General features: G+C 38.3%; 3 protein-coding genes and 3 long non-coding RNA genes across 8 annotated transcripts; 5 read left to right on the plus strand and 1 right to left on the minus strand.

Moving 5' to 3' along the window:
* The first annotated feature begins 2721 nt into the window (after nucleotides 1-2721).
* Nucleotides 2722-26003, plus strand: LOC111573150 (metalloreductase STEAP4-like). Of its 2 annotated transcripts, none has more exons than XM_035951397.2 (10): nucleotides 2722-4386; nucleotides 8668-8775; nucleotides 8873-8943; nucleotides 9027-9114; nucleotides 9888-10166; nucleotides 10292-10386; nucleotides 12146-12256; nucleotides 14722-14764; nucleotides 14859-15023; nucleotides 25773-26003. In XM_035951397.2, exons 1-10 carry the CDS (start codon nucleotides 4192-4194, stop codon nucleotides 25863-25865), a joined length of 1248 nt encoding a protein of 415 aa, XP_035807290.2. In that variant the 5' UTR covers nucleotides 2722-4191; the 3' UTR covers nucleotides 25866-26003. The 2 variants fall into 2 exon arrangements, with proteins under 2 accessions (XP_035807290.2, XP_023132937.1); XM_023277169.3 differs by lacking the exon at nucleotides 25773-26003 and adding an exon at nucleotides 17060-19953 and having other exon boundaries at nucleotides 3262-4386.
* A 704-nt stretch (nucleotides 26004-26707) lies between these two features.
* Nucleotides 26708-29827, plus strand: LOC111573154 (serum amyloid P-component-like). The gene is made up of 5 exons (XM_023277173.3): nucleotides 26708-26842; nucleotides 27021-27075; nucleotides 28617-28719; nucleotides 28803-29097; nucleotides 29219-29827. Exons 2-5 carry the CDS (start codon nucleotides 27021-27023, stop codon nucleotides 29435-29437), a joined length of 672 nt encoding a protein of 223 aa, XP_023132941.1. The 5' UTR covers nucleotides 26708-26842; the 3' UTR covers nucleotides 29438-29827.
* A 1049-nt stretch (nucleotides 29828-30876) lies between these two features.
* LOC129349693 (uncharacterized) lies at nucleotides 30877-35405 on the plus strand. The gene is made up of 3 exons (XR_008602808.1): nucleotides 30877-31334; nucleotides 31942-32100; nucleotides 33017-35405. It is a non-coding gene; the product is annotated as an uncharacterized LOC129349693 (long non-coding RNA).
* An 8461-nt stretch (nucleotides 35406-43866) lies between these two features.
* LOC129349586 (uncharacterized) lies at nucleotides 43867-46056 on the minus strand. Its single transcript, XR_008602646.1, has 3 exons — nucleotides 45796-46056; nucleotides 44749-45605; nucleotides 43867-44449 (listed from the first exon to the last, which is right to left on the minus strand). It is a non-coding gene; the product is annotated as an uncharacterized LOC129349586 (long non-coding RNA).
* Nucleotides 46057-46723: 667 nt separating this feature from the next.
* LOC118470776 (uncharacterized) lies at nucleotides 46724-48390 on the plus strand. The gene is made up of 3 exons (XR_004847917.2): nucleotides 46724-47827; nucleotides 47899-47936; nucleotides 48018-48390. It is a non-coding gene; the product is annotated as an uncharacterized LOC118470776 (long non-coding RNA).
* Nucleotides 48391-50382: 1992 nt separating this feature from the next.
* On the plus strand, nucleotides 50383-54059 carry LOC111573138 (serum amyloid P-component-like). 2 transcript variants are annotated; one of them, XM_023277156.3, is made up of 5 exons: nucleotides 50383-50488; nucleotides 50654-50705; nucleotides 52382-52484; nucleotides 52576-52873; nucleotides 53425-54059. In XM_023277156.3, the coding sequence occupies exons 2-5, from the start codon at nucleotides 50654-50656 to the stop codon at nucleotides 53641-53643; spliced, it is 672 nt and encodes a 223-aa protein (XP_023132924.1). In that variant the 5' UTR covers nucleotides 50383-50488; the 3' UTR covers nucleotides 53644-54059. The 2 variants fall into 2 exon arrangements, with proteins under 2 accessions (XP_023132924.1, XP_035807282.1); XM_035951389.2 differs by lacking the exon at nucleotides 52382-52484 and having other exon boundaries at nucleotides 50401-50488.
* The last annotated feature ends 1870 nt before the right edge of the window (nucleotides 54060-55929 follow it).

Here is a 55929-nt window from a genome sequence, read left to right on the forward strand (position 1 = left end):
GACTAGTCTGGTCGTGGCCTGCAACCCAAAACATAACCTCAAAAACATGGCTAAAGGGGTCTCGTACGACGACATTTGGAGCCTTTAGGGGGAACTCGAGCAGCAGATGTGGAGGAGGTGAAGCGAGAAGAAGGAAAAAGTCACTGTACCCAACATTCGCCAGGACATATCTCGCTCTTCTTCTTTTCTTTTTGCCCTGCGGCACAGCAGCTCCTTGGCTTGGTCACAACTCAGATCTACTACTTGTACACCCACCAAACCCCTGCACTCCTACTATAGAACCATTATCTAAAATGACTTCCCCCCTCTCTGTACAATGTCCCTCTTTCTTTTAGACATCAAATCACACTCTGCAACAAATCTCTCCTCTATAGATCATTAATAATTTATCCCCCTCGACCATGCTCTCCACTGAATAGCTGCTACAGTTATTTATGTATCTGATAATCCATTACCTGGGGACCATCTGCTCAGATAACCCCCATCGCTGTAGAAAAATCCACATGGCTTCCTCCTTCCTTCCTTTAATTTGCACCAATTATACCTTTGGATAAACACAGCGCCGTGCATTAAAACCCCGAGAAGTGTAACTAAAAGTCAATCATTTTGATTATGTAGCACAGTGAGGTAGAAACCGGGATGTTACTGTATTGGCGAGGCTCATTTCATGCACTAGAATTCATTAGCAAAGACTCGTGGCCCTAATGCAGCCTGCATTTTGCTTAGACAATCAGATATCGCGCCGTGCAAAGCCAATCATGGTAATGGCTGTAGCCCGGGAAAGCTGGCCGCTCCAATCATCGCCGCTGCCCGAGAGTGCCTTTTTCCAGACTTGACACTTGATATGTGATTGCTGCTTCAATTCAGTTTTGTTTTGATCATCAGAAAGCCACCCGCACTGCTTTAGGCCTGATTGTTTGGTGCGTATAGCTCACGAGTGCTTGACTGCTCCCTAAGGTCCAACTCTGCACTTTAAATGAAAGTTTCATTAAAAAGCTGTGAAAATCTGGCAGCAGGAGAGCCACAAAGTACTGTGGTAAAAAAATAAATAAAAATGGCAGAATACTGGAACATTCACAAACTGTTCAAAAACATGGTGAAAGTCTGGTACGCTTCCTGCCAGAAAAAGATTGGTTTAAAAAAAAAAAAAAAAAAAAAGTGCAATCAAAAGATGTGAAAAATAAAGAATCTGACATTCTTGCCGCCGACAATATGACAAAAAAGAAAAAAATGATAGAAGTGAAAACTGTAAAATAAATAAATAAGATTGTGAAAATCTGGCTCCCTTGCTGCCATACAAAATTGATCAAAGCATATAAAAAATGTAACATGTAAAAACTGCAAAGAAAATAAAGAAAGAGAAAACTGGGAAAATTTGGCACATTGCAGCCAGAAAAAATGCATTAAAAAAACATTTAAAAATGTCATATTCTTTCACACGCAAGAAAAAGTAAATCTTTAAAAAAAAAAAAAGTATATAAAAACAAAAAAGTACAATAAGAACTGTTAAGATCTGCCACTATTGCTGCCAGAAAAAAAGAAATGTAAAAAAGTTAAATATTTAAAGGCTGTGGGGGGGGGGGGGGGGGGGGGGGGGGGATGTGAAAATCAAGCACCATTACCACCAATTAATGTAAAAAAAAAAAAAAAAAAAAAAAAAGTACATTTAAAACTTGTGACAACAAAAAGTAAAAATCAGGCATCCTTGCTCTCAAAAATGTAGAAAAAAGTTTAAAAAATTGTAAAATACTGTAACTTTTAAAAGAGTTGTAAAAATCTGGCACCCTTGTTGCAAGAAGTACATTTTACAAAACCCAGTGGAAATCTGCTACAATAAACAAAAAAAGATGGAAACAGGAGAAGATTAGGACATTTAAAAAGCAAAAATTTTACATTCCTAGTGGCCAAAAAATAAAAAATTAAAAAAAAAAAAAAAAAAATGGTACATTAAAAAATTTTCAAAACTAATTTTACTATATCTATAATAAATAGTGTAAATAGCTATTATAAATAGTGTAAATAGCTGTAATTTGAAAGTTAGAGCTTCTCTTCCAAGGTAATTATTTTAATTTAATGATAAATAAACATAATCTGTATCTAAATATATATTAAAAAAAACTGTAAACATTTTACTAATCAAATAGTAACCACCCTTAACTGACAGACATATAATGGAACATTACAGGTTATTATATGAAAAACAGACTAAAAATGCCATCTTTATAAAAATTTTTTGTATTCAAATCAGAAAACATGGTAATTTAAACAAATAAAGTGAAATGTGACCACAGAGCACCTGTAGAAATATGATAATGTTTTAGGTTCATCTTTACTTTTACATTAAGCAATTTTCTCTACAAGGACATTCAGTGTAATTTAATGGAATGTGAATGTAAAAACTCATAAAATATTACTGCCTGGCCTTTTACTCGTTGGTCTTTATGTTTGGCTTCAGAGGCTAAAGAACTCTGGGTCGGTTTTAACGAACACCACAAACATAAAGAACACTGACCTGCAGGATTTACATTAAACTCTGACATCAGCTGTTGTTTTGTTTGCATTTGTTTACTGATGCAAAAAGCCCCAGATTATTCTTTGTTTATCAAGTCTGCCCGTTCTCATGAGCTCGTCGTCAGACTTCAGAGTCTTGTGGGAGGACCAATAAAGCGAGTAAACTGTTTACCGAGCGGCAGATTAATAGCTGTTAGGGTCTCAGGCTAATTGCTGCCCGAGAAACCAAATCAGCGACAAATTCCATCACATTATTTCATCTCCGTGTGTGTGTGCGTGGCTTAAATATCATTATATCTGTGTCACATGTAGACACACATGATCCCACAGAACACACAGCGGCCACTTAGCGAAGCAGCCGAGCAGTGGGAGTAATTACAGTTTAGGACAGGTCACCGGGCCTGCGGTTCACCTCAACCCAGAATGCCGGAGCTATTCTGGACCTCTGGGAAAATAAGAAGGGCTGCACTCGAAAGGCCAAGTTGAGCTGCGCGGCCAAGAACATTAATTACTCACAGGGTCAACACAAGAGTGCAGATTAGACTGTAATTGGTGGGTTTGCCTGCAAAAACTCCATGAATCTTCTGACCACCATATCAGCCACTGATTATAAGGATTGGAGTTCTTTCACTCCGGGTGCACCACAAATAACCTTCCGCTGATAAAAAAGAACTAAAAAAAAAAAAGTGTGCTATTTGTTTTGTGGTAAGTAATTATGTGAATTTTATGGTGGTGTTGTGCAGTGAAGACGGGGGTTGGGAGAGTTCCAGCACATTGTGTTTGTATACTGTGACCTAGAACTGGCCTGGATAGTGTGTTTGTAAAGAGCTCAAAGTTTCTGCTACACAACTGCGATGAGTAAACTGTCAGATAATCCTCTTGTTGTTGGTAACTTTGCTCTGCAGCACTGTGGTTTCATGCTGTGCACATGCCTGAACCTGTTGTAATAACCTTGTCTTTCTTCAGCAGCTGACAGAACCACACGTTGCATGCAGATGACTGATGTCGCCATAAAAAAAACTGCATCCAACTGCTTTTAATGGTCTCGAATGGAAAGCACTTTGTTGATTTAAATGTGCTCAACAGTTTTGACTTTGAGGGAGAGTTTTGGGCATTTCCACCCCCGTTGAAGTCTTCAACTGAACTTCTAGCCGCTGCACAAAGCGGGTTTTCTTGAGATGTGAATTTACAGCAGCGATTTGGTAAAACCAGAAAAACCAAAGCGTGTTGGCAGAGTGTGAATAAAATGTGCTTTTCACAGTTGCGCAACCGCTCGCAGATGATCCACCGGTTTCCCAGAACAAGGTCGTACTTGAAATTGGTCCCCGGACAGACTCGCAGTGTTGCAAAGAAAACACAGTTGCTGACTGGAACACATACCTCCCACCTTTTTCCGTGGAGTTTCCCCGTTTAGACAGACTTCCCCCCTCAGCTCTCTCCTGAGATTGGGAGGGGATGAGCTGATACAAAAACCGACTCAAGACTGAAGCATCTGTCAGTGTGGAAAAGTGAGGAGCAGACACATGGACTGGAGGGGCTGGCAGTTGATCCGTTTTCCCCAGAACTGATGTGAAGATTGTTGAATTTGGCCCATCAGTATTTCAACCCGGCTGTCTGCGAGAACCTGGTGGTGTTTTGTTATTTCAGATCCTCACAGTTGGAAGTGACAGACCGAGCAGCATGTCAAAGAATCCGGAGAGTGTGTCGCTTTGCCCTCTGAACTCGGCAGCTGCCACCGAGCCGGAGCCGCTGTGCATCTTTGGGACGGGCGACTTGGGCCGATCTCTGGGCCAACGTCTGCTCCAGTCGGGCTACAGGGTGGTGTACGGCAGCCGGAAGCCTCACAGCTGTGGCCCTTTACCTCCAGGAACTCAGGTACATCCCATGATCCTCTCTCCTCAAACTCTAGAAACTTTATTTGAGCAGTGTCTGACTCAACATGGTCCCTAAAAAGAGTCAAAGTGCACAACTGAGGTTAAAAAAAAAACAGCAGTTCTTATCAGGCTTTGATTCCTGACTAGTCAAACAAGGTCATTGATCATTTTTGTGTGTGCAGACTGCTGCTGTGTCCTGTTTGTTTGCTGTAATCTACATGGTTTTGCTTTTACCTTTCATGCAGCAGCTGAGGAGTCTACTACAAGATGAGTTCAACTTAACCAGGTTTTCTTTGCAAAAGCTGGATCAGCAAAACCTAAAACCTCCTCAGTTTTTCATCATCAGACTCTACAAACTCCCATAAAAACTTTATCATTTCCCTGGCGCACTCATGAGGTTGTAATAAGGGAGAGCTATTAGTAATATGAATATTTATTAAAGCAAAAAGCTGCTCTGCAAATGATGCAAGAGATGAATGCTGGTGGAAAATTATTAATCATGTAACTTAATATATTTAATCACTTGTTGAACTCACAATGCCTGCTGCTGCACGTTAGTGCTCTGAAAGTTTTAAACTTCATTCATTTGAAGATCACAAAGAGCATTTAGGTCTGAAGTGAAATTAATGTTATTGGTTGAATATTCTCTGTGATAAATACCATCACTTCTCTAATCTGGGTTCTATTAGTAATACAGACCTGCCAGCAAATCAAGACCGAGTGTTAAAAACATATTTATGCATTTTCTGCATCACTTACTGAATAGATACTCCATACTGCTGCAACTCCACAGCTTCATTCAGTAACCTATAGCTCAACAGGTCACAGACTCAGTTTTAGAAATAATTATTCTAATTATTCTAATTAATCTTTTAGAACGCCCACACAACAGGCCTTCAACATTGATTATTATGAGGGAGTTTTATCATACCGGTGAAATAATTACAGCGTCTTCTAAAGGACAAGAGAAAAGTTGGATAATAAATCAATACATGTAATAAATCACATTTAAAGATATGATGCATTGAAAAGAGTAAAGATGTCATTTGTTTTGTGCATAAGTTGTACATGTATATCAGCAGATAACCCAAACAAGAATGGTGAAAAAATAAAAGAGAGTTACAAGAAGACATCCATCTTAGAGCAGGACACAGTGAGAGAGCTGTTGACAACTGGCTTGGAATCAGCAAAATAATGTCGACTACAACCTTTAGAAGAAAGTGCCATATGGCTCCACCAAGAACCACAAAGAAAGAGGTAGAGAATGGTGCTAAAAGCAGTCTAATAATCACTTCCGAAGGTGTACAACAAAGGAACCCACAATTGGCATCACTCAGAGAGCACATGGTCAAGAAAAACGATTGTTGAAAGCATTTCACAGCCAATTTAAACCCCGAACTCTGGAGTCGGTTAGCTGTACAGCATCAGTTACCATGGTGATCCTTTGTGGCACTGAAAACGTAACTTTCTTCATACATCGCTGCTCTTTTACTCTTGTTTTGTAACGCAACCCTTTAAACTAGTGTCTCTAATAGCGGAGGAGAACCTACTGTTCTAGTGATGGGCCGCCTTCAAAGAATTTCTTAAAGATACTTATCATTTTCAATAACGTTTCTAGAAGGTTTAAAGTCAACTGAGACATTCAGTAGAGGAGTCAGTGGAGGACGTCGTCAGGGCCACAGATTCTGCTACATGATAACAGGAATGAAGAGATCAAGATGTTATCAAGTTCTTGGGTGACTTTCATGTAACGTTCCTGTATTGGGATGTATTGATAAAGGTAAAGCTCTTTGCCTGTAACGTTTCAAGGCTGTTTTGGGGATGATGCTGATGTGAGTGTCACCCGATGTATGTTCTCAATGATTTCAATTTTTATCTGTAAAAAATTTTGAGAATACTAGGCCATAATAGTCCAACAATGTCTTTAGAGAATGTTTTTTCTACCAATGAACATTACAGGAAGGAAAAAACTATGAAAATCTGGCACCTTGCAGCTACAAAAAATGCATTAGAAAGCACTACTTTTAAAACCTGTAGAAAAAAAAATAAAAAATTCTGGCACACTAGATGCAACATAAAGTACATTTTTCAATAAAATGGTACATTTAAAAAAATGTGGCACTCTCACTGGCAGAAAAAAAGGAAAAGGAAAAGAAGTGGTATATTTAACAGCTATAGAAAAAAAAATTAATGAAAATGTAGCACCATTGCTGCCAAAAAATGTTATTATTATTATTATTATTAATAATAATAATAATAATAATAATAATAATAATAATAATAATAATAATAATAATAATAATAATAATAATAATAATAATAATAATTTTTTAAAATGTGCATTTAAAACATTTTGAGAAAAAAGGGAAAAATTCGGCAAAAATATATCAAAAATGGTAAAATACTGTAACATTTAAAAAAATGCAGCAAAAATGAATAAGCTGGGAACATCTGGCGCTCTTGTTGCAAAAAGCAAAACAAAACAAAAACACATAAAGAAAGGGCCACAGATTCTGTTACATGACGACATTAATGAAGAGATCAAGATGTTATTGAGTTCTTTTTGTGTTCTTGCATGTTCTTGTATTGTGACATATTGATAAAGGTGGAACATTTCGCCTGCAATGTTCTGAGGCTGTTTTAGGGATGATGTGACACATTATTGAATGTGACACATTATTGAATGTGACCCAATGTACAATCTCAACGCAACATTCCAAAAAAGTTTTTAGGACATAATGGTCTAGCAACATCTTTAGAGAATGTTTTCCTACCAATAAAGACAACATTCTGGGAGCTAAAAAAATACCACCTCGCTGAAGACTTAACTGGAACTTTGCAGAATTTTCCTCAGAAAGTTTTAAAATTGTAGTTGGTGAATGATGCCCCAGACAAAAGGCAAAAACGTAAGCAAAAAAGCAACTAAAATCTGGTGCAAAACATTCCTGAAATAAACAATCACAACGAAACTGATAGCTGAGACAGGATAGTGGAAAAAATCTGGTCAAATGTATCTGCAAAACTATGCAACAATTGGTATCACAAACACACTTCAAGGCAATGAAGAATCTTCACAGGCGTCATTCTGCAGCAAATCAATGGTCTTTATTTGTATCAATGGCGAGGTAGACTGTCGATGGACCTGGATGTTCAGGAAATAACGACAAAATCAATTAAAACTGGATGAAAGTGATATTAATCAGGCATGTGCTCTTTCTGGCAATGGAACAAAAACAATTGAAAGATGCAGACTGATTCAGAATCTGAGCTAAGCTAATAATGATGAAAGCTCAGAGGGATTCTCTTTTTGTTATGAATGTAGTGTCTCTTTTTGCCTCTAAATTTGGTTCATGCATGGTTTCTTTTTAGCTGATGGTAGGCCTTTTATGTTGTTGTTGTTTTTAGTTGTGTGCATTTTCCTTGTGGCTCACTGAATGTTATTTTTTTCCACTGGCTTGTCTATCTGCCGCTGGCCGGCGGGTTGAGAGGGACAGAAGAGGTAGAGGGGGTGAGGGAGTGGGAGGGAGAAGGAAGGAAACAAGGAAACATATAACACACATTGGGATACATGCATTATAAGAGTAACATAGATGATACAAAGTACAAGCCAACACTGAAACTGATTCATAAGTTTACTGCTGTCTCTTATGCACTATCTTCTTCAAGGTTATACGTGTGGTGTGTTCAGAGATGGTATTCTGCGTTCCTTGGTTGTAGCCAGCGTTATTTTTTGAGTTACTGTTGCCTTTTCTATCATCTCCAACCAGTCTGCCCATTCTCCTCTGACCTCTTGCATCAACACGGTATTTTGGTCCACACAACTGCTGCTCACTGGATATTTTTTCTTTTTCGGGCCATTCTCTGTAAACCCTGGAGATGGTTGTGTGTGAAAATCCCAGTAGATCAGCAGTTTGTGGTGCCAGCCCTTCTGGCACCACAAACATGCCAAAGTCACTTAAATCCCCTTTCTTCCCCATTCTGATGCTCAGTTTGAACTTCATCAAGTTGTATTGACCACGTCTACATGCCTGAATGCACTGAGTTGTGGCCATGTGATTGGCTGATTAGCTATTTGTGTTAACAAGCTATTTGTGTTAACAAGCTGTTAAACAGGTGTATCTAATAAGGTGGCCGGTGAGTGTGTTTGTTATATGTTGTCAATAAGGGTTGAAAATTTGATTGATTTTTGAGCTTTTGAAAGTAAAAGACAGAAAAATAGTGTCTGAACACCAGTTTTTAGTGAACATGCATGAAAACAGTGTTTGTGTTTGTGTTTTTGCAGGCGATGAGCCACAGTGCAGCTGCCCAATCAGCCGCTCTGGTCTTTATTTGTATTCACAGAGAACACTACAACTTCCTGGAGACACTTGCGCCTCAACTCCAGGGGAAGGTACCTCACTCAGATGCCTTTTGTGTCAAATAGCAGCTGGCTAAATTTCCAACTTCTCATCCACTCTGCTGATTTCATTGATTCTTTTTTTGGGAAGGTGCTGGTGGACGTCAGCAACAACCTGAAGAAGAACCTATACCCGGAGGCCAACGCCGAGTATCTGCAGAGGTGAGGAGGATAATTAGGCAGCAGTAATCTAAAATACTGAGACACCAACAACAAGAAGAAAAAGTTTGCTGTTTGCTGTTCAGGCTCGTCCCCGGAGCTCATGTGGTGAAAGCTTTTAACACCTTGTCAGCCTGGACGCTTCAGAACGGACCTTCAGATGCCAACAGACAGGTACTAACATGTGTTTTTGTGGTGTTAACTGATTGCTATTGCTATAGATCAAAGATTCCTTCTTTTGCTATTTAGAAATGCATCATTTTACACAAATTGCTTGTCGAATTCTTATTCCGCGAGCATTTGACGATCCTCTGATGTCTTCACGCTGTGAGCTCTGACCAACAAGTTAAAAATAATAGTCACTCCCAGAAAGCAAAAGCTTTTCAGTCCAAAAATATATTATTAACTCATTTTGAAGTCCTGATCAAACCGAATCCAAGTCAAAGAAGCCAAATTGGAGGAGTCGGCCTCATGTCTTTGCTGTGAATGCCATCTCTGATGTATCCTTGAATCAATTAACTCCACAGTCTCGCTCAGATCTAAGCTTCCCATCACGTGTTCTGCTCTCACGCTCTGCTCTGCAAAGCTGCAGCATATGTGGGTTTTCTGTTTCATTTTTGATCTGCTTTTTCGGTCCCAGAGGACAGTAAGAAAACCACACAGGAGAGAGAGTGTGTGTTGTGTTTATGCACCGGGGTGTGTTGTATTTGGAGCACCATCAGCAGCTTCACATGGGTGTAGACTGAGCATTGCTTTTACTTTACACCTGCTTTCTTCTACTAAATTTTCCTACAAGAAGACATGGCATTTCCGTATGCTTTTATGTTTGTTTCTCCAGAGACGAAACCATCCTTTAGTAGAAAATGGATAAACGTAAATGCATAAATGTGAAATATGAAGGCTCCTCATGCGGGGCTTTTACAGTAATGGATGTTTTCTTGCTGCAGGTGTACCTGTGTGGGAACAGTGCTGAGGCAAAGCAGGCGGTAGCAGAAACAGCCACCAAACTGGGCTTCACGGTTCTGGATCGAGGTTCTCTATGTGCAGCCAGAGAGCTGGAGGACTTCCCCCTGCAGCTGTTCCCAGAGTGGAGGCTGCCTCTACGCATCGCCGTCGGCCTCACCGCCTTCTTCTACTTCTACCTGCTCATTAGAATTGTCATCTACACATATGTTCAAAAGGGGGATGACATCTCCTTCAGAATCATGGTGTCCCTGGCGAACAAGGTGTTTATTATCTTACAAATTAGCAGATGTTCCTCGCTGAAACCTCCAGATGTGCTCCGTGGAAATCGTTTTACTCGAGTCTCCTGCATGTTATCGTCGCAATGATCTTCTTCTTGTTGCTTCAGGTGTTTCCCATCGTGTCTCTCATCATGCTGTCCCTCTGTTACCTGCCTGGTGTCATAGCCGCCTTCCTCCAGCTCTACAGAGGAACCAAATACAGGTCAGACATCAGAACTGGATGGACTCATAGTTAGTGGCTGCAGAGATGTGTAAAATGTTGTGACGTAAAAATCAAACAGTCTGTCGTCATGCTGTCAGAACTGTGAATGTATATAAATGATGAATGATTTTTTAATTGTTATTTTACTTTTTCTCTTTTGTTAAATAATAGATAATATAGAGGAAGATTACAATAACTGACTGATGCTAACCCTAAACAAAAACTAGCCTAAGCTATAAATAATGTCACCAGCAATAATATAACAATAAAAATTGTATAATTTTAAAAAAATGTGTTATTTTATAATCTTTGACAACATTTTTTGCATGTATGTGAATTATTAAAAACATCTCTTTTTTTGCAGATATTTGAAAGAAAAATTGTTATTTTCCTTTTTTTTTTCTTGCTTAGTTAAATTCCAGATAATAGCTGGTAAAATCACAGAAAAAAAAAGATTAATTCACATGTTAACCATGCAAAAAAGAGAAAGAAAATCAATCCCACAGCAAAAATCTGCATTTTTATAACAGCAATTTATTATTATGCACTTTTTTACTGTATTTAAATCAGAAAAAGTATGTCTCTTCTTTTTTTTTAAAAAGATATTTGCTGTTATTGTACTTTTAAAAAATCTGTATATTTAAAAAATTGCTGTCATTTTACTTTTTTCTGTTATGTTAAATTACAGATAAAATATCCAAAAATTACTATAATAGAATGAATGAATGAATAAAAAAAACTAGCCCAAACTGTAAGAAATGTCACCATCAAAAATCTGCATTTTTATAAATAATTATTTGTTCATTTACAATGTTTGACCTGAGAATTACACTATTTTCTTTACTGTATTTGAATCTGTTAAAATAAAATTATTTTACAGATATTTGTTGCTATTTGAAAGAAAAATTATGTCATATCATAGTTTTTTCTGTTTAGTTAGATTACAGATAAGTGCAGGTAAAATCGCTGAAAAAAAATATTAATTTACATGTTTGCTGTACAACAAAAGAAAGAGAAGAGGCAAAAGTTGTACACAACAAATACAAATATTTTTATAAACAGGAATTTGTACTTCGGCGATGTGTAACCATAAAATTATATAATTTTACTGTATTGAAATCAGCTAAAAATGTCATTATTTTACAGATATTTGTTGCTGTTTGAAAGAAAAAATACATTGTTTAATTTTTTTTCTCTTCAGTCAAAAATACAGATAATACCTGGTAAAATCACACAAAAAGGATGAATTAACATGTTTACTGTTAAAAAAAAAGTTACATAAGCTGTACATGTCAACACCATAAATGTGTATTTTTACAAAGTATTTTACTATTGAAATAAGCAAAAAATGTAATTATTTTACAAATATTTGCCTTTGGTTTCACAATCTTTACAGTTTTTAAATATGAAAGTATCCCACCAATTTTCACACACATTTTCTGGCATCCTGGCTGTGAGATTTTTTTATTCTAATTTTTTTTCACAGTGTAGCACCTTATTGCTAAGCTGCTGCACACTGGCAAACGTAAATATGTATTTAACTCATAGATGTTAGCACACACACCAACAAAACAGCAGCTCTTACACAAAGTACACTATACTCTCTTTATTCCTTGTTATTTTTATGACTTTTTCTATTTCTAAAGAATGTTTTTTTCTACCGTATCTTGTTGCAAACCCTTGTAGAGCAGTCACTCCGCATTCCGTTGCCTGTACTGTATGAGAATGTGACAAATAAAACTCTTGAATCCCGTTTCAGGCGTTTCCCTGACTGGTTGGATCGTTGGATGCTGTGCAGGAAGCAGCTGGGACTGTTAGCGCTTGCCTTTGCCTTCCTGCATGTGCTGTACACCCTCATCATCCCCCAGAGGTAGCAAACATCTGCACACATCTGCACACCTCTTCACTCAACACATCCCAAACTCTGTTTACTCGTTATAATCACTGCTGTTGATATCCACCCATATCATTTACCCCCATTTTCATTCATGCATTTCTCCTTTTTTTGTCCTTTTTTTCTCTCTTCATCCTTCATCATGACACACACATACACCCAAGAAAACACAATGCAATGATAATCCAATCAGAAAACACAAATGAATCTATTCTTTTGCACTCTGGTGCCTCCAGTTAATTACTCAAGCCTGTCGGTATTTACCGCCGCTGTTTCTTTCTCTTGTCTTGTCCTCCTGTTAATTACTTGTCATGCACTTTCAATAAACACTCACAATTAGGGTTTTAGCTGGTGTTGGATCTGTTTTAGAGAAGCATTGTTTTGGCTTTACGCTCATTTTGGCCGCCGTTGTGCTGAACACAGTCTGCCGAGAGGTATTTGTAAAAGTATTCAGCCATCATTGATATAAATGATGTCACAGGGGCTGTTGTATTACGCTGCCTTACTCTTAGTTAAATGCAGCAAATAACCGGGCTACTGCAGCTCTTAGTAGGGATGTTATAAAGCGTAATAAAATCGGGTCCTGAGTGGGTGAAGGCTGTTCATTTGTCACGGAAATAAGTCAGTTTTCATGTGACGTTGAGTGTGCAACCCCTGTCTTCCTAAAATCCTATTCCTGTACAACTAAACTGCATTGTGTCTTTATGTTCTGAAAGAAATGCAATTTAGTTTGACACAGATTATACTAACTCTATCAGTGGAGAGATTCATGTAGGGATGTAGGAGGTTGGAGACATAAATCAGAATTTTTACTCAGGAAACTGGAGATTTTATCCCATGTAGAACCGTTATTTTTAGATTTAATTTTTGCTATTTTCTTACTTTCAGTTTTCATTTGCTGTTTGTTTAGCTGTTGGCACCAAACCTACATGGTTAGGTTTAAGAAAATATCATGCTTTCACCATGAGAACTAGTTGTTAGACGCTTATTAGTCTGACTCACCAGGTGTAGAATTCATCCATAAGTCTTACTGTATTCTCAAAATCCTCTTTGCTACAGCAACAATCTCTCAGCAGCAACCTGCAAAGCAACTTTTGCAGCAGATTTAGACATGCAATAATGCAGGCCTGCATGGTTCTTGGGATTATCCATTTTAATGACGTGTCCTTGCATGTAAATCGTCAATGCAGACTAATTTCATGTCATTAATTGGCTCAGTTGCAGCATCCTGTGTTTAGATCTGCTTTCTTTAAATCAATCACAATTTCAGTGGAGGGGCGGCACGGTGGTGCAGTGGCCAGCGGATGCTCCGGCTTTGGTTAATTGGTGGTTCTAACATCCTGGGTCCACCAGGACTCAAGCATCCCTCCTATATACTTATTATTATGTCTATTTTTAGACTGTGCTCACACCTTTTAATACCCATTTTTATTGTAAATACTCGCAATTTTGCACCTTTATTGTAAATACCAATAATTTTAGCACCTTCTTTCTTCAACCAGCATGATTTGCACATTAATTGCACATTGTTTTGCACATTTGTTTTGTTATTTTTCCTAAATGCAACATGTGTGAGCTACTGGATACCTTGAATTCCTCTAAGGGGATGAATGAAGCGTCTATCTCATTCTAGCTATCTATCTCAAAATTGCCCATAGATGTGAATCTGTTTTGGCCTTGTGATGGACGTTTGCCCTAAGTCTGGGTAAGCTAGGTTAGGCTAAAGCCCCCCTAGAAACCCTACAGAGGTTAAAACAGAGTACAGAAGATGGAAGGAGTGAATAACAAAAACATTTGCTTGCACAGAGACTCACACTGTCATTAAATGGCACATTTTTGGCAAAACTCTCCTTTTCTGTGCTGTAGCTTGCTGCTCGGAGGTTGTTGTTTCCCTGTATAAGCTGATTTTGAAAACAGGAACATGTAAATGTGGAAAAAGAGGCAAAAACCTCCTGCTTATACCTGCATTTAACATTTGGAGAGTCAGACTAGAGCCAAAAGTTCTGGCTCTTTTTGATGAGTTTAAGGCATCAAAACTACTACTTGGTTAGGTTTAAGGGGGAGAAAAAGCACAATTTGAGCTAAAATATTGTGATTTCACAACTGATTTGAAGCTTCTCCTCCATTTTTAGGTTATCTAATTTATCATGGACTGACTTAAAATGAGATATGTTGATTTAAACATGGTTATGTTGGATAGGGAAGGACAATACAAGCCTTTATTTTCAACAACATCTAAATAGCATTCATTAACTAAACTGCAGCTAAATTACCAAACAATGGGAGGGATAATAATAAACCACACATTAATATATTAAAACCACAAGAGTTTAAAGGATTCTTACTGTATTATTGGATCATTACTACCCTAGATATGTAAGAGATATACCTGAATTTTCCGGATGTTTTTTCACTAAATTGTTGTTTTTTTCCCCCCCCAGATATTATGTGAGAAACAGAATCGCAGGCAGCACTATCTTACTGGTGAGAAAACCGTTTTCTAGCTTTTGAATTATAGCTGTCTGTCCTCACACATACATAAGGAGTTAAGAAACATCCCGTTGTGTTATTTATTAAGATCAAGGAGAACAAAACTTCAGCGTTTGACTCTGCCTTGGCCTGGCGGAGCGACTCCTTCTTGTCTACTGGGATTCTGGGATTCGGGCTGTACGTCCTGTTGGGAATCACGTCTCTGCCCTCCGTCAGCAACGCTCTCAGCTGGAGAGAGTTCAGCTTCGTCCAGGTAGATACACGCATGATTCACGTGAACCATGAGCTTCACACACTCGCTTTGAAACTTTATGGACGCAGAATTCTACCTCAGCCATGCAGCTGACCAGCATCTGGCTCTATTGTTGAATCCTAATGATAGGATGAAGTGAGATTGTTCCAGTGGTTCTGGCCCAAGTAAACACATATTTCATACAGTAAAATCACAGGGGGGAAAAAAGTGTTTTAAAATACTAGTTAACCATTAGAAAAAGGCCAAAAAATTTCAGTAACATCAAAAATCTGCAGTTTTAGCAAATGGTAATTCTTTCTTTATTGTACCCATAAAGTTTTACTGTTAATCCACTAAAAATGTCATTATTCTATAGATATTCTTAAATATTTTTTCCAGTACCTTTGCTGCCAAATTTTCACTTTTTTTAATTAATTAATTTTTTTTTGCAATGTGTGAATTTTTCATTAAGTTGCATTTATATTTTGTGTTTCAGTTGTTTTCCCTGATACTTAAAACTGCAAAGCTGCTAACCATGAAAATGCACTAAGTGTTACACTCACTTTAGCAAAATGAAAGATAACAAAGACTTCCAACCTTCAGAAACCAACCCAATCACGAAACACGACATCAGAAAAGCACATTGCATACCGTTTCAGAGCCGTCTCTATGCTACTCAACGAGGCAGCTTTTGATAAAAATGAATACAAACAAGCTCGATTGGAAAATTTAATTTGGAACCACTAATCATTGCACCATTATACTGTGGCCTTGAAAAGCTGTTAATAACAAGCAGTTGGATGATTCAGTTAACACAGAGATGCTCACAGTGTTAAAAAAAAAAGAGGCTGAGATGGTGTCTACTGACAAAATGTCTACTGCAGACATTTTAAAGTGCAGCGTGAAATTTCCTGTGCACTGCCTCTCCACTATCGCACCTGTTTATGCTCGAGGCTGCTGAGTTTCAGTTAGTGTGGAAATTTAAGAGAGGCCACAAACCTAAGATCTTCACATCATGTCCATTAGCAGAGACTCAAGCTGTGACTGATGAGAACAATTCAGCCCAGATGGAAAACAGTCGTCTGATGGCAGTTTTCCTTTAGAAGTAATCTTTAGAAAAGTTTCTGATATTTCCCTCCTTCCCTTGATAACGCTTCTCTGATTGTTTTTTTAGATTGTTTTTTTAAACAAATGTTTACCTTTTTTACCTCCACTTTGACCGAGTGGAAATGAATCCGGCCGCGCCACGGGGAACAACCTCATTCATAAATGTAACTGGGTCATGTCAAGCTCATTTTCTCCTCCCGGCCCTCCTCCTTTACTCCAGCCCAAATTAGAACAGAGGTTTTAAATGTTAAGTTATTCATCAAGTGTAATTTGGGGGCATACATTATCCTTTATGTTTTGTTCATGTGCATGGAAAAGATCTTTAAAGTGTGTGTACTGCATGTTCCCTGTGGAGAGTAGCTGCATTACATGTGTGTACATCTGTGTGCACAATAAAAGCTCTTCTATGTGAAGCTCTGCGGTTCTTCACTCGGGTCATGAAAAGGTCACTAAAATAAATAATTATGAATCATTCACGGCAGAGTAATAAAACCCACTTCTAAGCAATATTTTTTATTTTTAGCTTTGCATTTTATTCATTTCTCTCGCAGAGTGGCTTAGTTTCTCCCACAACTTGAGTGCTCATTATCCCTAAGCGCAACGAAGTCTGTCAGCAATAGAAATAATACGTTTAATTTATCAAACACCTGTTGAACAAGCGAGTCGGAAACTTATGACTATGAACATCTTTGGCATATGGTGCTCATTATGGTAATTTATGCAGATTGTTGTGAATGAGGTTGAAATTTTGTTAATTTTCTGCATGTTTTAAGTTATTTGCATCCTCAAAAGAGGGTCACGCTCTTAAAAGATGCTAAGAAGCACAATGCACCGGGATGAAAACTCAAAGAACCACAATGCACGGGGCTAAAAATCCCATTCTAGCACACAATTACATCTTAGTTTTTTGTGTGAATTAAAGTATCTTATCTTGTTTTCCTCTCCTCTAGTCCAAACTGGGCTACCTGACACTGTTCTTCTGCACCCTCCACACCTACCTGTACGGCTGGAATAAATTCCTCAAGCCCACATCCTACCCGTGGTACACTCTTCCAGGCTACTTGCTCTGTCTGATCGTTCCCACCGTGGTGCTGGTGCTCAAGTTTCTTCTCCTCCTGCCTTGCATGGACCGAAGCCTCACTCGGATTCGGCAGGGCTGGGACAGAACTAATAAAGTGGACGATGGCGAGAAGTCACTGCTAGCATAAGACCGTCGCAGTTAGAGACACAAATGCAGTGATGTGTAGCCTAAAACATGGAGCCAAACCATTCAGGGATCACCACACAGTATGTAGTCTAAATGACCCCTGTGCAAGATCCCTTGAATGTCAAATGATTCAAAATTATATCACCTCAAGTTTAACAGGTGAACATTTGCTGATATGCACCAATAACAACTAACTGTAGATTTACTAAGCTAAGAAAAAATATAGACTCAGTGCAACAAAAATCAATGCAACTTTCATTACTGAGAGTCAAATCTTCTGTCTTCTCTTCGGCATGGAGGATACCAGTGTCTGCAAAATTCTGGACAAATGTTCTTCAGAGACTATTCATTTCAGCTGTTGTTTGCTGAAGGGGTTGTGTTGCTCTACTTTTCTTTTTAAAATACTCCAGTGGTGTTCTATTGGATGGACGTCAGGCCACGTACTTGGCCAGGTCATAGTTTTCATTTTGTTCTTTTTTTTAGAAACTCTTGTGTGATTTTGTGCTTTGGATGGTTCACATGCTGGAATATTTCTCTTCTTCAATCTTCTGCAGACTGGGAGTCATCATGTCAGGTAGTATTTTGGTTTATCCATAGACATTCATGGTGCCATCTGACTGTCATCTTCCCAACACTTTTTTACACTCATGCAGCTCCATATGAACACATTGCTTCACTGTCAGGACTATGCATTCACTGTGGTAGTCCTGGTCAGGTCACACCAAACATGCTGGGCTCCATCTGAGAACAACAAATTTATCTTGGTCTTTGATCTTTTCTGCTGAAGGGCGAGCAAAGATTTTTGTTTTACTGGTCCTCTCTTTATTGCCATAATTTTAACATTGTTCTTCTATTGAAACCCTTGTGTGCTGTGGATGGTTCTCATGCTGGAATATTTCTCTTCTTCAAGCTTCCTTAGACTGAGAGTCATCTTTACAGCCAGTCTTTTGGTTTATTCACAGTCATTCATCTATAAATATCATCTCCCCAACACCTTTTGCGCTCATACAGCCTCATATCATCATACTTCCACCTCCGTGCTTCACTGTCAGGACTATGCATTCACTGTGGTAGTCCTGGTCAGGTTCACACCAAACATGCTGGACCCAGCAAATTTATCTTAATCTCATCTGACCAGAAAAAAATGTGCTCCCAACTTTCATCAGGCTGCATCATGCTTTCTTCATGCTATTTAACAAATTTTCATTTGGTAGTTTTCTGCCAAAGAGCAAACAAAAGTAGTTTTCTTGGCTTCCGTCCATAGAAGATGATGTTATTATTTGAAACTGTCACAGAAAGTGACAACCTCTGTGCCAAGTCTGAGGCAGCTGCCTGTATGCTTTTTTCAGAGCTACATTATGAATGTAATATACTGTTGGTGGCGTCATTGTAGGAGGACGACCACTGCAGCTCTGATTAGTGGTACTATGGTTCCTTCTGTACTCCCTGATTACTGCTGCAACTGTGTTTCAACTGATTGTTAGTTTGTTTTTTTGATCGTCACACAATGCTCTGTCAGTGATTACAGCTTTATGACTTGTGTGATCACAGGTGTGTTCACTTCTGCTGCACTGAGTTTCTGCTGTATTTTCAGTCTTTTTAAAGTATTTGTCTTTGATTCTTCCTGAAAGGTGACACATTTTTGAATCATTTGACACCGAAGTGACGTTGCACAGGGCTCAATTGCAGATATCAGAGAGGTGAGGCTTTTTTCCACTGCCACCATATTACAGAATCTCACTCTGGGAAGAATGATTTTGTACTTTTCTTCAAATTAGCAGGAAAAGTTTGACAAACTCGTCAACCCTCACCCACAGTATACGCCGGGTGATGTTTGTTTGTGCATATCTAATTTACTGTATCTTTCCTCTGTAAATACTGTTGTTTGTGCTGCTGATGAACAGATCAGGGCTGAGCCAGGAGGTTTTTTTTTTTATTTAAAATCTGCCATCATTGATAGAAATGAGGTTTCAGGGCTGTTGTATTATACTGCTCTATTTTTACCTAAATGTATCACATAACCAGCCTGGTAACTGCAAAGCATAGTAAAACCAAGTCCTCGGTTGATGACTCTCATGGAGCTGACTCAGTTGGTGAATGACAGAAATTCTCTGGTAATTGTAGAAATGCAGCACAAAGAAATGAGGTTTCAGTGTCCACAGGATCTTGAATTAATGAGAACGAAAGAATATTTATAAAAGAAACTGCAGCCAAATTGCCAAACATTGAGTCGTATTGACAAACCAAAGATTCATATAATAATCAGTAATTCCTGCAGTGATTTTAGGCAACTGAGATCTTAGATTTAGAAAGCGTTTTGGCTACCTGAATTTTCTCTAAAATCTTTTACATTGATATAGTATTATTTTACAGGTAAGTAACTAGAAACTATTCAATATGGTTTAGATAATAGCTGTCCATTTCCAGAGGTACACAGAGTGTTAAATTAACACCTCTGTCTTGTTGTCTGTCACTTTAAGATCAGGAAGGAACAATTTGTGACAGTTTGACACCATTTTTTAAAAATTCTGGATTCAGTTTTCACAGCTTTTCCTTGGCATATTAATGCTATATGCTATGTGCTAATTGTAACCACTGTGAAACGCTCTTAAAAATAAACTCCAGTGTGACTCTGAACAGCATTTCCTCGTCTGCCCTTTATCCTCCTGTATCTCATTCTATCTTGGAGCTCAGTTAAACTTTTTGGGGGGGAATTGAGTGTGCTCTGTCTAGTCATCTCGGCCTGATCCCTCTCCTGGGTTTATCCCTCCGGCTGATCTGATTCCGTTCTCCAGGAAACATTGAGGCTCCTCCTTGGTCCCCAGTGGATCTCTTCACATCAGTGCAGAAAGGAGAGTGTTGACTCCTCCATCACGGTCCTCTGCAGAAAAAGGATATAATATTTGGTTGTGGCGCCTCAGATAGGCCCCTGATGTTGTGCTGCAGCAGGAGATTTTTGCTGATTGTGAAGGGACTGAAGAAAGCACAGAACTCCTATAACTGGTTGTTGTTAGTGATCAAGCATTAATCTGTAAACATTGTCACATCTGCAGTGTAAGAAGAAGAAGGAGGAAGAAGCAGAGAGAGAAAAGAAACATTTCAAGGCCATTTCAAAGGCAAGAAATGTGAAAACAGTTGTTTTAAAATCAATATCACAATAAAAGCATCAAAGGCAAACTATAATTAATAATAAGAAATACCAATAATTGTGTAGTTTTTCTCCAAACTAAGGAAACGCCTTAGTTTTCTTTGCTAGGAGTCACAAATAGTGAAATATTATACCCAATACCCATTGGCAGGCTGTAAGGATTGTTACTTATTTTCAAAACAACACATTACTTTACATTTCTCACAAGCAGAAACTGTAAACACTAAAATAATTATTGGAATTTCATCTTTGCTGTTTTGTTGGCAAAATGAACCAACTCAAAGCTTAAAATCGTGATCGTAGTTATAATATTACTTTGCAAAACCATCTGTCTCCATGACATTACTACAGAATGTTAAAATGTGTAGCATTATTGCAAAGCTCTGGTTCCACTCTTTCTTGTGATATAATGTTAATACATTCTTCATATTTTTGTTTTGCATCTATTATTTTTATTTCTTATTATTATTATTGTAGGTTATGCACCTCGTGGGTGAGCGCAATGATTCAAAAAGATGTGAGAAAAGTAGCATTTTGTATCTGAGTTTTTGTAGTTGAATTCCATTGTCCAGTATACAGTATGCTGTTGTTGTTTCCTTTCAATAAAATGCATTTAAAGCTACTTTCTGCACATTTCTGGTACTGTCTTAGGATATACAAATACTACCTCTTGCTAAACATGTAATGTTTACACCTGTACAGTACCTTTAGCAGCAATAATAGTGATAATAAACCTCTACTCTAGCAAAGAAAACAGTGATATCATGTGTGATGTAACAAAAACAAGTGGTGTCCACTGATTAAATACAGTTTTCTGCCCTCTGAAGAGGTAAAACCCAGACATTCACGAAGTGTGTGATGCATGACAGGTTGTTTCTCCATTAGAAATAGATTTTGGGTTGAAAATTCAGTTAAGCTGCTTTATTTTAGAGGCTCAGTGGAGGCAGGTCATTTTGACCCTCAAGACACGGGAGCATACAGTATGTTAAGACCAGACGAGGTTTAACATGCAATGATTGCATTGATCTTAGTATGCGAATACATTAATGTATCTATGCAATAACAAGTTCATGAGTAATTCAAAAAAGAGTAAAGACCGATGCACAGCTGTATGGAGGTTATGCTAAGTTTCATGTAAATTCTTCTTTTTCTTACCAACATTTTGTTTCACAGATGAGCATCTAGCATTGATAGAAAGCTCAGGCTGTGTGATTTAATTTGACATGTCCGACACGTTGGTGTAAACAATGCTTCAAGAACAAATAAGCCCAGAAGAAGGGATGCAAACTTGGACACAAAGTGAGTCAGTTGGGCTCTAAGGGTAGATTAAGCATATTTTAAAGCCTTAATACAATTTAAATGTGCAAGTTCTCCAAAAATTCAACCACTGTACATCTGTTATGAATGGGAAAATTACCTACAGAGGCCAAAAGCCTCATTGTACTAAGCTCTAAACAGGTTAATGTCTGATGTAAAGTTAGACATTTTAACATAGGTGTCTATGGGGGCTGATTGGCTTTTGAAACCAGCCTCAAGTGACCATTCAAGGAAATGTAGTTTTTGGCTTCCTAGATCCCAGAGGTTATTACTATAAATATAAATATATAAAAGATAGCTGTATCGACCACGATGTCACCCATTGCTTTGTGGACTATCCTTGAAAGGGCTCCCGTATGGCATTTGACCTTTGGCATTTTGGTCTTTTAAACCAGATTGTCTCTTTTATTGTATATGGGACCTTAACTCAAAGTATAAAAAACATGCTATATTCAAAAAACTAGTGATTAGGACCATAAAGTCATTACAGGAATGTTTACTGAGGTAACAAAGGGAAAAATGAGATAATTTTCTCATCGACTTCTATACAATCTGGCCTCATTTTTGCAAACAGAGGAGTCGTCCCCTGCTGGTTGTTGGAAAGAACGCACTTTTCAGACATTGATGCTATGTTCACAAAGTATGTTTTCGCATTTATTTTCTCTAACATATGACCACTGGTTGCTTCCTGAAGTAAGAAAAAAAAAAAGCCCATATTAAAGATGGCTACTATCACCACCAGCCTCAGAATAGAAAGTTGTGCCAGTTTGGTTGTATAGATTCTTGTCAGCTCCCCAGGAGTCGAAGCTGTTCGCCCTCACCCCAGGGTGAAAATACCCAGAGGGACAAACAGGACTATCCTCACATTAAACTTACAACATGTTGCTGCAGGCTTGCAGGATGTCAACATGTTTGATTTATGGCATGTGGTGCTTTTAAATTTCCTGCATCTCCTGGAGTTCAGTCTTACACCTTTCTTATCCATGATGAAATATCCAAATTTTATGAGCAATGTGTCACTGTGGGTAGCTTCTGATGCCATTATGTTGTACAGGTAGCTCATGGATTGCAATCAGTATGTGTTTATGTAAATGGAATAGCAGATTAGTTGTATAGGTGTGTTTTGGATGCAGTATTAATAGTCTGGAACTTGTAAAATGGCAGTTGGGCGACATATGGTTAATGGTGTCCTTGTGATAACTTTACTAAACAAAACTTGTTTTTCAAAACTTTTAAATTCTCATCAAATGGCAGCAAGTATAATTAGGGATAATTGTGGCATTTGAATATGAACCACAATTCTTTATGCTTTTACCGTTAATGAAAGAGCATCTGTTTTGTTCACGACATGCTGTGAATTTGCTTGACCGGTTATTATTTCAGAAGAATATTATCCAAAACAAAAAGAGAGTCTATGAAATGGCAATCTAACAAAAAGCTATGAGATATTCAAAGCAGTTTTGTTAGCAGTCATTTTTCTCTTTGTATGGGACTTGTTTCAACAGAAGGAAGCTCCCTCAAAGCTTCAAAGTCTTCTTTCATCAATCATGAATGATAGGTTTTGGCCACATGGGAAGCAGTGCTTACATGTACTGTACTGTATGCCAGTCAGATTTCAAGAACCTACAGTTCACATTTTTATGTATTTGTTCTTAAAACTGTAAAGAAAAAGTTACCACAACTGATTTTGTTATTGAGTCTAGGGCGTAAAGTCTAGCCTATGCTAAAAACAAAGCTGTATAATCACTTCCTCAAAACATTTCTTGCTATTCATACAAGTTCAATACGTAAACTACAATTTTTTTTCAGTTTGCATACAAATTGATCCCTTACATTTGTGATTTTTTTTTTCTCACAAACACTTTCTAAAATGAAGATTTTTTAAACTATGATGTGCATCCCAATGTAACACAGGAAGCTTGCAAAAGTGGGAAAAGCAATCACAGGAACTGATTTAACTGATCAGTATTCACATTAACCTGTTCCCAATCTTTTATTTACATCTGTTGGAATGGAGACAACTGTTAAATATTACGTAGGAATTTAGAAGCATAAGCTAACACACATACTAGTCGGAGGTATGTAAGTGTCATACAAGTCTTTGGCACGGTGCTCCTTTACTAGCTAAACTGCCGCAATGCTCTCTGCTTACCTGCCCCCTCCTCAGGCCGCTACAGCATTAAAGAGTCAGAGGCTCCACCTGGTGGTGCAACCAGGTACTATGACTATTCTACTCTCTAGGGAATCAGAATAGAAGCAGAAATACTTGATTGGAATGCCACTGCTAAGGAAATAACAAGTTTTACATCAAAAGTCATTCAAGTTTTGCATTTTTGTGTGTTTGTTTTGTTAATGCCTCTAAGTGTGCTTATATGCAGCGTCATTTAGACGCAGAGAAATGCTGCATTTACTGATTTATTGATTTGGATGAATAATCTGATTTTAATCTTAGAATTGGTTGTTTTTGATGATGACACCACACGTCAGACAAGATACGTTCAAGGACCATGAGAAAATTGAAAATCTGATGATTTTTCCCGTTTTTATTGGTAAATTATGTGAGTTCTATATATATTTTTGAAGACAACATGACTTTCAAGTTCCCTGAAGTTGTTTTTAGCAGTTCAACAGCATTTTTTCCCCTTTTTTTCACTAGAATAAAGTAAAATAAAATCTAAATGCAACTACAGACAACATTGATAATCTAGTTAGTTGGCTCAGACAGGAAGGAAATTATTGATTTAGATGGTTTAGACAGATAGGAAAAATACCTTTAAAGGTAAATTGCAAATGACAGCAAATCCCTATAAATTATCTTGCATGCAAGGTATCACACACCTTCACTTTACCGTCTTACTTATGAGCATCTGTCAAATTATTATTTCTTGTAAAATCACAGGTTGAAAATCCACCAGGGACTTTGTCTAAAGTATGATTAGACATACACCACAGCAAACATCTGGCATCTGACACAGCTGTTTCACACCAAAACACGACAAAAGAGAAAAACATCGTCACAGACAAGGCCTACTTCAACTTCATTTAGGACATGCAGTTAGGATTTGTAAATCAGCGCAAAGATGTTTCAACATCTGGATATAAATTCTGTTGATTCATCAATTGAAATCACTGTGGGGATTGTGGGCTTTGAGATGATGAAAATCTGAAGTAATAAGAAACAGAAAAAGTTGAAAAAGGAAGGAATCACAGACACATAAGCAGAAAGAATAAGTATTCAAAAGTTATAATACTTTTTTCAGCTGCACACAAACTCTAAAAAAATGATTTCAGGCTAAGATTAAGATTTTTTTTTCTCTTTCTTTTAAAAAAAAGCATTTCCCCCCATCATCATCACTTGTATTTTTAAATGTAGGAGTTCAGTGCAATTGATACCTTGACATCTATTACACACTGACTATTAGTATCAAATGAAAATGGATATTTTTTCTTTGGAGTAGATGAGTTCGTTGTTTGTTCTGGTGATGCAGACAGCATGTGCTGCACTCCCTCAAGGTAAGTATTTTATTTATTTATTTATCGCCATTTATGTCAGAGAAATATTACTTTGCAGCTGCATGCAAGATAAATTACAGTGATTTGCTGTCATTTACAATTTACCTTGAAAGATATTTTTCCTAACTGTATAAATCAATAATTTCCTTCCTGTCTGAGCCAACTAACTAGATTATTAATGTTGTCTGTAGCTACTGCTTTATGGCACTTATCCAGGTTGTTTTCTTCTGACTAGATCCTTGCTTGTGTTGTATCTACTCTCAGATGAATTTGAATCTTTGCTCCCTGACCTGGCAAAACAGTTTTCTCTCTTTTCAGACCTGTCAGACAAAATGTTCACCTTCACACAGCAGAACGCCAATCCTTCAGTCTTTCAGTGCCGTAACTGTATGTCTCAGGTAGCAACAAATGTGTGAAATGCATCAAAGAACTCTGACTGTGCAATATATCATCCATGATGTATTTGTCCTGCCTACAGGTTAATGACAGACATCAAAAGAGACCACACTCTGTTCTCTTTGGCCACACCTTCCTCTGCCAATGGCTTTCCGATTATCTAGGATGGCACTAATAACAACATGCAGTCCCAAGTCCAGAGCACTTTTTCTGCATTCGGAGGACTCGACTACAAGTCAAACAGGTGGCACTCTCTTTGTACAACATGGGACTCTGAATCTGGACTCGCACAGATATGGGTTTTTTTTTTTTCTTTTTTTTTTTGTCTGCATTTATTCTCATTGTTTAACTCCACAAAAGAGGTGTCAACATTATATGAGATTGATGCATATTTTAGTCTTGCAGCCAAAATGAGAGCAGGAGATTGTTGTCGGGGTGTTTGAACTTCTTCACTTCTCCACTTCTTTGGCTGGCAGGGAGCCTGTCCTCTCTGGATCTTCAATTGCAAATGGCAAATTGTAGGGCTTAAAGATACGGAGGGAAGTGAGACGCCTTGTGGGGAGAAACTGTCTGAAGGTGCTTGATGTGAAAATTCTAGGGCTGAGTGAGTTCCTGACTTTCATGGTTGTCATCCTTCTTGATTGAGAAGGTTACCAAAGGGAGGGAAGGAGTAGTACATCTAGGTTAATGGTGGACAATGGAAAGGATGATGTTGACCAAAACCAGGCTCTCTGTCAGCAGTGTTTTGCACAAGAAAACATTTTCAAACTGCTTTTTTCAGCTTAGCACATCAATATTGTACATTTGTGTCGTATTTCACATGTAGATTTTTTTCTATGAGAGAGTAAAAAAATGGTCACATGTAGACCTACTTCAGCTTCATGGAGGGCACCTAAGGATTGCAGAGAGCCTGTGGTTAATATTTGCAAAACACAACAAGGAATATTTCAACATCACAATGTAAATTCTGTTGATTCATCAAAATAAATCACTATGTAGGCAATTGTGGATTTATATATTATGGCTGTCTGAGGCAGAAAAAGAAGAAGTGGACAAAGGAAACAGACACACCAACAGTAGTGGAAGGAGAACATATACAAATCTCACAATCCTTTCCACGACTGCACATAAAAGCCTGACACAGATTTCAAGGTAAGACAAAGAAATTCAAAATGAGATGTCGGAATTTAAAATAAATATATATATAAATATTTCTTGTAAATTGTTTCCACTTGTAATTTGTTGTTATAAACAGAAATACACACAGAGCAGTAGTAGATAGAAATGGATCAAGTCTAACTCTTTTGCATGTCTTTGATCTTTGTATTAGATGATGAAGTTGTTTGTTCTGGTGATGTTGATGGCATGTCCTGCAAGCCCTCAAGGTACTTTTTTTTCCATTTACTGGGTGAATATCTCAAGGAAACATCACAGTACAGTTGCATGCAAGTCAATATATGGTGATTTGCTGTCTTTTACAATTTACCTTTACAGGTTCGAATCTAACAAATCACAACAACAACAAAAAAACAACAGTTTTTTAATTTTACTGGGCAAAAACAAATACAACAGTTAATTGTGAAACCATGTCAAATGTGCTTACAGAATAGCTAATGCTGTGTATACCTACATGTCTGTCATAACTTAAAAAGAAAATCATGTCCACATTTTCTCATAAATAAACATTACACACCTAAATATGTAACTGAAATGCAAGCAAAATAAATTAACCATGTGAACCCCTAAACCTGCTGTTAGGCTTGAAATGCTTTTGTTGTTAAATAAGCCCTAAAAGTACACTAGAGCAAGAAAGAGCAAAAACAGGATGAATCACAGATTTTTTAACTTTCCGACGGGCCTGGAATGTATCATTTTTGATGTGTGATCAGGAAATTTAACCAAATCTATGCTTAAAATTATGATATTTCATCAAAATCCGTATATTCCAGATGTTTATTAAATATTCTCTCAAAATAAACCACATGCACCAGATTATATATTTTAAAAATTCTGTGCTCTTTATCATAACTGAGAAACAATGATTTACTCAGCTGTGGCTGACAGTCACCTGACAAAAAACTCTGAGAGTTTCCTTAACTGCAGGCAGTGTTTATGTATAGCAAAGGGAAGATGAGAAGAGGGACTGAGAGCAAAATAAAAATCACAAGTTCAATAAAATACTACTAATGTGCAGAGCTGTGTGGAAAAGTTCTTGTCTGTAGAGGCTGTTAAAATATACAGGGTGGAATATAAGTAGAATGTATTGGTAACGCCTGTGGACACTTGGAAAAATGTTTTCAAGTTCAAAATGATTTCATGTTTTTTTCAGTTTTTTTTTAAAAAAAAAAAAGGTGTGTGGCACAGAAGACATTTTGACTTCTCTCTATTTTATGCCATGGTTGAACTGTTTACAAAGAGGTGCAGGTCTTTATATTGCAGTAAAAATGAGCCCACAGTGAGTAAAAATGTAACAGGAGGAAAAAAACAGCCAGAGAGTTCAGCTTGGAGTTCAGAGGGTTAAAGACGTTTTACTTCAATCTAAAAGCTGGTTGCTGTGAGTGAAAATGAATCCAACGTTCGAAACGAGTATCTTGAAGTCAGGCAGTGTACAGAATCTCACACAACACCAGGTTATGGGAGAGGAGCTCCCCGAACAACAGAGATGACAGTATTTATACACTAAGTTCTATCAGTTCTGAATAGTTAGTCTTTTGTTCTGTTACGGGAGAGAAGCACAAAGTCTCCTTATCTATCATTGGAGGTCCTGGGAGTGTAGCTCTTTCCTCTCAGTCCATCACCACACATTCCTTTTCTGCAATTTCACACAGATCTTTAACCTCTTATAGAACAGGTAATACAAACCTTAATAGTTTTCCATCAGTTGTCATTATTGTTTCATTCCAACCACTGTTTTCTTCCATTTCAGATTTGTCTGGTAAAATGTTGATTTTCACACGGGAAGGCAACTTCCTTTATGCCAGAAAATCTATAGCACGACGGAATTTCCATACTGTAACCGTCTGCCTCAGGTAACAATAAATGTGTAAAATGCATGGAAGTGTTTACTGTAGATTGCACAAAATATACATGATGTATGTTGTCATGACTACAGATCAGCAGCAGACCTCAAAAGAGGCCACACCTTGTTCTCTTTGGCCACGATCTATAGCACCAATCAGTTTGTCATTTCTTGGGATGACACCAATAAGGAGATGGAGTTCTACGTAGATGGCAGAAAGGTTACATTTGGAGGGATCGACTACAAGCCAAACGCATGGCACTCTGTTTGCACCACATGGAGCTCTCAGACTGGACTCCTGCAGCTGTGGTTCGATGGACAACGCTTGATGAACAAGTATTCCAGCAGTGGGCTAATCCGAGGGCCTGTTAAAATTGTTTTAGGACAGGTACAGATTCACTGAAAAGCACAATATCAACAATTTCAATGTATTGCGTTTCTCTAGTGTATACATGACAAAATTGTGCTGTTTTTATTTACTGTATCTCAAAAATTTGTATTCCCCACAGAGGGAGGAATACTACAATAGGGGCTACGAAATGGAACACTCTTTCATGGGCTCAATGTCTGACGTCCACATGTGGGACTACATCCTCTCCAACTGTGACATCCAGAACTACATGAATGAACTTAGCTTCCCTCCCGGGAATGTGCTGAACTGGAGGGCGCTGGACCTGTCCATTGCAGATGGTGTGCTGACAGAAGATAAAGTTATGGCTTGTGTCTGAACTTCTAAAACAAGACTATCAGTATCTTAGAAGACCAAAAATCCTTGTGTGTATGTTTTATGTCCAATGTAAAGAAGACGTTACCAGTGTTAGCGATTTACACTATCAGTCAAAAGTTTGGACACACTTTCTCATTCAAATGAAAGTGTGTCCAAACTTGTGACTGGTAGTGTATGTTGAATCACTGTCTATTAAATGATTGTTTTGGATGTTTTTAATTAATTTAGCAATCATATGACACAGTTATTTAGGTTTCTCTGATTATTTTTAATGGTCTATACCATAAAAAAGATCTCTAATTAACATGTTGCTGTAATCTGCTGTCCATTCTGTGCAAAACTGTATGCCCAGCTAAATGTGTAATAAAGCTGTAGAACTGAGATAACCAAATCAAGTACCAGTAGTTTTTGACCTTCCACCATTTGTCTTTCAACAGACTTCTTCTGTGTAGGTGTCAGTATGAAGAGACATAAAAACTAAAAGGGAGAGTTATGTTTAAGATGTCCTTGAACACAAAAATATTCAGGCATACCAAAAGCGCACCAAACTCCTAAATTTTTCTGATGACTTTCATCGAAGACATATGGTATATTATGTGTAAAAATGGTTGCAACATTTATTTTTTTGTTTAACAATGAATCTTATGATAAAGATATAATAAAAACTGATAATGAGTCAAAGTTGATTGAAGGAATTTTAATCTTTTGACTTTGGTTTAACGCCATTGTTACAGTTTTCACAACCAGTGACCAAGACATCAGTTTTGTGATGATTGAACTCAAGAACATTTCCTGCCATCCATACATGATGTATAAAATACAGTTAAAAGTGGCTTTGATTGACCCTGTGTCATCAGGAGACACATCAATGTATAGTGTCATCAACATAGCGACTAATGGATTAGATTTATGTAGCGCTTTTCTAGACACTCAAAGCACGTACAATGAATCCATTATTCATTCACTTACACATTCTCACTCTGATGGTGGTAAACTACATTTGTAGCCACAGCTGCTCTGGGGATGACTGACGGAATCGTGGCTGCCAATCTGTGCCTACGACCCTCCGACCACCACCAACATTCACACGCATTCATACACCAGTGTGAGTAGCTGCACTGGAGGCAAGGTGGGTCAAGTGTCTTGCCCAAGGACACAACAGCACATGACTAGGACAGAGCGGGAACCGAACCGCCGACTCTTCGATCATTGGATGACCCGCTCTACCACCTGAGCGACAGCTGCCCAATTAAAAAAAAATTTTTTTTAATTAAAACTTAAAATTATTAAAAATAATAATAACAAAAACTGCAGGAGCTAAGACTGAACCTTAAGGAACACCATGACTCGTTTTCTAGCTAAATGCTTTCTCTTTAGAAGGGGTTTAACTATGGATGTAGGCACTGTTCCCTCTAAGATGCGCGCGTGCGCAATTGCGCACTGCTGACACGGTCTCCGCGCACAGAAAATCTGCGCTGCGCACAAAAAAAAAATCCAACCTAAATTGTAAATAAAATAAACACGTAACAATTCATTCTGTGCTATTTTTCAATGTGAGTTAGTGAGTGACCGGTGACTGGCTGCTGCAGCCAATGATGCGATTCACATACGTATTTACCATAGACTGTATATAATGGTATTTACGCAGCTAATCAACGTCACGCGTCCTTATGTGCAGCCACAGTTGTTCTCATAGATATGAATGAGTAGATAGGACACGCCCCTTTGAGCTGCGTGCTACAGCGAGGCTAAGCTAGTGGGGGAAAAGTTTCAGTGCATTCCATTGATGTAGACGGCGTGAAAACGGAAACAACAAGTATGCCGGCTCACTGTGCTGCATACAGTTACACACTACGTCGTACGACTGAGACAAGGAAACTTGGAATGACTTTTCATAGGTAAGAATAGTTTTTGGCTCTGTTTTCATTATGAAATCTTGTTGAGAGCTTCCAGTCTATGAGAGCTAACTAGTTAGCCACTAGCAAAACACTAAGGCGAGCTAGCAGCTTGACAAGCTAATACCAAACGATTAATAGTAGCTGTAGTATAGTTGTACAAGCAGTAGTAGTAATACTAAAAGTACAAGCAGTAGTAGTAGTATAAACAGCTGTTAGAGTCGTACAAGTAGTATCAGCATTTGTAATAGTATTACAAGTTGTAGTAGCAGTGCCAGTATCAGTAGCAGTAGTTAATAGTCACATTGCTATTACTACCACCAATACTACCAATAGTAGTTATAAAGCCTAACTCATGTATATCCAGATTACCATCTATGTTCTTCCTCCAAACCCATTTTATGATTGGGATTACAGGCAGTTCTTTAGGACTGCTCTCAAATAATAGAAATGCTACTAAACAAGGTTATACTTATCAAATTAAATAGCTCTGGTCTCCAGTATATTGGCGAATTCGGTTCTTTGTACTTAATTTATTAGCATGATTTCTTTTTAATATGTTGTGTACAGACTTAATTACTTCTCTGTCTACTTTTCTTACTCCATGTAGGTTTCCCAGAGACTATGGGTTGAGGAGGAATTGGAAGTTTGTCGGCTTAGACCTGGTGTCATTCCATCAGTGTTAAACTTCCCGGCTCATCTTGGAAGAGTACGTGCCAGAAAGACCACGACCAAGCAGCCTTGAGATCTTAGACAGCGTCTCCCTCAGGTGGGTGTCGACAGTGTTCATGGTCAGGTCTGTGGTAATCCCGTCAAAAAACAAAACAGAAAAAAATCTAGATTATAAATCAACATGTAACCAAAGTACTCTGTGTATAACGCCATAGTATAGGATGTAGTTCATAAAATGTCAAAGTATAGTATGCTTTACTCAAGAATAACATAGTATGGCCTGTAGTTCATAGTATAGCATGTTGGCAAGAAAAAAAAAACAAAACATAGATTATTATGTGGTTCAAAAAGTGCAAAATGATAGGATGTTGCCTAAAATTGTCATGTATGATATGTGGTTCAAAAAATGTCATAGTGCAGTATATTGTCAAAATAGTATGTAATTCAAAAAAACATCAGAGTATAATATGTCATCTAAAAAATGCCATAGAATAATAATTTCATTGCACAAGTAAAAGTATAGTAACTTTTAAAACTGTTCGAATTCTTATGTTGCTAACAAAAAAAAGTCACAGTAATATGTCAATTAAAAAAGCCTATAGTATAGCGTGTCGCCCAACAAACATCATAGTATAGCATGTCGCTCTAAAAACGTCACAGTATAGCCTTTAGTCCACAGCTGTCAGTAGGTGAGGAGCAACACAAAACAGTCCAAACGCTGGTTTCCAGAGGGTTAGATGAGAATTTATTTGAAAGAGTAAGTTTACAACAACACAACATGTGAGGGGATTAAAAACAAATGGGTGTTAGTAAAATAAAAATAAATAAACAGAACTAAAAGTGAACTTCATGTTGACATTGATGGGCATTCCAACCAGGAACAAAGTAAAAGATAATCAATACGAAAAAAAACTCTTCCTGTTCACCTCTTAAAACCCAAAAACACACCGCAGTAGCACCCTAAACTAAAACTACCAATGGGTTCCCTGTTTTCCTTTCTGAACAATTCAAAGGTCCCTCTCTATCTCCCCACACATCCACCAACCACTGGAACACATCTCCAAAGTTCTGCCAGGCCAGCTCAGCTTCCCCTCAGAAGAAGTGCCGCCACCTGCCAGATGAAGGAGCCTTTTGAGAGGCAGCTGGCATCGTGATTGGACTGTACTTTGGTCTGTTCCAATCCAGCTTCAGCTCCAGAGACGGCAGGCGGGACGAGTCAACGGAGGCCGGGTGGACGAAGACATGCAGCTGAGTACAATCCAGAAAACAACAGAAGAGGAGTGCAGGGCCAGAACAACCAGAGTAGCACATTATGTCTCTTAGAAAGAATCATAGTATAGCCTTTGGTATGAAAAAACGCCATCATATACATCGTATCTTGTACAAATAACAAGTCAAAGGAAAGAGACATACATTGTAGAATTGTAGTAATTGTGGGCTGACTGATTTACTGATTATCAGTATTTTATTTTTTACTGATTTACGGTAATAAATAAATTTAAAAATGGTGGTACTTTGGCTCTGAACCTTTATCTACCTGTGGTCGCTCTGTCTTCTGGAGTGATTTGATTGGTTATACGTAACGAATACAACTCCTTTAACTTAACATCTGTAAACAAAACAAAAACGTATCAACAAAGTTTTCTGTTAGAGTTTGTGTTCTTCTAAGTTTAACTCAAGATTTTAAATACTTTCATTTACTGCAAATGAATATCTACTCCAAATGTGTCAATAATAATCATTATCAGCCTTAAAAACCCACAAAACACCCCTCTATACTCCACCACACTTAGTACAGTCCGGTTCCCCCTTCTATAAATCTGCTTGGAATCTTCCACTTCCTGTTTGTCAAAGTGGCCTTCTACCTGGACAGGTTTTGTTGGAGCTCATGCAACAAACATTTTGGGTAACTGCACTTTAATATGGATGGATGACACTGAATTAGAGTCTGTTTTAATGAGACTGAGTTAAGATGTGTAGCTCTGTCATTAAATAGGAAATTATTTCTCAGAATTCACAGAGAAAAGTCTGAAATGTTTGCTAGGTTAGCGTCCCACATGTTCTTTGGCTCAGCTAAAGCTAACTCTCTCCAACTTCTGGATCTCTTGAGTTGCTTGTTGTTAAAATATCTTGCTGTAGGTGCTGAAGCTCAGAAAGTCTGAGATGTTTGTTCAGAATAAGCTCATTCTCAAGTCTTATCTGAACTGTCCTCTTTTGTTTGAACTTTCCCTAAACTTAGGAGTTAATGACAGAGCAGCACATCCAGACTCAGTCTCATTTATGTAGAGATTAAACTTCAGTGTCGTTCATTGATGTTAAAGTGCAGTTTTTCACGTTTGTTGCACATGTTCCCGACCAAACCAGTCCAGGTGGAAGACGATGTGAAGAGAAAGCTCCAGAGGATGAATATCACATATTTACATTGGAAATAAAGGTCCTCTAATTAGACATTGTCATGCAAAAGTTGGATTTCCTTTTAATGATGTTCAAATCTTTGTTGAGTAATTTGTTGATGTTGGTTTCTAAATGTTTTTTGACACTTGGCCCCAAAGATTAAAACATTCTACGGCTCACAAGCTGCAACAATTCACACATTATCAACTATCTTTCTGACTAAACTAAGATAAAAAGTGGAAAAACTGCCTGATTCCTGCATCATGAATGTAAATCTGTTTGGTTTTTATGACAGTAAACTGAATATATTTGGGCTTGACATTTTATAAACCAAAACAAGAAATGAATTACTGGAGAAAACGACAGATTAATGGACAAAGAAAATGTGTTTTCTAACATATATGGCTGAATTACTCCAACGTTACAAGATACATACAATTTGAATTCAGTTTTATTTATATAATGCCAATTACAGGTCAAATTGTCTCGATGCTTTATTTTTATACTTTTTTGTCATATTTAAAATATGACAAAGTAAGAAATTTAAACCTCTTGATTAATCCAATTTATTATTTAGTTTTTAAGAGACTAATTAACAATTCAAACTTTCTCCACTAAAACTAGTAAACATGAGGTCAAATAGAAGGAACAGTTTTAAATACTGCAGTCCCACAACGACAATAAAGTTTCTCAACAAAAACTAAATCTGCTGGTGGATTCCATTAAAGTCCTAATAAAGGATAATAAAGTGTGATACTAAAGGTTTGTGGTGCTAAAAATGTCAAAGATATCAAGTTGAACATCTGGATGGAGGTTGATAAAAGTTGACCTCCCTTCATTTCTCTGGAGCCGACTCCATGGATTTTCTGGATGGTGGTTAAAGACCTGCTCTTCTAGTGGTCTTCCTTCTAGTCGCTGTAAAAAAGAGTCCATCCTGGCCGACTTCAACACCTCTTCATGACAACTTGTTCTGCTTCCAACCTCGTGGAAACTCAAGAAACTCGGGAAAACCTGTCGCGACTCGAGGAACTCATCGAGACTCGAAGAACTCGTCGGGCGGGGGAAGGTGTGGTGGGCGGTGGGGGGAGGTGGGGGAGTAGAGGGGGGGAGGCCGCCACCCATCTCCCCGCCTACTCTCCGCCCTGACTCCACCCAGACTCCGCCTTGGCTCCACCCATGCGGTCACTTGGAAACTGTGATGACAAAGGGACGACGAATTTGTTTCTTTTTGTCTGATCTGTAGCTCAGTGAGTTAAGGATTTGCCTATGGAGCTGCAGGTCGCTGGTTCAAGACCAGACACTTCTTAAATTTTCTCAAAATCCTGACAGAGACAAAGAAAGAAAACTGCCACTGGCGGGTCTCGAACCTGCGACCCTCCGCTTGGTAGTCCTTCTTCTTATCCCCTGAGCTACTCGCTCAGATACTAATTCTTCTGGTTTTTGCGCATTTATCATCTATTTTTTGTCGTTTTCGAGTTTTTTTTTTAACTTGAGTTTCAACTCGACTGTTTTTCTCAGGAGGCTGGACTTCAGCCTTTGTGCTGGAGGGTGGAACCCTCAGTTCCAAGACTTTCCAAAGCCTCCAGACCTCCCGAGTCCTCAGGACCTGAGCTTTCACACAGTCTGAGGGCTGAAATTTTCAAAGTCCCACAGTAGTTCTCTGTTAGATTTAACTTTCAGACAGTCCAAGGACTGATATCTTCTAAGTTCCTGAGTAGTTCTCTGTTAGTTTGAACCTTCAGACAGTCCAAGGACTGAAATCCTCTAAGTTCCTGAGTAGTTCTCTGTTAGTTTGAACCTTCAGACAGTCCAAGGACTGAAATCCTCTAAGTTCCTGAGTAGTTCTCTGTTAGTTTGAACCTTCAGACAGTCTGAGGACTGAAATCTTAAAAGTTTCTCAGTACTTCTCTGTTAGTTTGAACTTTCTGGTTAACAGAAGCCTTAAAACTTGTGACCATGAGTCTTGATTTCACATTTAGACCATCCATCTGAGTTCTTCTCAGACCTTCACCTGTGGGTTTTTTAGAAATCCTTAAACTTTGATTCTCTTCACTGAACAGCAAAGTTTGTGGAGATCAGAAGGTAACATTAGTTTGATCAATGCCTTCAACCTCTAGTAGACTTTATCTGGAAATCAGTTTTCTGAAATGAGTTCTTAGTAAATCTGTCCACAATCAAACCAAGAACATAGAAAGAGGAAATGTTTGAAGAAACAACTTGATGTTTTCATTTCAGACTAGAAAACGCTTTAAGACCTTTATCTGTTATTGCTCTTTTGATAATTTTATTGTTTCTTCTGTTTAATTTGATCTTCTAAAGTCTAACTGGTGCCCTTTCAAAGGTTTTATCTTTAGTTTGATTCTTCTTAAATGTTTAGTTTTGCTCTTTTCTCACCTTTTATTCTTTTCTAATGTCTGATCTGATTTCAAAATGTTTTGTGTTTTTAATGTTTAATTGTTGTTTTTTTCAAATGTTTTATCGGCTTGTTTGAAAAATTTACTTTTCTTTCCCAATGTTTAATTTTTCGATTAAATCTTTAAGGTTTTTCTTTTTAATGTTTTACCACCTTTTAATGGTTAATTTTTTTAATGCTTCATTGTATTTTCTGTTTAATTCCTATTTAAAGTTTTATTGTCTTTAAGATTTAATTTTCCAATTAAACATTTAATTTCTTAATTAAATGTTTTGACTTTTAAAGGTTTAATAATCTAATTAAATGTTTTGTATTTTTCTAAATGTGTAATATTCTTGTTTAATTGCATTTTTTAAATGTTTAATTATTTAAAACATTTCATCTTTGTTTAATATTTTTGTTTAAAATTTTTTGTTTAATTTCATAATTACATGCTTTGTATCTTCCATTTAATTATCTAATTAAATATTTTGTCTAATATAATTTAATTGTATTTAATGTTTCATTTTCTTTTTAAAAGTTTTATTGTGTTAAATGTTTTTTTCCTTTGATTTAATTGCTTTTTTACTGTAGTTTATTTCTTTAATCTTTTTTTCTGTCAAGATTTTAACCCCAACCTTAAAAATGAAACAAACCCTTAAATCACAATGAAAATACTTCTGTTGTCACAATCATGAGTTAGTCAATTATTCAGTTTATCAATTCAGCTTTATTTGTTTAGCACCTTTCACACAGATTACAAAACTAAACAAGCAAAGAGAAAAAACTATGCTAAAACTATAATTAAAACTCAAAAAAAAAAAAAAAAGATTTAACATGGTAATAAAATATGTTGTGTCCAGGGGATGGAGGGAGTTTATTGAAGTCTTCTTGGGCTCACATGGGAAATCATTTAAAATATAAACTTGATATTCAGTCTAAGGAAACTGCAGAGCGACAGAAGAACCAACAATATCTCCTGTTTTCTCCTTTAATGAGTCGACTCTTCTTGTGCTTTCAGACCAAAGAACTACAGACTCTTCACAACCTGCTCAAACTCTTGGTACAGGACCTCACCACACATCAAGAAGGTTTCCATCTCATTTCTACTCTGAAGCTCACCTTCTCCTGCTCAAACTGCTGACAAATGTTTCTGCTGCTCTAAAGTCTGGTCTCCAGAACTTCCTAAAAACTCTCAAAGTCTCTTCTGCTGCAGGTTGCTTTGTAGAACTGTTCCAGAAAACCTCACTAAACCACATGGAGGGGCCTCAAGATAGTCGTCCAAATGAAACCGTACAAAAACCAAACCAGCACAACCCAAACGCTAAAGTCTCCTGCAGCCTACCAGAGAAGCTCTGAGAACAGAGAATCAGGACAGGAACTCTTACCTTCTGGACAACCAACGCTGGTTCTCAAACAAGAATACAGAATGTGTCTGACCAGAAACCTCTAAAGACTCACTACAGCCAAGATAAAGACACAACTCAGCTGGACCAAATCCACTAATCACTGCACACACTAGCACCATGTGCTAACTGTGGCTAAAGAACCTCATTTACCAAGACAACTGTCCAGTACAAAGCCCTAAAACACACCAAGAAACACATTAAAGTCTATTTTACTGCTGGAAGCTGCAAGCCAACGCCTAAAGAAATAACTAAAGCAATGGAGCCAAACCCGGTTCAGTGGTGAAAAGAAACAGAGGAAATGTTTGGCTGCAGCCACATAAAGCAGGAAGACACTGAGCTGCTCAGGTGTTCCTGATAACACCAAGCAGCCACCTGGACAGCCAATAGGAACACAGCTTCCTGGAAGTCCAGAGGGCTGGCTTAGTGAAGGAAATTTTGTTTAAAGTTGAAGCAGAAAGTAAACAAAGAATGTTGAAAACCACCTTCTGATACCTGAAATCTCACACAAAGAACACCTGAACATGTCAAACTGGTTCCATAGTAGAACCATCATTGTAAAAACATCATAGTATGGTGTGTTGCTCAAAAAACATTAGGACCCGGCTGTCAGGGGACAAACATGTAAGAAACATGAGAACAGAGAGAACCCAACCAGTAGGTCACAGTTTATCATCCCCCAGTCATCTCCTGAAGTCCATATGGTGAGAGACATCAGTATCTGGTTGTTAATTTACCAGAGGATGCTTATAATCATGCTGATGTGGTCTGTACTCTACAGTATTTTAGTGACTCAATAAATGCCTATGTTGTTTTTTAAAATGCTTTTTAGTTTTTAATAAACTTTTAAGAGCCTATATGTAATCAATAAATGGCCTTTGCCCATCTTAAGAAAAATTCACTCAGAACTCTGTTGTTAACATATGTTAACAGTACTAAATAAATCAATAAATACATGCATACACACAAAAAAAAGTTAATACATTAACTGTGTTAAGATAAGATTTAGATTTTTTTAAAAAGTTGTTTATGTTTTTGCAGAATCCAGTATTGCTCACTGGTTGGTCGTTACATTTTATTAGTTTGATTTCACTGTTTAAAATGATGCCACCTCTTTTCAGACAGAACCTGTGATAATAAAACAATACAAAATTTTTAGTTCCGTGTTAATAAAGCACTTAAAGCTTTAAGTATGGGTAAATGCTTTTTTCAGAATTAAATATATCACTCCTTAGGTGGTAGTGGCCCCAAGTTCAGTAAAGTTGGAAAGATATTCACAGATTCAGACTTCCAGCATCAATAACTCATTAGATATAGGTTGTCAAAACATAAACGGTGCCTCTTTCCCATTGTTGCAAGGCAGACAATGTGCTACAAGCCCAGTTTTATCAAAAGTAGCTGTCTTTCAAGCTACAGGAATAACATTGGTGTCTATGGAGTGAACAGGGTCCGTCTGCAATTTGCAAAACCACTGCAACAGCAAAGAGAGACAAATATTCAATAACTTCACTCTTATACATTGTAGTGTCACTAAAATCACTGCAGCCTTCAACTGGCTCCTGTTGACAAAGTGTTTTAACAGAAATGTAAATGCTGTAATTTGATTCTTTTAATGAACCATGTAACTTGAATGGATGTGATGCTGGTGTGACCACAGTGCACACGTCTGATGTTGCTCACAGTGGTCCAAGGGACGCTCAGGGAGTTTGTGTGTTTGCTCAGACTCAGGAAAAATTAGAGGGAACATTGGATGTAGGATGTGGGAATGGGATCCAAAGGGCAGGTCACTAGTTTTAAACAAAGAACTTGGATAAACATCTCTATATCAACCAGGCCAAATTTCTCCATTGTTTTCTTGTGTACAAACTAGGATTCTGGTGTGTTTTGAAAATAGAAATATCAGTATCTTAGAACATCAAAAATCCTATTATCTGTACTTTATTATCCAATGTAAAGATAAGTTACCAACGTCAATGAAGTTTTGGACTTTTTAAAGACCATCTTAATGAAACAATCATGTGAAAGGTTTATATTATTTTACCTGCTCTAACCATGAGATTTCTACCTAACGAGACTGTCTTCCTGTCCTTTCTGTACAAAACTGTGTTCCAAAGTTCAGCCAAAACCATAATAAAGCAGTCGAACTGACGTAACCAAATCAAGTTATTTTTGACCTTCTACCAACTTTTTCAATACACTTGCTCTATGAAGGTGTTGCTTTACAGTCAGTGTGGAGAAGAGTAAAAACAGAGAAAGGCAGAGTACAGTTAAGTGTCACTGAACACAAAAAAAAAAAACCTCAGCCATGAGAAAAAAGTCAAATAAGACAAACTGCCGGGGTGCCACAGCAAAGAACAACAGCTTAAAGGGCATGCATATGTAATGTGGATAAAAGGGTAGAGAGTTGATGTGCAGGTGGGTGTGGAGGTCAATTTCTTATAAATCTGTTTAAGATGTGCACTAGGGCTGCACAATCTATTGTTTAAGCATTCATTGGCATGAAGGAACATGAACGGCATCATGCTACAACTTGCTACAACTGCTCCTTGATACACAAAGAAAACTTGCACCGTTCTCATTTTCCATGACAAATCTGCAAGAACAGCCTGTCTGATAGAGCGTAATTTTAGGGTTTTTCGATATATTGAATGACTATATTCACAAGACCCAGAGTTTGTTGAGATATACAATGGTGAACAGAAGTTTACATACACTTGTACCAGTCCATGTACAACATGGCAGTCTTGAGTTTCCATCGACTCTACAAGTATCAGACGTATTTTTGTCACATAAAAAAAAAAAAAAAAAAATAGGGATTTTGTTTTCATAGATTCATTAATATATGACAAAAAAATATGACAAAATCTGCTGGGCCAAGAACATACATACAGCAATACTAATATTTGGTTAAATGTCCTTTGGCCATTTTCAACTCAGCTAAGTACTTTTGGTATTTCGTTGAGTACCAAAAGCTTCTGCTTATATAGTTGACCCTCCTCTTGACAGAGTTGGTACAGTTAAACTGCATTTGCTGGCTTGCTCACACATGTTTCTTCATCACAGTCTACAAGTTCTTGATGGGATTTAAGTCAGAACTTTGGGGAAAACAGTCTTAAACCTTAATGCTAGGCCAGTATAGCTATTTCTTTACCATTTTTGAGTGTGCTTAGAGTCATTGTCTTGTTGAAACACCCAACTGTGTCCAAGATCCAACTTTTTGGCTGATGATTTTAGGTTTTCCTGGAGAATATGGTGGTAATCCTCTTGCTTCATTATTGCATTTTCTTTGTGTAAAGTATCAATTCCAATGGCAGCAAACAGCCCCAGAGCATCACACTGCCACCACCATGGTTTTATGGTAGGTTTGGTGTTGTTGGGGTTAAGAACACCAAACCTACCTGTGTGTTCTTGATTAACACAGCTTTCTACATCATCAATTCAAGTTGCTGTATGTATATTATTCACCCAACAAATTTGTCATATTTCCAGAAAACCCACAATAAATCTATGAAAAACCCAAAATGCATGATTGCTTTTTGTGACAAAGATGCATGGGTCTCAATGATTCCATCATAAAGTTATAAGAATCAGTCAAAATGCCAGACATGATACATGTGATACCAGCTGACTTGGGGTGAAGGCAGGGGACACCCTGGACAGATCGCCAATCTGTCGCAGGGCTACACATACAGACAATCACGCTCACATTCATACCTACGGACAAATTTAGAATCATCAATTAACCTCAGCATGTTTTTGGACTGTGGGAGGAAGCCAGCTTACCTGGAGAAAACCCACGCATGCACAGGGAGAACATGTAAACTCCACGCAGAACCAGGGATTTTCTAGCTGCAAGGCAAAAGTGCTAACCACTACACCACTGTTATTTTTCTTATTTTCAATCCAGATCCACTCTTACAAAATCACTGTAAGACAATTACTTCTTTTCAAATAGTCACCTCATGCAACCTCCTATATTTCCTCATATTGCAATACCATTTTTTCCACCAGTATTGTGTAATTAGGCTGTTTATGTATATATGCATTTCCCCTTTCTCTGTCTCACATATGAGTATTAAGTTGTTTTTATGATTGCTTCTTGTACACACATACAGAGCAGAAACTCCACTGTGAGTGAAGTCATCACTTTGCTGCATTGATAGTTTTATTCTATTCAATGTGACATTATTGTCTGCATACAAGACAGTGTACTTTTAACAACGGTGAACCAAGAGTTTCACACCAAAACAAGTATGAAAGGTAGAGTGTGGAAAAAAATAAATACCGTGCAATTCTGAGAATGTTTTGTGTTCATTTTATATTTCACGTTTTTACTGTTTAGCCGCGATTCCACAAGCATCTACTCGGGGCGGTACGGTTCGCCACTATTGTATCTGACTCGGCTCGTCTCGGTTTAGTCGTTTTTCCATATAGCCTCATCGTGGGTGGAGTCGTCATAGCGCAGCGAGCCGAAAGTCCCTTAACGTCATTTGCGTGCGACACAAACGCAACATAACGGAGACGATGGTTCACCTGCTGCTCGGTCTGTGGCTTTCTGTCAGATTCAAAGTAATAGAAGAGTCGGAGAAAGTTGAGAGCAGCGAGTCGAAACACTCAGGAGACACTCAGGAGAGTTTGGGAGGCGATGCAGCAGTATCAAGCTGAAGACAAGAGGATATGAACGAGACGACATATGAGGGTAAGCTAATGCTAGTTCGCTAGCTATCGTGTATCAGTCCTGTGAACGACCCTGTAATGGCTGCAGTTTATCGCTATTAGGTATTAAAATATGTATGCTAAGATGGAGAGGATTACCTTTGCTTTGAGATTGAAACAGGAAATTTTTTCGAATAGATGGGAGAGATGGATAAGATATGTCATGCCAATACGACCATCATTTGTCTAAAATCGATTTTAGTGTCCCCCCTTTTATTTATTTATTTATTTATTTTTCCAGATCGGTTTTGTTTTAGTGGGTATCTTAGATTTCCTCAAACAGAGGGCTTTATGAGTCAGGGATGTTTACCCCATTTCATTCATTCTTTGTTTTCATTTTACTATACTCAAAAATGGTTATACAGTTATATTATTGAATGCCTTATTGGTCCTTACATGTTTCTGTATTGCTGACTAAGTCTTGGTTATTTCAAATTGAGCTGCTGTAGTAGGATATAAGATATCTAAATGAGCTGTATGATTTATGTTTTCATTAAATGTATGGACCTGTGAAATCACAATAAAAAAAAAAGAATTTCAAAAAAAAAAAATAAAATATGTATGCTGTGTATGTGTTTCAGATGCTCTCTTATGAGACTTCATGGGATTTACCTGAAGCAGCAGCACATGAGCCTGCAGTGGCACAAGGTGTAGAGGAGGAGGACAGAGATGTACAGGATGCACTACGTGTCATGCAAAAGTTAAGTTATTCTTCTCGTTATACTTCTGTTTTTCTGTCCCCAGACCGCTATTGTTTTCTTTAATGCAATTCTGACAATAAACTTTTGTACTTTTTGGAGATGTGTCTGCGCTATTGTTTTATTTGTGAAGGTTAGCAAGATTACATGACAAATTAAACACCAAAACATTAAAACAGCTGTTTTAAGAATATTCCAGTTTGATAAATCAGTATTGCTTTGGTGTAATTCAGTCAATGGAATTATGAACCATAAAGGAGTTTGTGTTAAAACATGTTAAATCCCATTAAACATAAATGCATTATTAGGGAATACAGAATTGTTTGGTTCAGACTGTTGACTCTTTTCCTACCAGTGTCTTAACAGACAAAATGAAAAGTTATGATGCAATCACATAAGTCACAAAATAGTTTATTAGTCAGCAGCAAAATCAAAACCATTTACAATGTGCAAAGTACAAACTGTGGTGGGCCTCTCCTACAGTGGAGGGCTAAAAGTAAAACTATATACAACTAAATCTCAAGTCTCTGGGAGGTGGACTCGCTGGCTGCCCACTGCCTGCCCCAGCTGCCCCAGTACACCCAGCACTGCCTGCACCAGCTGCCCCAGTACACCCAGCACTGCCTGCCCCAGCTGCCCCAGTACACCCAGGAATGACTGGTTGAAGGCAGCATTCTGGACCATCTCCTCCCGCTGCAAGGCCGCTTCATTCTCTCTTGCCTCGCTGAGGAGCAACCAGATGTTCTCATCATGCTGGGTGCCGGTTCCGCTCCTCCTCAGCCTGCATCTCCACAAGTACGCTTGGAAGGTCCAATTTTCTGTTGCACCTTTTCCTCTTGCCTAGACCAAAGACAGAAAAGTGATCAGAATCAGCTTTAGTAAGTACACAATATACAAGGGATTTGGTTTCGGCTGTTGGTGTCACACTAGGAATATGGAAGAGAATAATAAAAAATAAACTATAGAAAGAGGAACAGGAAGAAAAATGAAATGGCAAAATTAAATAAAACAATATATACAGAAATTTACAGCTAGCCTGGAATAATCACATTAGCGGCAGGTGAGACAAACTAATCCTCCAGCAACCTCTCTGACTCAGTGTTGCGTGGAGATTAAATCTTCAGTACAGATGCACAGACCGAGAGCGTTTTCTCCGGAGTGCTCCACCTTCACTTTCTAATCTCCTGGTAGCAGAAAGTGTGATGTCAAAAGGGCTTGTGCTGCTCCATTTTTTTTATAGAGGAGAGTCTCAGAGGCACTCGTAGAACTCGGTGCCACCTTGAGAAGACGGGGGCAAAGGAAGACCTGCTGAGAGATGAGCAGTAAAAACACAGCAGGGATGATCTGCTCACTTCTATAGCACGGCATGAGTAAATACAGGCAAAGATCTGCACTAGAAAATCATTTAAATATCTTTTTTGTCATCCAGATGTGTGTATCTGAACCTCCACGCCAGTTTTCTTCAATAAAGGACTGATCAAATTAGCAAATTATATTTATCATTTGTTTTTAAATGACAATATAATGTGTCTCTTAAGATGCTGTCCTAGTTTTCTCAAAAAATGTAGCTTTTTTCCACTTTTTCTGTTTTTCTACAGTAGAAGAGTCAACACGCACACATTTCAGCCTGATGGAACAGTCCACCTTCCATCAATTAAACAATCAGCCCTTTCATCTCTAATTAAACTCACCATCTTTAAAGCACACCCCTTCACGCATGCCATCGCTGTGGCTGCACACACACTCGCTCGTAGGCAGAAACAATGCAGTGCTCTGTGCTTCCTTATGGCAAATGTTCAGTGGGCGCATGAACACACACGCACGCACACACACACTTGTGTCTTGGGATGTGGTCTCAGAGGATGAGCTCCCTCCAGGGATTCCCTCAGCCACTGGCCTTCCCAAATTCTGGCTTAGGAGCAGCTCCTCTGCCTCCGTTACAGGTGGTGCTGCTGGGCCACCTCCTTTTTACAGGCATCTCCTTTCTTTCTGTTGGCTGAGTAGAAGTCTGTGTTAGTTTAAATAGGCTTAATTGTTTAACGGAACATGATATGGATGCAGACATTTAGGCTATGTGTGGGATAAAACCACTGCACAGTCAAACAGCCACTTAATATTTAGGCTACTTTACAATGTAAAACATGATCAAAATGAGGTAGCTCCATGAGATTATGCCGACTTCTTACCCGTTTGAACAATGTTCTTATATTTCATCTTCAGCTGCTGCCACATGCGCTTCTCCCCCGCAGGATTGCACCTAAATGAAATAACAGAATAGGCTGCTATTAAACAGTTTTGCTGTAATATTATTGTGATTTAAACTTACGCATTGACCCGGGCAACAATGTTCTCCCACGCCGTCTCCCTCTCTTTTGCAGCTGCAGGTGTTGCACTTCTTTCTAAAAACGTGTTCGAAGTCGCCATATGAACGCATTAAGATGTCCAGTTCAAGTGGTGTAAAAAAAACGTAGCTCTCCGCTTCCCCGTCACCATGGTGACTCGTCGAATCGGGGTTCCATTGATGCTGTCTTTTTATAGTTGCGGTGCACTCTGGGTGAAACTACTCCGAGTTGATTAAACCAACTCCAATCAGCCGTTGTTAAACCAAAAAGTCAGAGTTTCGTATCTCAGAGTAGATCAACTCAGAGTTCAGGGTTACACAGAGTTTGTTGAACCTGCTTCGTGAAACGGACCCAGGATTATTTAAGGGACGGTTTGGGCCCTGAGTTGGACAACGCAGGCACAGACACTGAGAGACTTGCAGACAGGTGAATAATGGAAAGAGTTTCATTTAAAAAGATAACTAAACTAGTACATAAATGGAGAGCTGAACTGGGGAAACAAAACTAAACCCAACTATTCAAAACCCAGCAAACACTACGAATACAGAAACGGAAGTCAACCAATACTAAACTGGATTAACAAAAATAAACGAAGAAGGGATACTCACAAGACGGAGAAAAAGGGTCGAGGAAAAAGGAATCCAGAAGTGGGGAAGCAGAGTCCATGAGGGAGCAGAGCGTGTGAAGCCATGTGAGTCTTTGTGGGAATCTGAGCCTGGAGAGAAGCAGCTGTCCAGTAGTTTATGGTCAAACAGACAAAGAGTGACTAAGCAGAGTTTAAATAGTGAGCAGGTGATATTGAGGGCAGGTGAGCTGATTACTGCAATGTGAGTCACCTGCAGTAATCAGCTGAGTGCAGACAGGTGAAGCAGGGAGAGCAAGAGACAGGGACGAGGAGAGATGACAGACAGAGTCAAGTTGCTTCACCTGCCTGCACTCCATTTGCTGATTACTGTAATGAGTGTCACCTGCAGTAATTAGTTCACTCCATTGACTGTTCTGTACCTCACCTCCAGTATTTAAGCTCTGTGCTTCCAGTCACTCATTGCCAGATCATCGGCTCACATCCCTCCATGGCTTGTGCTGTGTTCCTGGATTGTGGGTTTCCCCACCAAGCCTTCTATCTTCTGCTGTGTTCCTGGATTGTGGGTTTCCCCACCAAGCCTTCTACCTCTTGTCAGCTTCAGTCTCTTGGACTCAACTGATTTTGCTGTCCTGGATTTCTCTCTTGTGGGACTCTGTTCAACTCTTGTCTGTTTTTGGATGCTCCCCAGTCTTCAGCCTGCCAGTTTTGTTTCCCCACTAGCTTCTGGGTTGTCCTAGCCTTTAGCTCTGTTTTCCCCTGGTTTTTGTAAGTACATTGCTGTGTTGTTTGGTTCAGGTTATTACTGTTTGGTTTTGTGGTTTTTGTAGGTTTGGTAGTGTAATTTCTTTTAGTGTTGGTTGTGGTTTAGTTTGTCTGCTGGGGTCCATTTCACGAAGCAGGTTCAACAAACTGTTGTTGGTTAAATCAAGTCGGAGTAGTTTTCCCCGGAGTTAAGCACGTGCACCACAACTCTAACAAGCCAGTATCAATGGAGCGCCGATTCGACGAGTCACCATGGCAACGGGTAAGCAGAGGACGACACCGTTTGAATTGGAAATCTTCATGTGCTTATATAGCGAGTTTGAACACGTTTTTAGAAAGAAGTGCAACACCGCTGCAGCTGCAAATGAGGGGGAAACGGTGTGGGAGAACATTGCTGCCCGAGTCAATGTGTAAGTTGAAACCACAATAATATTGCAGGGAAAACTGTTTAATGGTAACCTGTTGTGTTATTTCATTTAGGTGCAAGAGGGAGACGGCCTGGGAGAGCATTGCTGCCTGAGTCAATGTGTAAGTTGAAACCACAATAATGTAGCAGGGGAAAACTGTTTGATGGTAACCTGTTCTGTTATTTTGTTTAGGTGCAATCCTGTGGGAGAGAAGCGTATGTGGCAAACAGGTTAGAAGTATTTATCACTGGAAGACAAATTGTGGCTGTTCTAGTACCTCCACTGTGTTCATTGAGTCTTCTCCTCTACAGGCTGGGGACCTGGAACCTTTGACTGAATTTTAAGTAACTATACACCGGTTTCCGCACCATCTTTCTATCGGGACAGCGTAGCGGCCTATTTACCTATGGCACTGCTAGACATCTACTACTAACTATGTAGACATACATCATGCACTGAACTACTGCCAATGCTCAACCATGTGTTCAAAGAAAAGTTCCTCAACAACTTCCAATGCAAACTCTCAACAAAAATATTACATAAACACAATAACTAACTGTCCAACTTACATGCCTCAACCATTCTACTTTTAATTACATTACTCTTTATTGATATGGAACTTATCTATCTGGAGGAACTATCTGCCTGTGGCACGGATAGCTAGACATCTACTAGTAATTATGATTAATAAAACAATAACATCAGAACAATATATAAAAATGCTATGGCTTACATAATGTCTTATTGATACCTTACAAATAATCTAGAAACATTTAATTACTGTTTCAGATTTGAAAGTTGCACTGTAGACTGCAGAAACTCTATATGCTATTACATTACCAAAGGAAACTTTCATTATTAAAACACACAGATGTGATTTAAGATTACATATTTATTTGTTGTCATTAACCCAGTTCTCATAGGTTGGCCTGACAACAAAATAAACCCTATCCTTTAATCAAGATCTTGTTACTGCAGAAAATGACAGCTTCATTCTGTGACATTCATGTACAACTCCATACTTTAATTTCCTCTATATATTTTGAATTATCACTAACACAAATTGACAAACCACTTACTCAAAATCAATCACAGACCACTAATAAATATACACAATACTTCAACCACCATATCACAAAGCCAGATCTACAAATGTAAACACTGCAACACAACTTAGACATGACTGCATGTTCACAGTTGAACTATGTAAACTATTGGAAAAACAAACTAAACTAGCTATTTCACTTGTATGAAATAAAGAAAAAGCTCATCACATACATCTTCAAATTAAACAGCGAAGTCTTGCTCTCCTCTACTTGCAGCAACACAAGGAAAAACAACAGGGACCACAAGAACATCACAGGCCCTCTCAAGAATGACCCTGAGGTGACATAGACACTATAAATGAGCTTTCACCAAATCTAGGCTCCTCTACACCTGTGCTCTTGTCCTACAATGAGCCTGGCTGAAGTTCTGTTGGGGGTCAAGTTAGAAGATCATCACTCTGGCTTGACATGGTAACCTCTATCACCCAGCACAAGACCATCAAACTCTCCTGTAATGTACACTAGATACATTAGAGTATATTGAAGAACATAGACAAGTCAATCATATTGTTAAAATCTTTAGGCAGCTTAGCACATTGCAGTCTATTACTCAAGTTAAACTCATGACAAATCCTCAAGCCATGAACAAAACCACACCACTTGACCTCCACACTAGAAATAATATATGCAGCACCACATATGATCTTGACAGTGCAAATAATAACACATGTTGAAATATAATGTAGCCTTTAACATTTTGAAACTGTACTCGATCTACTTGCAGCCTACCTGCACATTTATGCTGTGAATGCACTTCCTACTCACATAATCAGCTTCACTATGTGAGGCAACTGTGATGGGGATGTATGTGCCATCTATGCAGCCAATCACACTGAGAAATCCTAAAAGACATGAAAATTACTAAGCCCAATCTGACATTACAACATGATGTCATTAACAGAATATAATGTAACATTAATTTAACAGATCTCTACATCATTGATCTGCAATCCTGTGAAACTCCTCCTTGATGGCTCTGACAGGTTTATGTCCAGGAAATACCACAAAGACGAGTAAAAACCCTTTCAAGGCCAACCACACTTTCCTGCCTCTCCTACACACAGTTGCCTTACTGAAGTGCTCTGCACCTCACACATTATATGGAAACACTTCCATTTGCAAAGAACCACAGTGCAACACACAATATCTGCTGGGATGTCAGAGCATACCTGCAGTTGGTAATGTCACAAATGTAAGGACAGATTAGGTTGTGGATGTAGATTATGAACTGTGATGTAAAACAGTACCACTCTAAAAGGCAACTATCTAGAAATGCAACATCTATGCACAGTCTGATAATCTCCCAAAAAATATTTAATTCTCTGCACAGTAATGCTGCTCCTTCATCCACTGCACCATTAATCAAAGGACATGACATTTTTGAGGCCTACTTGAGCTTAACTGAGAACTTTTTGAGAGTGTAGAGTGTCTGCAGCAAGAGTTTGCAAAACAGACCAAGGGTTATTTCAACATGAGGATGTAAATTGTGTCAATTCATCAACAAAAGAATGCTATGTGGGGATAATGGGCGTTTTGTATTACAAGATTCTGAACAGAAAAGAAGAAATGGATAAAGGAAGGAAACACAGACACACGGGAAGAAATGGGGAAGGAATATAGTATACAAAACTCACAACCCTACTCACAGCCGTACGCAAAATCACACAGGCATCAAGGTAAGATTGAGAAATTCAAAACTGGATGAAGAATTTAGATATGATCTTAGCATGTGTTTAAAAAATTATCTCTTCAATGCAAATGATCATTTGTTGCCTTACTAGGAGATATAAACTGATCAAATCTAAATGTTTTCCATTTTTGTTCTCTTATCTTTGTATCAGATGAAGTTCTTTGTGCTGGCGATGCTGTGGGCATGTGCTGCAAGTCTCGAAGGTAAATTTATTTATTTGATTTAACAGAGTGAATACCGCAGATGCATGCAAGGTAATGTATAGTGATTAACTTTCTTTTGGAATTTAAGTTTGTCAAGTTAGATTCAACTGATATTTGATGGAAAAAAACTAACTTTTTTGTTAATTTAAAAGGTAGAAGCCAGCATGAGATTTGAAATAGATCAATAAAAGATGGTTTAAATGTATTATCTTTGGCATTTAATACCAGTTGTTTTTCTGCCTGGACTTTACTTGTAAAGAACTAATTGGGATATTCAACCACTTGTTACAAAACATCTGACTGACTTGCAAGCAAGAAAAAAATGACATTACTTATATCTAAAACTTGGATGTCATTATTGTTTCATCCCAACTAAATGCGAGTTTGATTCATTACCATCTTAGGCAGCCGCAATTTGCCGATATCATGCTGAAAAAGGATTTTTTGCCAATGTACCAAATGGACACAAGTTTTTTCTAAAACATTTGAAGTCAGTGTAACAAACATTTTTTTATCTACCCAGCTGCTGTGTTATAGTGTCAGTTGCTCTTGGCTCCAGTCACTAGTCAGCAGCACTAAATTACATGGCTTTAGAAAATGTCAGCTCCAGTTTGGTTTGTGTAAAAGTTTCCAAAAAGTAGAAGCTTCCAAAATCTCAGAGTTTGGACCTGAAGAGAAAACACACAATGTCTTTTCTTCTCTCCTTCTCTCTGTGCTCACGTATACTTTATTTTTATACAGAATTCCCAACAAAACTGTTCTCATTTATGTATATTTCTGTTGTCAGACAACAAAATAAGTACATAAAAGTCAAGAGACTATATGTTAAGCAGCGGTCATTTCTAAGCTTCTGCTCTGCACCGATAACATCCTGTTTTTACAACCATGATGTCTTCAGACAAACTCGCCCAACATGAGTTAAAGATGGCAAGTTCAGCTGTATTGACAAAGAGTTTGAAGCTACTACCAAAATCTGAGAATTACAGAATTACACAATAAGGAGGAAAAGGAGTTGCGTTAACTGGGCTGTGCTTGTGAAACATCCACTGTGTATCGGTTGTGCTTTTTAATACACAGACTAAACGTTTGCACTTTGTTAAGCAGTTTAATAGAAACTTAGATTTCTTTAGGACTTGACTTAACTAATGAGCCCTGTTGCATTTATTTTTATCATGTTGTTGTTTCCAGTTTCACACTACAGTTTTATATGGTCATATATAAACCTTTGTTCATATTTTGTTCCATGCTGCATTTAACAACAATATACAGTTTTTCAAAATAAAATTAAGTCAAATAAAATTGTTTTTTTTTTTTCTTTTTGAAGGAAAATCAAATTGGTCAAGTAATTGATAGGTTAGTTATTAGAAAAATAATCAGTAGTGGCAGCCCTTTTGCTGCATGACTTGACAAAACATTTTATTTTCTATTAAGAGCTAATTCCAAAATTTGTATTCAAACAATGAACATCTTATTAACTAATGTAAAGTAGCAATCAAACAGAAACTGAAGTATCAAAATGTCTTTTACTAACTATAAAGACATGAAAGCTTTGGCGTTTTACATTAAATTTTGAGCCTGCTTTCATATAATGTGGTTAAAACATCCTTCAGCTTGTCGGTGAAAATAATCTATGCTAAAAAAAAAAGTGATATGAGCCCAGTCTTCTCTTCTTTTAGATCTGACAGGTAAAATGCTCACCTTCCCAGCAGAAAGCAACACAGCTCACGTAAAGCTGAATTCATCAAAAGACGATTTCAGTGCTGTAACCGTCTGTCACAGGTAGCAACGAATGTATGAAACACAAAGAAGAACCTGCTGAATCTCTGACTGTGACTGTATATCATATATGATGTATTTGTCATGCCTGCAGAACCTTCACAGATCTCAACAGGGACCACGTGCTGTTCTCTATGGCCGTATCTTCTTCTTCTAATGCCTTCCTGCTTTTCTGGGATAACACCAACAAGGAGATTGAGCCACATGTCAAGGAAGCAAAGGCAGAATTCCGAGGGTTTGACTACAAGCTAAACATGTGGCACTCTATCTGCGCAACCTGGGACTCCAAGTCTGGACTAGTGCAGCTGTGGTTTGATGGGCTACCTTCAATTAAGAAGTATGTCAGCTCTGGATCAAACATCAGAGGACGTCCTATCATTATTCTAGGACAGGTACGGTTTTAATGATAAGGCTCTAGTGTACAAATCTCAGATCCATCCATCCATCATCTGTACAATTGGTATTGTCTGTTTTTAATTGTTGCATTTTAAATTTCTCAGGCTGCTGTCTGGGCCAGGCTTCCCTTAAAAAGAGATAATTGTATCTCAAAGGGACCAACCTGGTTAAATAAAGTTAAATAAAAATACACTGCTTAATCCTGTTTAGGGTTGTGGGGGGGGGGGTGGGGGGGTGGAGGAGCCTATCCTAGCTGACTTAAGGCAGGGGACACCCTGGACAGGTCACCAGTCTATCACAGGGCTACACGTAGAGACAAACAATCACACTCACATTCACACCTGTGGACAGTTTAGCGTTAACCTGAGCATGTTTTTGGGCTGTGGGAGTACCCGGAGAACATGCAAACGCCATGCAGAAAGATCCTGGGCCCAGGCTGGGACACTTCTAGCTGCAAGGCCACAGTGCTAACCACCGAGTCACCGTGCAGCCCATCTCAAATTTAGGTTTATTTGAATGTATCTCAAACTCTTTCCTTCCCCCACAGGAGCAGGACAGCTACGGCGGAGGGTTTCACGATAAGCAGTCCTTTGTGGGCATGGTGTCCGACGTCCACATGTGGGACTACGTTCTGTCGTCCTGCGAGATCCAGCGCTATTTGAACGAACTGAACTTCACTCCGGGGAATGTGCTGAACTGGGCGGCGATGGAGCTCCAGCAGATAGGCAGAGTGGTGACAGAAGAAAAATTCATGTCGTGTCACTGAATTTTTAAAACAGGATCTTAGAATGTCAACGACAACAATTCACTCCTTGTCACTGTTGATTAAAGGATAGTGTGTGTCATTTTTTAAGTCTGTCAATGCAGTGCACTAATCGAGATCTCTATTTAGCATGACTGTGCTGGTAATAAATTTGCTGCCTTTTCTGTGCAAAACTGTGTTCAGCAATAATAAAACAGTACAACTGACAAGCCAAAGCAATTTATGTTAGATCACCATCCATTAAAAGGTAGTTTTGGATGATTTTATCATATTATGTTTAGGTTTGTTGGATTATTTTACCTGTTGATACCACGAAAAGATCCCTTTTTAACACTTAACCGGAATCTGCCGTCCTTTCTGAGCACAGCTGTATTCCAATGTTCAGCCAAAGGTGTAATAAAGCAGTTTGACTGAGGTAACCAGATCTGGTTATTTTTTATTTTTCACATTGATTTTTCAATCTCTCTGTCAATGGGACAGAGAGAGATTTTTCTTCATTTATTGTCAGTTGGTAGTCTGTGTGTGCAGTTCATTATGGCCTCTGACTTTGCTTTTATGATTTATCAGAGAATTTTCACTCAATCCATTGACTTGGTTTTGTCCACAGCAAAATTTTCTTTGATTTTCTGGGGTTATTGTACCATAACTGGTAGGTATTTGACAACAGAGGTGATGTAATTTCTGTGGTTACCCATTAAATGTCTTGATAGGTCCAAATTTCAGCACAGCAGGCAACCAAATGTTGTGTTCACTGCCCCAGAAAAAGAAATGTGTTAAAATTCATCGCTACACAGCTGGTTCAAACAGTAAAGGCTAATCAGCAGCACCTAGCCAGGAAAGAGTAAAGACACTAAGCCTAAAAGAAGGAGTCTTCCTGACACAGTTCGGAGTCTAGGAATGTGAACGGAAACCTTAAATGTTTATAATAACCTAAATGAAGAGTGAAATTATCAGAGGTAACTTGAATGTGTTAGTTTTGGGCAAAATTGTACTGTGGTGGGGATATTCTTTCTGAACTGAAATCCAGAACTCAGAAAGTGACTTTGAATTAAAAGCTGTCTGTACGGTGCGGTTACTGGACAGTTCAAGCAGTGAGTCCTCCATGTGGGATGACAGATGACTGGCGGTGGTTACAGTGAACCGCGATCGTATCCAGTCATATTATTCCGGTGCCGTTTCCTCTGGGAAAAAGCTTGTTAAAATGTTCCAGGAGGGCTTGAAGGTGGGATGTGATAGACTCCTTCACAATGTTCGCACTCAGATCATTTTCCTCCATGAATTCCATGCGCGCAAGAGAGGGAGCGCGCGAGCCTCTCCTCTAACGGAAATTGAAAAGTTGACCGGGTCGCGCGCAGTTGCGTTCTGTGCGCGTTTTGTACGCAAAACATAGCTTTGGTGGAGGTAGACCAACAAGTGCGAACTTCAGGGGAAAACTCCGTTTTGAGGTAAGCATATTATCTGCACAAATTGTTGTAGGCTGAGAGAAAACGGCTTGTTGAAGGTTCGTTTAGGTTTGTAAGAAGATGAGTGCTAGCTTATGTTACGTGTGTTTTTGGCAGGTCAGGTTAGCTATGTAGCTAGACCTACCCAAGCTAACTTTGCATTTATTTCAGCCCGCTAAGATGTCTTGTCTGCAGGTTTTGTTCCCCTTACAATAGCCGCTACGTAACGGTGGGTTAAATTAATGAGAGTTGACTTTTGTCTAGCAACAGAATAAATTAGGTTTCGTGTTGAGCATTAGGAGGCTAGTTTTTGTTAGCTAGGGACATGTTTAGTTGTACTTTCTGTCGCAAGTCGGTTCATACATGGAGGGGTTATGTGCTTCATTGCAAACTTCATCGAAATGAACCACACTGTCTATTTAAGTGCGTTGGAGCCGATTGCAAGCAGAAATTTTGTAGCTATAGCGCGTTTAAGGCTCATTTCTACCGGAGGCATAATATATCCGCTGCTGTTACCGTGGAGAAGACCGTTACTGCTTTTCAGTGTTCAATGGCGTTGTGTGGACGCCAGTGTCTCGGCATTAACCCTCCTATTATCCTTGGGGTCAATTTGACCCCATTCAGTGTGTCAAAAACTGATAGTTGACTTTATTCTTTTGCTTAATATTTCATGACTTTTCATAATTTGATGGGGATTATCGATTAAGCACAAAATTATCATGATATTTTTTCAATTTGCTGAACACCTTTTGCACGCATCGGTGTTCCTCTGGGGTCAATTTGACCCCAAGCTGTTTTGGCTGTGTAAAACTTGTCTGTCTGTGTGTGTGACCTAACATCCCCACGC

This window comes from Amphiprion ocellaris, chromosome 9, assembly GCF_022539595.1.
Source record: "Amphiprion ocellaris isolate individual 3 ecotype Okinawa chromosome 9, ASM2253959v1, whole genome shotgun sequence".
Classification (NCBI taxonomy): Eukaryota; Metazoa; Chordata; class Actinopteri; family Pomacentridae; genus Amphiprion; species Amphiprion ocellaris.

Coding starts and splice junctions, on each gene's coding strand:
- LOC111573150 (XM_023277169.3), top strand. CDS start 4,192: ATGTCAAAGAATCCGGAGAGTGTGTCGCTTTGCCCTCTGAACTCGGCA. Junction 10,167..10,291: donor TGGTGTCCCTGGCGAACAAG/GTGTTTATTATC, acceptor TTGTTGCTTCAG/GTGTTTCCCATCGTGTCTCT. Junction 12,257..14,721: donor ACCCTCATCATCCCCCAGAG/GTAGCAAACATC, acceptor TTCCCCCCCCAG/ATATTATGTGAGAAACAGAA.
- LOC111573154 (XM_023277173.3), top strand. CDS start 27,021: ATGATGAAGTTGTTTGTTCTGGTGATGTTGATGGCATGTCCTGCAAGC. Junction 28,720..28,802: donor ACTGTAACCGTCTGCCTCAG/GTAACAATAAAT, acceptor TCATGACTACAG/ATCAGCAGCAGACCTCAAAA. Junction 29,098..29,218: donor TTAAAATTGTTTTAGGACAG/GTACAGATTCAC, acceptor TATTCCCCACAG/AGGGAGGAATACTACAATAG.
- LOC111573138 (XM_023277156.3), top strand. CDS start 50,654: ATGAAGTTCTTTGTGCTGGCGATGCTGTGGGCATGTGCTGCAAGTCTC. Junction 50,706..52,381: donor ATGTGCTGCAAGTCTCGAAG/GTAAATTTATTT, acceptor CTCTTCTTTTAG/ATCTGACAGGTAAAATGCTC. Junction 52,485..52,575: donor GCTGTAACCGTCTGTCACAG/GTAGCAACGAAT, acceptor TCATGCCTGCAG/AACCTTCACAGATCTCAACA.